A 58646-nucleotide genomic window follows, 5' to 3' on the forward strand; every position below is an offset into this window, starting at 1 on the left:
TAAAAAATATTACTATTTATTGCCGTAATATAAATATAAATCTCTAGTTCTATTTCTATTTTTGAAAAAACACAAGCCTTTCCTACTTTTTCATGGTATTCCTACTTAAAGTCAAAAAATAAAACAGCGAAGAATAAAAAAATAATATATCCTCTATCGTACTGTCTCTTTTTAATTTCTCATCACAATTACAAATTTCTTGGATACTATCTCTAAAACAAAATACTCCACAAATTTGAAGCAAATTCTTCTAACAACCTTCTAGATACATCTTCGACCTGATTATAATGATTTGCATCTCAACCAACACTCACATTAGTTTTAGCATACAATGTCTCATTTGTTAGGGTGAGAAAACAATCACACAAGAAAGAAAAAGGAGCAAACTGACAGAACTGAAGACTATTCTGAAAGCAGTGGTTCAGATAATCCAGAGTGACAATCATGTGCTTGTACTAGCTGTGTGGTGTATATTTATTTACTTTGTATGATGTAATATAAAGTATGAAGTGACATAAAGTAAAGGTAGTGTTGTCTTCTTTTTCGAGAGAGGGTGAAAGAAAATATAATTGGTATGTACTGTGCTTATGATGTACATTAAGTAGGATTGACTAGTATTGACTAGTAATAGTATCAACCAATTATGGTTGTATGTAGCAAACTTTAATAGGTGTGGATGTACAGTAAAGTAGGATAATTGGTGTCCTGTGTAAATGATGTAAGCGTCCCTTCCTTACGCCTATAAAAGGACTCTCCCCGTTGTAAAACTTAAGTGAATGAAATCAGTGTGTTCTCTATAATTCATCCCTTTTTGTGTTCTCTTTGATTCTAACCTACTTTGTATTTGTATCCACTTCGTGTCTGCCAACTTGGTATCAAAGTCAATATTGTTCATTCTAGCGTAAACTCTTCCTCTGGGAACTTCTTTTCCAAAACTACTTCATATCTTTTTCTAAAAAAAAAATTGAAGTGTATGCTCTGTGGTTGCCTTTAAAGGATCCTTCACATCAGAAACTTCATTAACTATTTTGATTAAAGAATTTTTTGTATCAGTGGGTTAAAAGTACCTTGAGACTTTTGGCTTTTGAGCGGTGCGTCTCAGTTTATCTATACTGGTATACATAATTTTATTAATCAAAATTAGTTAAAAGATTTTACATTGAAAATAAAAGATTTGTTGTATGAGGAAACGAAGAACCCAGACTTTTATCCATAAAAAATAAATTATTTGTTTTCCACCTATTCCGCTGCTACCTCCTCTTTAGTCCCTTCACGATCATCCATCGGTAGAAATTCCTCATCTTTTTCTTCTAATCTTGAGTACTTGTATGAGTTTGAATACCTTCCTAATGATAGTAAGGTTCCCCTTACTGATCTTCCTTTTCTAAACCCATATAATGCCTTTGTTAGACCATAAACCTCTGTAAAAAAGAATGTCAACCAAGTTTTCTCCACAAAGCGTCTAACTTCTGTAAAAGAGTATGCCTAGGCCTCCAAATTTGATCAATGTTTCATAGCAGCTACAGAAGCTGAACAACTTTTACTCCTGGAAATCTCGGTTGATTTGTCTCGCCTTTGGCAACAACAATGATTTACTCATCTTCACTTTGGAGTAATCAGATTGGCTGTCACTTTCCATGGCAGAAAAGGTTTACCTGTTACTTCCAGACTTACTCTGGTAGACACCAGGTTTCTACAGTACTAGCACGCATGTATTGCTACTGTCCAAACCACGTTAAATGCTGCAATTGTGATTTTTACCTTTTACCCCAATTTCAACATGCCATTAGCAGATCCTCATTTGCTATCAGCCTTGAAAGTGCAAGTTCAAATTGGTGGTGCCTCCCAAATTTTTACTCCATCCGTCCCTATTTTATAGTCCACTATTCCATTTTGGGCTGTCCCTTAATAATTGTCCATTTTGTAAAGTTAGAGGATAAAAGTTGGTGAATTTTTCATTTTGCCCCTAAAAGTAGATTCCATTTTGAAAAGTTAGTGAGTAAAGTGTAATGATGATGGGTAAGTAGGAAAAATTGAGGAAAAAGTTAATGTGAAAGGTATAATGATGATGTCTTTTTAATAAGTTGGAGTTACGAAGCAGGACACTTAAAAAGGGACGGAGGGAGTAGCACATATGCAGCAACCCTACACTATCAAATGACCTATCACCTTCAAAACCATGCCTTTGACAAGTCATTACATTCCTCCACAAATGAAGCAATTTTCCTAACTGTCAACGCACCTGACCAAGCTTCTTGTGTCCATATTCCACGTCAGATTTCCCGTCCTGAGCTTCTTAAGCTTCTCCCAGAGTCTTGGGTTACAGCTTACGAGAAAAACCAACAAAAGCCCATCCCAGTTCAATCCTCAAATCCAACTTTCATCCCAAAACCTGATGGTGCAGTGGAGATTTCATTTCCAAAAGAAGTCTCTGCCTCATCCTCCACCTATCCTGTTATTTTTCCCTCGAGAATTGACATGTTTGAAGATGGTTCTCGACCTGGCCCTCCAATTAAATACTTCCAACCCAGTGGCCTTCCAGTTTTCTATTTCAAAAATCCAATAACAGGTCATTGTTATTTTGATGCCTATGACTGTGATGAGTGTCTAGAAGACAGTCTTCTAGAAGATGAAGAAGACTTTGAAGAACCATGTCCCATATGTCCTTCGTCACCTCCCACTCCTTGTAAATCTCCACCTCATTCTCAACCTCCATCTGATGATGGCTCTTCGAGTCAACCAAGTGGATGTTTTATGTTCACCTCATCTCCTTCCTGGACTGAATCAGACTTCCCTCCTTTGGAATTTCATAGTTCTCAAGAAAGAACGACCCACCGTCATAAAATTTCAGATCCTACTACCATTCTCCCTGATGGTAGCACCAAAGCAGTGTCAGCAGCAGAAGCAGCAATAAATTGACAGTCAGCAATATAGGGGGATGAAAACAATTGGTGCTTCTGATCAACTGGATTGCAACGGCTTATTCGTGCCTCTTCAACGGAACCCTAACTCGTCGTCTGAACCCTAATCTGCAAAATAGACAGGGGGTGAGTGCACCTTTGCCTCTCGTGGCAAAGGCCCTCTGATGCCTTTGTTAGTATCACGTACTAGAAATCAAACCCTAATTATCAGTAGGAAAGCAATAAGAATGCAATGTATTGCGTACCTTTTCCCTCTAGGTTTACCTCATATTTATAGATTTGTGTATGCTTGTTGCCCAAGCATCCCTATTTCCATAGGATTCCCAACTCGTATAGGAAACCCAGGGTATCAAGGATTCTCGTTTCCTTTATCAGTTTAATAGAAAAGAGTCCTTTTAGGATTCTTTTCCATTACTGGCCGATCATCCCATTCTCATTGGGTATCTTTATCAGATCCTATATTCTCGGGATCTCATTCTTTAACGGAATGCCACTGTTTCTGGATCTTTCCAGAATGTTCCCTATGTTCCAACAATTGATTTGGGGTTCTTTCCTTGTTCGGCCATCTCATTGCCGAACAGACTGCTTGGACCAATGACTTCACGTGTAACTTGGTCCAAACGTAATGAGAATGTCTCTATCTGCCGAACAGTTTAGTTTTACACCAGTGACTTCTCATGTCATTGGCCTTTTAATCAGCCGAACAGACTGCATGGACCAAGGACTTCCCATATCATTGGTCCATATCGCTGTTCTCAATACTGCCCGGCGATAAGTCCAGTCGTATTTAACCACGTGCTCCCAAACATCACGTGTTCGGTGACTAAATGTACCTGCTCGGAAATACCTCCCTACAATTGCTCCCCAGCTTCATCTATTTACCACTGTTCGGGGGCAATATATGATGCTTAGAAACAAAATTTTATTTCGACCAAATTCTTCTGATCCCGTGCAGTTATAATTTCAATATCTCATTGATGCCTTTTGGCGCCTCTGCCATTATTCCATCTCGAGGTTACGACTCCATGTGGCGCATTTCGTACATTCTACATTTAATATGAACTGACGTTTTGTCTAAATGACGTTAATTCGTCGTTAATTGAATCCCTTTAGCCCGTTACTTTCCAAGTAACGATGTGAGACGAGACATTTCGTCTCCGTCCCTGTTACCTAAACCCCAGAAAGGGCTTATTTTAGATTTTCTCACCCAAAACTTCAAACTCTTTCTCTCTCTAAGCTCTCTGCCATTGCCGCCATCTGCAAACTTGATTGCATTCCAGGGAATCGTCACCGTATTCTTTGTAAGATCTTCGTTCTTACTTCATTTCTTCTACTTAGGTTTCCATCTGAGATCTCCTTTCTCAGATTTGTGGGTTATTTCTAGGGTTTTAGTTCGTACCCATTTCCAATTTTTCTTCTTTCCTGAGTATACCCATGGCGGATGATGGTGAGAATCCCTTGAGACCTAGTAAATTTAGGAAATTATGTGAAACCCCTACTGCCATGGCGGCATTTAGGACGGAATATAACGTTCCAGAGAACGTTGGTCTTGAACTCGCCCCCCTGGGCGCAGATAGAGACGGAGGTTCATGGGATCGAATGTGTATCCCCATTGTGGCCATCGTCGAAGGCGGAGTCCGATTTCCCCTTCACCCATTACTCCGCCAGATCCTAAATTGGTATCGTCTCACCCCTATGCAAGTATCAACAAACGTTTTTAGGCTGATAATGGGTGTAATAGCTCTAAATAGGATTCTGGGGACCCAGTTAGGAATCTGGGATATTCAGTGGTGGTACAGTATTGTACTAAACCCTGAATATAACACTTATTATTTCAAAGTTAGAAGGGCCGACAAGCGTCTCGTGCTAAACCTGCCAGACTCCGCTCGGGATCATGAGATCGATTTCCTTTACGTCACTGGAGCCTTTGAGCCTCTAGGAGAGGATGGTCAGGTGGTGGGTCTCCACTGCCCCCATATATGGGGATATCCACGTATGCTCCTTATTTTTTTTTTATCTTTGCAATTTGTTCGTTTACTGCTTTCTCGTAGCTTTCTATGTGTCTAATTTTGGTTTCATAACTCCGATCTTGCAGCTAAAAACGTCAACAAACGTCCTAGACGAGAGCCTAGCTACGTCCGAACAGAGGACATCAACAAAATCCTTAAATATAAAGGCGAACCTGGTACTTCTACAGCTGGTCGGGGCCGGAACGCCGACGTGCTCTTGGGGTATGATCCTTCGTACAGAGGGGTCATCGACAGAAGACTTGCCTACCCCAGCACTAGTGCTGCGTCTACATCCACTGCTCCCCAACCATGCAATTCAAGGCTACAAGCTGGTGTCACTCTTGCCGGTCAGTCAGGCGAAATTGCTATTCCTGACGGTGTACCTCAAACACGTGTGGTACTCAGAAGATCTGGTCGTAGGCAAGTCATTGCCGAAACAACAACCCGTTCCTCTCCAAATTACCAGTCAGTCGTCCTCGTCTGGATACTCTCGATCACCTCCAACCCCAGGTACGATGACGCGCCAACCCATTAACCTCAGTTCTTTACTCATTGTCTCCTCACGGGGACGTGGTGCTACCAATAGGGTAGCATCAACTGGCGCCCCTCCCCCACGTTCACGTCGCAATAAGGGGGGATCTGCAAGATCGTCATCTTCTCCTCGGAAACAAGATAGTCCCGTTGAGGCTACCGATGCTCATCGGGACAAACGTCCCAGGAGCGAAGAAACTGGAGACGCCCTTACCTAAACCACTACTTTAGTCCAACAACCCCCTTCTTCGAGTACTCCAGTGCTTCCTGAAAGCTGGACCCCCAATCTCATTAGGGGTGATCGGCCTGTTCACATTGGGGACAGTGCCAGCTCTTCGGAAATAGCACTCGCCCTTGCCCAAGGTTTACTGCTTCCTGTAGACATGCAGAAGGAGTCTGAGGCTGCACCTGATCGGCTTGTCTCCACTGGACTCGTCAGTGGTATCAAGGTAATGTGACTTAATCTTTTCATATAAGTCTTTATGTATATTTCGTATACCACATATCATATATTGCTACACCTGTCACTTACCGCTCGGTGTTTTTGCCAGTTCATTCAAAAAATGGTCACACTGGGCCAGAAGTTCCAGGATGCAGATAACGAAAGGATCTCGCTATTGAACAACAACACAAGACTGCTCCGTACCATTACCAGATTAGAGAGAGAGAGAGAGATAAAGCTAAAGCTGACTTCGAAGAAGCAAAAGACAAGCTTGGTACTGCTGAAGACAGCCTCAACCATGCTTTGGTTGAGATAGAGCAGACCAAAAAGGCTGCTTTTGAAGATGGTTATCAAAAAGGCTTCGATGCTACAACGGCTAGCTATGTAGAGCAAATGCCGATCATCCAAGATGAAATCTGGGCTGCTTGCTGGGAGGCATGCCTCACAAAGGTAGGAGTTGCAGAGGAATAACGATCTACCAAGCCACCAAGTTACAGCTCCAACTGATGATGTTGATCAACAGATTGACGACTTTGCAGACGTTGATGAAGAGATACAGGTAGAATCACAAAATGATGTTGAGCAATCATCTGTTCTGGAAGTAACCACTGAAATTGTTGTCCCAGGAGAGACTGCAACTGCTGTTGACAATTCGGCTGGAACTGACGTTCAACCAGAAGTTCAGAATCTAGATTGATAGGTAAACAAGTAGTTTTGTTTTTGAAACAATATGGCTGGTCCTGCGTGACCATGGTACTTTAACCCTGCGTGGTACCAGTACTTGCTCGTAGTATAGCAATATTTTACATTATACAGGTATTCGGCCCTCTGTGGCACAACTATATAATCTGTTCGGCTTTTAGTTCAATTTAAGTATCTCGTACTGTTTGTTTGCATAAGTATTTCGTACTCTAACAGATCTTACAAACATGTTTTCTTTGTACTGAATCTAAGTTTCACGTACTTAAAAACATTTGTTTCTCAGTTTCTCGTACTGTGTTCAAGTTTATTTCATACTTGTATTTTTTACTTGTATGGTTCATATAACTATATAGGTGTTCTTTAAGTTTCACATACTTACGAACATATATTTATAAGTTTCACGTACTTAACTATTTTAAGTTTCTCGTACCTAAATAAATGTGTTTAACATATACTCGTTATGTCTTTAAGCCAAGCCAGTTGCTTTATATAAATGTTTACAAGTGTCTCGTACTTTAAATTCCATACAAGTGTTTCGTACTTGTATTCGTTAAGTTTCACGTACTTAAAAATGTTCTAACAGACTTTGTTCCATACAAGTGTTTCGTACTTGATTTTAGTTTCACATACTTAAAATGTATGAAACTTTTAAGTTTCACATACTTAAAAGGTATACCCCGCTCTCCAATATGAATGAGGGAAACTGAACTCGTAGTTCGTATTAAAAACAAATACCACAACAGTTATACTAAGAAGTGATTTTATTCATAATCTGTAAAACTCAAGAGGGCGTTATTCGTACCCTATAATCAAAACTAGAACAAGGGAATTATATTCGTAATTCCCACACAATCACGTAGTGCAAATCTAAGACAGATTTTAATACTTCTAAACAAAGAACTTTCGTAGATTATGAACATTCCAAGGCCTTGGAATTGGATCACCATCCAGATCTGCCAATCTATAGGCTCCTATGCCTACAATCTCGGTTACTCTATACGGGCCTTCCCAGTTGGCCCCCAGCTTGCCTTCGTTGGCCACCTTGGTATTGCCGAGCACTTTTCGGAGTACGAGGTCTCCAACACTAAACTCTCGAGGATGAACATGTTTGTTATAGCTTTTCATCAACTGTCTTGGTAAGAAGCCAGATGGACCAAGGCCTTTTCTCTCCTCTCCTCGGCGAGATCAAGCTCGATTTCAAGGGCCCTGTCATTGCCTCCACTTTCAACCAAAGCGGTCCTGTTGGTCGGCAGACCCACTTCCAGAGGTATGACAGCCTCTGTTCCAAATGCCAATGAATAGGGGGTCTCTCCCGTAGACCTCCTAGGCGTTGTTCGGTGAGCCCACAAAACTAACGGTAACTCATCAGGCCACTTCCCCTTGGCTTTGTCCAGCCTTTTCTTGATCCCATCAAGGATAGTTTTGTTAGAAGCCTCTGCTTGCCCATTACTCTGAGGGTAGGCTGGGGTGGAATAATAGTTTCGTATTCCATACTGGGCACAAAAAGCCTTGAATTTCTTCTGAAATTGGGATCCATTGTCTGTAATCAATGAATAAGGGACCCCAAAGCGAGTGATGATGCTTTTCCACATGAACCTTTCTATCATAGGTTCAGTGATTTTGGCCAATGGTTCTGCCTCAATCCACTTTGTAAAATAGTCAGTTGCCACAAGCAGGAATTTTTGATTCCCAGTTGCTTTGTGCAATGGACCCACGATATCCATCCCCCATTGAGCAAAAGGCCAGGGACTTGTCAAAGGCACCAGATCCTCGGCAGGTGTTCGAATCATAGGTGAGAATTTTTGACACTTCTCACAAATCTTCACATACACCTTTGCATCTTCTTGCATGTTGCTTGACGATTTCCTATACCTAAAATAATGGGTTGCCCCAAGCGTAGGGCGGAGACCGATGTAGCACAATATCCGATAAGTCCGGAGTCGAATCCACAAGGACGGTGATGTGTGCTGACTAAAAACTCGGGTTGTTATAATTTAAATGGGCTCTTAGGTAGCCACCCTTTGTCGTTTTGATTGAGATTAACTAAATTTATGAAATAATTAAACTTTTCAGATAATTAAAAGAAGGTCTGGTCGTAGGGTTCGTAGCACTCGTAACCAGTCCAAATCAATCTACTCCATTTGGTGTTCTTAAAAACATTCAATTTTGGATTGAAAAGATACCCCGCAAGATGCGAAACTTTAGGGTCGCCGTATACCCATGCGCAACGAAGAATGGATTTTGGACCCCCATTCCCCCGTTTACATAGGCTCCGACAATGCCCGGGTTCATCCACGGGAAGTATTTTTCAATCTAAAATCGCTTTTTTTTATCATTTGAAAATAGGAGCAGTGCCCGAACTGGCCACGGCGTGCTAATCACCCCGCGACCTTACCTATACGACTACTCACTCATCATTAAACAATAAACAAAAGAAACCCTAAATTGAAATATACTTCTATTGCGCGAGATGAAAAATAAACAGAAAAATATCAACTAAACAAATACCAGCGAATAACTTTTATTGAAAACAGAAATTAAAACTAATTACTGGAGTACGAATAATTAAACAAAACTTGAAATCACTTGAAGGAAAGAAAAACTTGAAAGAAACTAAAAAAAAAACATTTGAACCAGATCGGCCCGCAGCGTCGTCAGTTTCGTCCAAAACCCTCTGTCCGAAAAAATCCTCTTCAAAAGCTGCCGAAGTTTTTCCTTTTTTTTCCACGGGCTGCCAGGACCCTTACTGCTGTAGGTTAACTTTTTATATATAGGTATTGGAAACCTTAATCACAAAAAGGCCCTTTGAACTTCGTGAAATAACAAATGAATGATTCAATTTTAAATTATTTCGCATTTGAACCCCAAACTTTCTTTTATTGCTATTTTTGTCCAAATTTCTTGAAAACAAGCTTGAGCAACCTCCGCTTTGACACCCCGGCAACGTACGAACCGGCCTCGAGGCCACTCATTCCAACCTTGGTGCTAAATCCGCCTTATTACCTGTGAAAATAATAAAAACACAAAACAAAGACAAAGCACAGCATCAAATGGAAAATGAAATAAAACGCGCCTCTAATGCGCTAATTCGCCCTACTTAGGCGCTCATACCTACAATATTGCGCGCCTATCACATGTGTGGCCACAAGTAACCTTGAGTAATTGCTCGATGGGCAATAGATCTGCCTCCAGCATGGCTCCCACATGTTCCCTCGTGGATTTCATGAAGGAACTTTTGTACCATCTCAGGATGTACACATAGTAAATATGGGCCTGTAAAGGATTTCCTGTACAACTTACCCTCTGGGGACAGCCAAAACCTAGCAGATTTGACCCTTATTTTGTGGGCCTCCTTTTTGTCAGATGGGAGTATCTCGTCTCGTAAGAACTCCATGATTGGGTCCATCCAACTTGGTCCTTGGTTCACGTCCAAGACCAAGTCTACACTCCTCCCAATGCTCGGCTCATTCAGATATTCGACTGCTACCTTCCTTTTGAACTCAGTAGGTACAGCTGCAGCCAACCAAGCTAACGAATCTGCATGAGCATTTTGTCCAGAACTTATCTGTTCAATATAAACCCTCTCGAAGGTATCAAGCAAGTCCTTGGTTGCCTGTACATAGGCCACCATCTTTTCATTTCGAGTTTCATATTTGCCTAACAGCTGATTCACCACAAGCTGGGAATCACAATACACCCTAACCCGTTCTGCTTTAAGGGTTTTTGCACTCCTCAATCCAGCCAGGAGTGCCTCATATTCAGCTACATTATTCGATGCACTGAATCCAAGCCGAACAGATAGTTCAATCAAAACTCCTTGAGGAGGAAACAGAACTACCCCAATTCCAGAACCAATATTACATGCTGATCCGTCAACGAATAGCTTCCACTCCGTGGGATCCTGTTCGGCGGAAGGCTGATCCTTCATGGATGATGTGTTAGTCACCTGTTCCTTTCTCGTAGGAGGTAGGGGAGCCACAGTGGGTGAAAATTCTGCCACAAAATCAGCCAAAACTTGGCCTTTGATTGCATTGCGTGGCTGATATTCGAGATCGTACTGGCTTAACTCCACGGACCATGTCGAGATCCTTCCCGAAAAGTCTGCCTTTCGTAGCAACGATTTTAATGGAAACTCAGTATAAACCACAACCTTATGGCTTTGGAAGTAGTGTGGCAATTTCCTTGTGGCTGTCCTAAGTGCCAGGACAAGTTTCTCTAAAGGCAGATATCTCGTCTCTGCATCCAACAATGTCTTGCTAACATAATAAATAGGGATTTGTTCGATCCTTAAATCCCTCAACAGGACTGCACTTACTGCATGCTCGGAAACAGCTAAGTACAGAATTAAAGACTCACCTGGCTGTGGAGTTGACAATAGTGGGGGTTCGGCCAGGTACTTCTTCAGGTCCTGGAAAGCTTGCTCACATTCTGCTCCCCATTCAAATCCCTCCCTCTTTTTTAATAGCTGAAAAAAGGGTCTGCACTTGTCACTTGACCTGCTGATGAATCTGTTAAGTGCTGCTACCATTCCAGTCAGCCTCTAGACTTCCTTGGTAGTTTTGGGACTCTGTAGTCTCTGCAAGGCATCAATCTGATCGGGATTTGCCTCTATCCCTCTCATGGTTACCAAATGGCCCAGGAACTTTCTTGAACCAACTCCAAACGCACACTTCGAGGCGTTGAGTTTTAGTTTATACTTCCTTAGGATTTCGAACACTTCTTTTAAATCAGTAATATGCCTTCCTTTTTCTCGACTCTTTACCACCATATCATCTATGTAAACTTCCAAAGTTTTTTCAATGAGCTTCTTGAACATAATGGTTGCAAGTCTTTGGTATGTAGCCCCAGCATTCTTCAGCCCAAACGGCATGACACTGTAGCAGTACAACCCTCGTGGTGTGATGAACGAAGTCTTCTCTTGATCGAGTTCAAACATAGCAATCTGATGATATCCTCGATATGCATCGAGAAAACTCATTCGCTCGTAACCAGAGGTTGCATCAACCAATTGGTCAATCCTGGGCAAAGGAAAACTATCCTTAGGGCACGCTTTGTTTAGGTCTGTGAAGTCCACACAGACACGCCACTTCCCATTCTTCTTCTTTACCACAACAGTGTTGGACAACCACTCTGGGTAATAGACTTCATGTATTGCTTTGGCCTCCAGTAAACGATCGACCTCCTCAATCACTGCATCTACATGCTGCACGGCTGCTCTTCGTTTTTTCTGAATGGTTGGCTTGTGCTAAGGGTCAATGTTTAAATGGTGACAGATCACATCTGCATCCACCCCAGGCATTTCCTCTGGCACCCATGCAAAAACATCAATATACTCCTTTAGAAATCTTATTGATTCAGCCTTTTCGTCTGCTGGTAGTGATTCCCCAATTAAAAAATATCTTTCAGGATCAGTCTCGTTGATCTGAATCTTCTCCAGGCCTTCAACCACTTTTTCAGCCGGGCTTCTTCCAACATCCTCGATAGTTGGTTGATCTGGTACTTCTAATGTATGAACATGGTGGACCTTTGGGGCTGTTTTGATGATGAAAATCAAACATTGCTGTGCCACCTTCTGGTTGCCTTTAAGGACTTCAATCCCATTTGATCCTGGGAATTTCACCATCTGGTGATAAGTCGAGGAGACTGCTCTCATCTTGTGCAACCATGTCCTCCCTATAATTGTGTTATAGGAAGAAGGGACATCGACCACTAAAAAGTCTGTTCTCAACACCACTGATCCAGCCCGAACAGGTAACGTTACCTTTCCAAGGGGCCAGACTGCTCCTGCACCGAACCCAATGAGAGGTGTTGTAGACTGTTCTAAGTCTGTTTGGGCCAGCCCCAGCTTCTTGAATGCATCATAGTATAATACCTCTGTATAACTCCCCGAGTCCACTAGAATTCTCTCAATGTCATATTCCCCAACTCGTAGGGTTACGACCAATGCATCGTTGTGGGGTATTTGGACTTCCCCCAAGTCATCATCGGTGAATGCTATGCTCTCGTTGCACACATCATTCTCTCGTCCTCTTTTATTTTCCAAACGCATCACATGCTGATCGTGCTTGACTTGCCTTTGCAACAACCTCACCTCATTCCTTGTATAAAGTGTAGCCAACCCATGTATCATATGGATCACGCCTTTAGGGTTTTGTTCGTAACCCAGCTCCATAGCTTTCCCTTTTTCCTTTGGATCCTCCTGGATAAACTCCTTTAGATAGCCCCGAGAGACCAAATCATCAAGGTGCCTCTTATACATCTCACAATCCTCGGTCATATGGCCCCAATCTTTATGATAACTGCTGTGCTGATTCGTAGCACGTTTTGCATCTTTGTCTCCGCTTAGACTTGGTGGCCATTTAAAATATGGCTGATTCTCTATTCGATAAAGAATCCTGTAAATTGGCTCCTTCCAATCTGTAGTGATAGAAAAGAAGGATTTAGGGTCAGGAGCTTGCTTATCTTTGTACGGCTCTTTCTTAGCCTGCCCATAGTTCCTTCTCTCTTTGTAAGTCTTGGGCTCCGGCTTATCCACTTTTTTGGCAGGTGCCTTCGGCTGTTCAGCAATAGTCCTGCCATCCTCACGGAGTATGTCATCCTCCATCCTGGCGTGTTGCTCTATCCGTTCCATCAGTTTAGCCAGCGTGGCTACCGGATGTTTATTCAACGATCGTCGTAACTCTCCTCGAACAGGCAATCCAGTCTTAAAGGTGGCAATTGCATACTCCTCACTGCAGCTTTCAATCTCGTTGAAAGTTTCCCAATACTTCTTCGCATAGTCCCTGATCTGTTCGTTTTCCTCCTGTTTCATGGTGGAAAGGCTTTCAAAGGTTTTTGGGGCTTTTCTGCTCGTCAAGAACCGAGCAGTGAATTCCTCGGCCAACTGCCTCCATCCTCGTATGGATCGTGGGGCTAGTTTGTGAAACCAAGATAAAGCTACCTTTCCAAGACTGGAGGGGAACATCTTGCATAAGATGGAATCATCCCCTTCATGCATAAACATGGCCTGTTTGATAATGCTGTATGTGAGCCACGGGATCCGTATTTGTCTCGTAAAGTACGAACGCACCGTGCTTCACTCTGCTCGGCAACCTCGCTTCTTGTAGCCTCTTTGTAAAGGGGGAGGCTGCAACAATATTACTCAGGGCCTTGCGTGCTGCTTCTCGTGCAGTCACTGTCCCATCCTCTTGCTCTTTTGACTTGTGGGCCGAAGCCTTGACCCAATCAGCATCAGGTCTCTCGTACCTATCTCGATGATGTTTTCTTGTTTCCTCTTCCTTGGGAGTAGAACTTCGGTCTCTGCTCCTTCTTTTTCGTGAAGAAGCCCTTCTCTCGGGTGTTCGGCTTCTACTTCTTCTTCCCCTTTTTCGTGAAGAAGCCTCATGACGCCTTATAACAGGACTTCTGCTCCCTCTTCTGCGTGAATGAGTCTGCTTATGAACCACCAGAGCCCGTCCGTCTCTCTGGGAATTCCTTCGAGAGAGTCCAGAATCTTCTGGGTGCTCTCGTACCCGCTGCAGCTCCCGTATCTCGTACTCTCGTTTTCTAATTAAACGAGCATACTCCTCGATTTCTCTTCTCTTTTTATCAAGGACATCATCATCATTGTGTATACTCTTCGAACGAGTAATTGACTCCTCTCTTCGATGAGACCTACTCCTTCTCGTGGAGCCAGTAGCTGTTTTGTCTCCTTTTTCTTTGGAGTTATCTCTATCATGTCTTCCAGTGGGCTTTCTCGGAGCGCCTGGTGGGGATTTATCCCTTCCCCCACCCAACTGGTCCTTTGGACAAAACGGAGCGACTGGATTTTCTTCCGTCATGATTACTTTTTCAGAAAAGTTTGTTCTTTCCCACAGACGGCGCCAATTGTAGGGGGATGAAAACAATTGGTGCTTCTGATCAACTGGATTGCAACGGCTTATTCGTGCCTCTTCAACGGAACCCTAACTCGTCGTTTGAACCCTAATCTGCAAAATAGACAGAGGGTGAGTGCACCTTTGCCTTTCGTGGCAAAGGCCCTCCGATGCCTTTGTTAGTATCACGTACTAGAAATCAAACCCTAATTATCCGTAGGAAAGCAATAAGAATGCAATGTATTGCGTACATTTTCCCTCTAGGTTTACCTCATATTTATAAATTTGTGTATGCTTGTTGCCCAAGCATCCCTATTTCCATAGGATTCTCAACTTGTATAGGAAACCCAGGGTATTAAGGATTCTCGTTTCCTTTATCAGTTTAATGGAAAAGAGTCCTTTTAGGATTCTTTTCCATTACCGGCCGATCATCCCATTCTCATTGGGTATCTTTATCAGATCCTATATTCTCGAGATCTCATTCCTTAGCGGAATGCCACTGTTTCTGGATCTTTCCAGAATGTTCCCTATGTTCCAACAATTGATTTGGGGTTCTTTCCTTGTTCGGCCATCTCATTGCCGAACAGACTGCTTGGACCAATGACTTCACGTGTAACTTGGTCCAAACGTAATGAGAATGTCTCTATCTGCCGAACAGTTTAGTTTTACACCAGTGACTTCTCATGTCATTGGCATTTTAATCAGCCGAACAGACTGCATGGACCAAGGACTTCCCATATCATTGGTCCATATCGCTGTTCTCAATACTGCCCGGCGATAAGTCCAATCGTATTTAACCACGTGCTCCCAAACATCACGTGTTCGGTGACTAAATGTACCTGCTTGGGAATACCTCCCTACAAGCAAATTCTTTGGCTCAAAATAAAATTCTTCAGAGAATTGCTAACTCTCAGCAAACTTTGGAGAATGTTGTCCATAAGAAGTTACCCTCTTTAGAACTTCTTATCAGAGATTTACAGTAGAAAATTCAAAATGTTCACCAAGAACTTCTCCAGATGGCATATGCCAACCAAGCATTTTCAGCGGCTTTTTACCAAAAGGATGCTGAAATGAAGCATCTAAAGAATCAACTTCATTCACTTCAAGCTCAGCAGTATTCTCAGCAAAAAAGCCCTTTTGACATGTTCACATCCTCCTCTCAACGAAGTTTGTTTAGGTATCCTCAAATGTCTCAACCTTTACCTATAAACTCTACCTCAGAATTTGGTGAGTCAAGCTCCATCTTTGGAAGCTCATCAACTTTTCTTCCTTCACCAAAAAGACCATCTCCACCAAAACTTCATTTCCCAAAGCCCCAAATAAAACCTATCCAACCTCCAACAGTTCCGTCTCCACTATCTACCTCTACTTCTACTTCTACTCCAACTACCTCCATTCCTTCTAACTAGCTGATCCAAATTCAAAGTCACCTCAGTTAATGGTTCAGTCAACTTCTAGCCCTTCAAAAAATCCAATTTTCACTCTCCTACATACCTTAGCCACTATACCAGAAACCCCCTCACCTGAACCAACCATTGAGTTTGATTCGGATTCTGAATCTACTCACTCTATTTCAATTCCTCATGTTTTCATGATGAACCCAGATTGTCACGCCCTCGATTTTTAACATAAATATAAAATGATTTTCATAAATAAACCCTTGCCATAATCCGTACGATAATCAAAAATAATGTAGCATTCCCATTTCCATAATCACACTTCCATCATTCAGTAGTTCCCAAAATATTACATCTTTGGCTCCGAGGCCCAAACTAACACAAGTACTGAATATTCAAGAGTTAAGGATTACAATATTCCATAGTCAAAAGATCTACAAATAAAGTTACAAATACATCTTCAAAAGAGATTTACAAAGATGCCTAAGTAACTCATCAATCGTTAACTTTCTGCTTCTCGTCGCAACCTAACCTCTTAGAAATAGGTTTGCACCCCAAGCGTAGGGCTAGGTCGTTGATAGCATATAAACCGGAAGACCGGATCGTTCCCACAGAGAAATCTTCTTTAGCGAATTTGGAATAGAAGTTGCTTAAAGATTGCGGCGTTCAAGCGGCCAACTTTAGAGTTTTGATTCGATTGATGAAATTAAACTTGGAAATAAACTAGGTTAAGATGGTCGAGTCAAAGGGATTGATTTACCCACGACTTAGCCATCAAACGGTTCCTTCATCTAACTCATGAGTGAACCGAAACCGTCCGGATCCACTAGACGAATTAAAAGCTGAAGACTACTTATAACTTAATTCAAAGCTCTAATTCAAATTGAACTCATTTAACGCAAGTGAGAGACGAAAAAAGATCATTCGCACGCGTAGGATTATCAAGCTCGTAGCACAAGGCGATAAACTTCATTGATCAAAGAAGCCACCAACCCCATGATCAAAGCTAGAAATCATGGGTTTAATTCATTCAAAACCTTGAGATTAAGCTAAAGTTAAGAGAAACCATTTAATGGACTAATCCATAGGGTGAACCTCACCCCATGACCGAACCGATTATCTACTCACTCATAATAAAAAGACTAGAAAGCATGCTAAGAAAGGTAAACGTAATTAACCGATAAAAACGGAAATAAACTTGATTTATAAGAAGATCCATACAATAGCTACAACATTAATAAACGAAAATTTAACATAAGACAATTACCTTAAGGAGTTCTTGAAGGAAACACAAACAAAAGCTTGAAAGACTAACAATGGAGTCCTAGGAAGAAAGAAAAGACTTAGGCCTAAAAAAACTAACTAATGGCCATATCTTCCATAAATGGCATACAAGACTATTTATAGGCCTTACAAAATCAGCCTTACAATGGACAAAAAGGCCCCCAAAATATCCCAAAAACATACTAGAAGTAGAAACTTTCCATTTATGGAAGGTTGAAATATTCAGCAAAAAAGGTGCTGGCCGAAGGGCATTGGTACCAATACCTAAAAAATGAGGTATTGGTACCAATCCAACTGTCTTCTAATTCGGCATGATGGTACCAATACCTAAAAAATGAGGTATTGGTACCTCTGTGTGAAAACAGCAGAACAGGGTCAGCTTGGGCCATTATGCCTTGTCGTGCCCCGACGGCCTTCCAATACTTGATTTCTTGATCAACGGGACTTGGCGGAGGTATGCCTTATGGCCTTGTACTCTTGGATACCCTCGATGCATTAGGCTCGCTTGAACCACTTTGGCACGTTCCTTGCCAACCTTGACCTCCGACCAATCTCTGAGGCTTCTTGTGGCACCGTTAGGCTTTGGTGACAATGAGATGAGTACCGGCGGGCATTTGGACACTTGGTTCATCCCGAAATGTTGATTGGCGATCAAAACCGCCTTATTAGCACGTTTTACCTGAAATACACAAAAAGGTACCTTACGTGCAATATCGCATAAAAACGACAATATATATATACAAACACAACATACTAGAGGACTTAAGCACCAAGAATATGCATTATTGGGTGCTTATCACACCCCCCAACTTGAACTTTGCTAGTCCCTGGCAAACTAAAACAAAATGTATTTAACTAAACTATGCAATCCTCTCGAGATTCAAGATACAAAAACTATGCTCAACAACTACAACTAGGCAAGAGTCCAAAACACCCCTTCAAATCTGACCATATGCAATCCACGCACAAACATGCCATGAACTAGGATGAACAAACTATGCCATATTAGAATAGTCAAGCATGCATGCATCACAATGAGTTTCAACTCCAAAACTCACAAGGATAACGCTCTTATTCGACTTTTCACACAGTGAGATAAAGATACATCCCATGACAAGCGCTAGCGAGTAAATGCAATAGCCAGAGACAAAAAGCTATGCATGCTATCAAAAGAGCGCTATGAAAGAAAGAAAAGCTAATTATTGACAAGTATGGAAAGACTAGGAATATCACAACTTAAGTAATAATAGATATCGATCATGCATCAAACGGAGTTAATTAGCGTACAAAAGATCAACGGAGGACTTTATTAGCTTATAACGACCTTGGATACAAAGGGAAAGGGACTACAAAAATGTAGTGGCCATATACTTGCATGATTCATCTATCCTTGGCCACTACCAACCCTAAACTACCCAAGGCATGGCCACATATCGGGCAAACACCAAACAAAGTTATGAAAAAGAAATAAAGAAAAACTACTACCACCGACTCAACAACACATAGTCATCATCCTCATCCGGCTCCTCATGGTATTGAGCCTCGAGCTCCCCCTTTCCATCGGACTCTTTCTCATCCGGAATGTAAGCTAACCCGGAGGTCACACCAATCCTCTCATCATAATAGTCAACCCTCTTTCGAATATGATTTTGCTCTTTCATAGCATTTCTTTGATTTTTCTTTGAGGAATAGGGTCATTTGAAGTGAAATTTGTAGTGAGAGACATTGAGGAGCCAATTTTGAGGGCTTTGGAGAGGGAGATGAAAATTTGGGGTTTTACCTTTTGTAGTGGGAGAGGAGAGATAGGGAATCACATATCAATTCATTGCCTTTTACATCTCAACCACTTTTATCATATTCACACCACTTTAAACCTCCTTGAATCATTCAAAACTATAAACACACAATCCTCCGAACATCCGGTTACCTAAGTTTGAACAATGGAAGAGACTCGGACTGTGGTTCAAAACAAGGACGATGAGACTCTTATGTGGTTTAATCAAACAAAAATGCCTTGAATCATTTCCTAAGTACGCTAGCAACTCCAACAAGATGCATGAAAGATATAAACACTACTTAAGCATGCACAAAAGGTGTTATTTACGCAAGTGCAGAATAGGAGAACGAAAAACATGGGATGCTTAATAAACGAATCTCTACTCTAGCGATGCATAACACTTGACTTGATTTTTAGGCTCAACTTGTTCATCGTTCATGTATATGCATATGACATGAATTCAAACACAAAATCAAATTCGATGGGATACAAGACTCTTGCCATATTGACACAATTGAGCATATTTAAAGTATCTATCAAGCGAAATTACTACTAACAAGGGAGGATTGCACAAAAAAATTGAAAATTTTACCAAAAACAGAAAAATGAGACAAGTCTCATAAACATATATATCCCTCCCCCCAACTTAAACGATGCTATGTCCTCATAGCATGGAGAACAACAGTATTGAGAGGGAAAGAACAAAAGATTGTACCTCCGGAGGGAATGTCAACCCCCATATACCTCGACCAAGTTGGAGGCTTTATTGTCATAGCTTCCCTTCATCATTGGAACTGCTTCCAAGGCTCACTCTTTCGGCTCCTCCATCGGAACCACAGCTAGTCACACAAGGTCATCGCTGGGGCTTTCTTGGTCTTACAACCGCGACACGTAATCGCACCCATGCTTAGGGCTCCTGAATGCCTCACTCACCATAGCTTTTAGACCTAAACCACCAAGGCTGGTGTGGTAGCATGCTTACCCTGCAAAAGACTTAAGAACCAACTACCTAATAAGAAGCAAATGACATTAGTACCGCCCGGCTCGTGGTATCCGGGCTCAAAAGTAACCAAAAGTAAAACACAACCAACTCTTCACGCGATTACACGGGTACTACTTTTCTCCCCATATCCAACTCATAGTGCCGTAGAGCAAGTCATGCAACAACTTGGAGCTAGAGACGGGTGGCTATACCGGACCATCAAAAGAGCAAAAGAAAAAAAAAGAAAAGAAAGGAAGAAAAAGAAAGAGTTTATGTACGTTCAGCCAAACGCGGGCTTCTAACATTTAATATGCCAATGAGCGCTAATAAAATGAACATAGCACTCCACTCCACACTTTGCTTCAAAAATTGAATCCGACCATGCCACAAAAATAGATACTTTGAGTACCGCAATTGCCGAATTTGCTTAAGACATTTAAGTTCAACCAAGTGCGCATTCCAAACTAGATTGATTTTCAACGAGTTGACAAAATCTACAATATAAGGATGGTAAACAAAATCAAATTTATCAACACCTACAAAATCAATCAATTCGACTTTTAAAAACTCTTGCACTGGTGGAGACTCGATAGGAGAGGTGGCATCGTCTAGACCTGAGAGTATTGGATGGTTCAAAATTTCTATGGAAGGTATCTCCTCAAAGGAAGGAGACAAACTCTCAGGTCTATTCACATTCTTCCCATCCTGCTCATTCAGCAGAGCATTTAAGAAGTCTACCTCCGCATTTGTTTCCTCAAAAATGAGAAATTTCTCCCCCGGATCGTCACATAGAAAGGGATCCATAGGGGGAGAACACTGGATATCAGGCTCATCATCCGGCACATCACTCCATGCTGACTCTGCAGAGCTTTCACAATCTAAACGAACATTTTCAACAAAGCTATGTGGCTCAATTTCCTCTTCCATGACATTTGAATTGGACTCTTGACAATGTTTAACAAAAACCCTAGATTGCACAGTTTGAGCCAAATGATCAAAGAAATCCAAGGCTTGAGCAGGTTCTTTTTCAAAAAGTTTGCCATCGCATATCATGTCTAAGAATCGTTGACTCTTTTGAGAAAGTCCATTATAAAAATAGTTAGCAATTTCAAAATTTTCAAAGCCATGATTCGGAACCGCAATGAGCAAGTCCTTGTATCTTCCCCAACATGCATAAAATGACTCATTCACTCTTTCAACAAAAGTTTGAATTTGATTCTTGAGATCAAACCAATTAGTGATGGTCATATGACTTTTAAAAACATTGGTGTCATGAGTGGCTATGCAAGGGGGTGGGAAAGTTTGATTGGGACAAAGGTACTCCCGCAAAGTCTTGTGGGGTGTTTCCCAATTTGCTGCCACCATTCTATTAGATAGATAAGACATAAAGTAAACAGGCTAGAGGGGCTATACCGCCACCTCTTTCTCAAAACAGTTTCGTGGGGTTAAGCCACCGCCACATATATACACAACAAAAGAAAAGGCAATTGATGCTCAATCTAGCTTCGTTACACCTCAAGTCGAATTGGTGGCTCGGTTAGAGGTATCCGCTAAGTCGAGTTCAAATTACACAAAGGAGAAACAAAATAAACGGAGTACTTACAGTGGTTTGTTGAACCTCCAAATAAGCTATATTAAGAATTCCCCGGCAACGGCGCCAAAAATGCTTCTGTCGCAACCTAACCTCTTAGAAATAGGTTTGCACCCCAAGCGTAGGGCTAGGTCGTTGATAGCATATAAACCGGAAGACCGGATCGTTCCCACAGAGAAATCTTCTTTAGCGAATTTGGAATAGAAGTTGCTTAAAGATTGCGGCGTTCAAGCGGCCAACTTTAGAGTTTTGATTCGATTGATGAAATTAAACTTGGAAATAAACTAGGTTAAGATGGTCGAGTCAAAGGGATTGATTTACCCACGACTTAGCCATCAAACGGTTCCTTCATCTAACTCATGAGTGAACCGAAACCGTCCGGATCCACTAGACGAATTAAAAGCTGAAGACTACTTATAACTTAATTCAAAGCTCTAATTCAAATTGAACTCATTTAACGCAAGTGAGAGACGAAAAAAGATCATTCGCACGCGTAGGATTATCAAGCTCGTAGCACAAGGCGATAAACTTCATTGATCAAAGAAGCCACCAACCCCATGATCAAAGCTAGAAATCATGGGTTTAATTCATTCAAAACCTTGAGATTAAGCTAAAGTTAAGAGAAACCATTTAATGGACTAATCCATAGGGTGAACCTCACCCCATGACCGAACCGATTATCTACTCACTCATAATAAAAAGACTAGAAAGCATGCTAAGAAAGGTAAACGTAATTAACCGATAAAAACGGAAATAAACTTGATTTATAAGAAGATCCATACAATAGCTACAACATTAATAAACGAAAATTTAACATAAGACAATTACCTTAAGGAGTTCTTGAAGGAAACACAAACAAAAGCTTGAAAGACTAACAATGGAGTCCTAGGAAGAAAGAAAAGACTTAGGCCTAAAAAAACTAACTAATGGCCATATCTTCCATAAATGGCATACAAGACTATTTATAGGCCTTACAAAATCAGCCTTACAATGGACAAAAAGGCCCCCAAAATATCCCAAAAACATACTAGAAGTAGAAACTTTCCATTTATGGAAGGTTGAAATATTCAGCAAAAAAGGTGCTGGCCGAAGGGCATTGGTACCAATACCTAAAAAATGAGGTATTGGTACCAATCCAACTGTCTTCTAATTCGGCATGATGGTACCAATACCTAAAAAATGAGGTATTGGTACCTCTGTGTGAAAACAGCAGAACAGGGTCAGCTTGGGCCATTATGCCTTGTCGTGCCCCGACGGCCTTCCAATACTTGATTTCTTGATCAACGGGACTTGGCGGAGGTATGCCTTATGGCCTTGTACTCTTGGATACCCTCGATGCATTAGGCTCGCTTGAACCACTTTGGCACGTTCCTTGCCAACCTTGACCTCCGACCAATCTCTGAGGCTTCTTGTGGCACCGTTAGGCTTTGGTGACAATGAGATGAGTACCGGCGGGCATTTGGACACTTGGTTCATCCCGAAATGTTGATTGGCGATCAAAACCGCCTTATTAGCACGTTTTACCTGAAATACACAAAAAGGTACCTTACGTGCAATATCGCATAAAAACGACAATATATATATACAAACACAACATACTAGAGGACTTAAGCACCAAGAATATGCATTATTGGGTGCTTATCACTTTCAAAAATAATTTCACCTCCAAGTATTTCAACCATGCACGCTATTGCCCTGAGTTAGTACCTGAAAATGATAATAGGTTTGAGCCACTAGTCTAGTAGGAAATTCTACACTAACATTATATGCAAGAGAGATGCAAGGATGATCACAAGGTAAGAACGGAATGGAGACCCAACGATAGGCAATGACCAAGGTTCAACAATCCAACATACTCGATACAAAATCTGGTAAACACCTCAACCTTCAATCATCTCAACTTCTCATGTGTTCAATATCACTTCGCGTTATGTGTCATGAGCCGTAGCTCTTGCTGGGTTAATTATGGGACCCCGATACCCCCTGCCAAACGCCCACCTAAAAAGTTGGGCCTTGAATGTTCATTATGAGCATTAGCTCCTGTTGGGCTAATCATGGGACCCTGATATCTCCTGCCAGGCACCTACCCGTCGATAGGTTCCGAATGTATTCGTTGTGTCAACAAGTGTTCGAGCGTATCACATTCTCATTACGTGTGATTCCAATTCTATTCAAAGTTCATGAATTAATCGACGTCAAAATTTATCGAATAATGGCAAGGGATGCAAAGGACACATAACGAACTCAACGAATATGATTAACAATGTTATAGAGTGATTTGGTGATGCTTAGAATAAGTTAGAAATGATCGGGGGTCAAAACGATGAAGTTTGGAACAAAGTAGTGAAAACTGTCCATAAGCAGCTGGTATCGATACAGACAAAATAGCTATATCGATACAAAAAGCAAACAGAATGAGAAGCTACGATTTTGAAATGGTATCGATACGACCAAAGGCCTGTATCGATACGGTGACGTTTCGAGTAGATTTTTAGCAGAATTTTCTGGGTTTCAAAGCCATCAACTACTACAACAACAACGAGCATGGATTCAAGGATAAAAACACGTCTTTTACATATTTTGAAAGGTAGAATCCTTACCTCAAAGTCGAAGCACGATTTCCAAGAAATTGCAAGCCCTAGCCTTTCGAAAACCTTGATTTGAGCGAAAACACTCCACACCGAACTCCAATCGACGAAGAGCAAGCCCAAAATCACGTGTAGAACGAAGAATGAAGGTTAGTTTATGAAGGTTTTGAGGAGGTTTGGTGAGATTTTAGAGAGAGGGTAGGAGAGAGGGAGAGAGCCGAGAGAGGGAGAAAGAGTCGGGTGAGGGAGAAGAGGAAAAATGATCTCCTACTCTCTCACCCTCCTATATATACCTCCATATTCACAAATCACACCTTAAACCTTTTCACAAACAATTCTATTACTTTGACCCCAAATCACATACACACAATTATTCCATATTTCTTTCTCAATAAACATGCACTTATAAAATATTAACTTTAATAAATAAATATGGGTCTCTGCACAGATCTTCCTAAAAAACATGTTGAAGATCCTATTATTGAAGAAGGTCCTGAGTTTGATACACCTCCACCTCCAGTAATCCCAATCTTTGATTCCTTCTCACATTCCAATATTCATACCCAAGGCTTCTCCTTTGATAACATTCCCCCATCAAAATGGTTGGATAAGCTTTATGAGATTCATGCTTGGTGCATCACTGCTATGCTTTCCCCAAACGCTACACTAAGTATGTTATTACTAAGTGTTCAGTAAAATTTCTTGGCCGTCTTCGTCAATGGTACTTGGCTCTTGGTGAGTACCGACAACTATAGTTTAAACAATTGCCAACCCTTGATCAATTCATCTCAGTCCTACATACTGAGTTTCTTGGAGACCATAACAACACAAAAAAGTTTGTTCGAGAAGAATATTTCAGCATGAAGTGTTGTTCATTCAAAAGAAAAGACTTGGAGATTTGTTATGACCGTATGTCTCAGAGGTTTTATCTTCTCAACGGCATGGATGATGTCAACCTCAAGCAAGCCTTTCTCAATTCTCTTCCTGAACCATTGGAAAATGAGACAACGAGGTTATTTCAAACAAAATGATTGACGCTAAATGCAACATCTCTTGGCGGTATTTACCAGAGCTCTTTGATTGCCTTAGAAAAACTGTGCAATCATCAGAAATTCCTCAGAACTCTTGAAGGACAGGGAAAACTTCTTGGCAAAGCATGTGACCGACCAGACCTCTTTATAAAATGCAAAGACAAGTGCACTTGCCGTCATTCATATCGGAAGTCCAAACACTTTCAAAAATAGAAGTTCCAGTCTCCTGGCAAGTTTTCAAAATCTAGCAGGTTCTCACGCCGGAAAAAATGAAAATTTTTCAAGAAGAAAAAAAGTTCAGAGGGCAGCGAAAGTCTGATCGCTGCTACATATGCAGAAAGAAGGGACACTATGCAAAACAGTGTCCAAATAAATCAGCAAGAGACAAGATGGTGAGCTCTCTGGCTCTCATTGATGATGATCCTGAAGATGCCGATGTTGAATAACTATTTTCCATTGATGATGAAGCAACATCTGAAGCAGTCCTAGCATTTACCTTTAATGATTCAGATGATTTATCAGAATCAGATGATTCTTCTAATGATTCTGACTCATTCTCTTATGAAATCCAAACATTTGAGTTCTCAAACATCATGATAGCTCAACCTTTAGCCAAGGTCAAAATCTTGCTTGAAATATATGAGAAACCTATACCAGTTATCGCCTTCTTTGATACTGGTGCAGCAGCCTCCATTCTCAACCCAACAATCATCCCCAGGTCTTATTGGCAATCGTGTTTTAGACCTTTTACAGTAGCCAATGGAGAAACTTTTGTTATCATTCTGATCAGTAAGCCTATTAACATTCAACTTTTCCCAGGATACACCATAAAACACAAAATCTATGGTTTTGATCTCCCAGGAAAAGATTTATTGCCAGGCTTTGATATTCTCCAAAATCTCAGCAAAGTCTTCAGGCTCAAAAAAGGTTTGAAATACAAAAACTACCTGTTACCCTAGACCACCCAACCAAATCTTTTTTCCATAGAAAATTTCTCCTTCATCAAAGAAGCCATAATCCAAATTTCCTATGCTGAATCTCATTCCCAATTCTTCACCAAATGCTCCAACCCACTTTGGAAAATCCAGATTTCTTCATTTCTCTTCCCTTTAAGAAAAATGAAGACATCAACCCCACCAAAGCTACCCATCATGGAATGAACCCAGAACACTACCAGCTTGCTCTCCAAGAGCTCCAGCAACTCCAGTCAGAAGGTTTGATTGAGCTCACAATCTCTCAGTGGACATGTGAAGCATTTTATGTAAATAAAAGAACAGAGCAGATAAAAGGAAAGTTTCGCCTGATTATCAACTACCAGCCTCTTAATAATTTTTTGCAGGATAACAAATTTCCTCTTCATCGGAGAAGTGTTCTTTTTGCAAACTTGCCTAAAGCTCAAATTTTCTCAAAATTTGACTTGAAAGCAAGTTTCTGGCAGCTGGGCATCCATCCGGATGATCGCCCCAAAACTAGTTTTTGCATTCCAGATCACCATTTTCCGTGGTCAGTCATGCCTTTTGGGTTGAACACAGCTCCATCTTTATTTTCAAAAGGCCATGATTCGGGTATTTGCTCCTATTCTATCCTCTGCCCTTGTCTACATTGATGATATCCTACTCTTTTCCCCAGATATAGAGTCTCATGCTGTTCTACTACAAATTTTCCATTCCTTAGTCCAAACCCATAGTATCATGCTCTCAGAGAAAAAAATGTTTCTTGCCCAACCAGAAATTGATTTTTTAGGGATGCATATCTCTAAAGGTCAATATGCCCTCTAACCTCATATAACCTCCCAACTTGACCATTTTTCAGATGAAAATCTCACAGTCAAACAAGTTCAACAGTTCCTTGGAATTGTTAACTATATGCTGATTTCATTCCCAATCTTGTCCAATACCGAACTCCTCTCTCAGCTCTACTAAAGAAAACCCCTCCTCCTTGGTCAGTTCATTGTACCAAAGCTGTAAAAGACCTCAAAGTCATAGCTAAAACTCTTCCTCCATTAATTATACCTTCAGATGGGAAGAGCGTCCTTCAGGCAGATGCCTCTGATCTATATTGGGGAGTAGTTCTTTTGAAAGAAAATTCTGAACAAAAGCGCAAAATTTGTGGATACAAGAGTGGTGCTTTCTCTCTAGCAGAACTTCATTACCACTCTACTTACAAAGAAATTCTGGCAATTAAAAGGAGCATTGAGAAGTTTGAATTTCATCTAATCGGTCATCATTTCCTAATTGAGACTGATATGATGAGTTTTCCCAGCATGTTCAAGTTCAAACAGAAGCACCTTCCAAAGGCACAGTTTGCTCAAATGGGCAAATTGATTTTCCAATTGGAGTTTTGATGCTGTTTACATAAAAGGAAAAACAAATGTCCTTCCTGATTTTCTGTCAAGGCTCAAAAAAGAAATCAACCAATTTTCAAATACAAAACCACACTCCTTTGTTCCTGGTTGTTTCCCAATGATTTTCTGTTTCCACCCAGTTAATCTTCCTGTCCACCTTCAGTTTCAAATTTTGGAGTTACTCCTTCTTTCCATGTGTGTCCAAATGTGTCAAAACCTTCAACATCTCTGTATTTTCAAGTATGGTCTTGATAAAGGTCCCATAAAAGGTTTATCTTTCCATTCTGTCTATCCCTTTCTCATCCAATTTGAAGTGTCTTACCACAATGTCTTTTATTTCAAAAAAGAAGCCTATCTGCTCTTATGGTATTTAGTCGATGTGTATACTATAAGTGTCTGTTTTAATAAATCAACAGTATTGGTGTATCTGGCACATGCGGCGTTCAATCAGGTCCATCCTTCAGAGGATTTCTTTTTGAAATTTCTCTTGTTCTTCAAAAGCATATCTTTCTGGCAATAGAAGATCAGACAAATCCCCAACAGTGCAGGCAAAGATCTCCAATTTGCTTTTTGGACAAGTCGTAACAACATGAGTTATCCAAATCCAGATGGTTCTATCACTTGGCAGAATGAGTATCACACTATATTTCTCTCTGCATATCAAGAGTCTTAGAGCATCCAGAACGACCGTGGAAATTATCTTGTCATGACTCAAACACTATGTTCCCTCAATGGATTGACACTTGCAGAAGTTCCCTCATCTCTCCTCCATTGCGAATCTGCAAACTGAAAATTCAATGATACTTATCCGGAAGAATGACGCCAAAATATTCGCTATCTTTTGGAACAGTACTACTTGACTGACAGAACTGAAGACTATTCTAGAAGCAGTGGTTCAGATAATCCAGAGTGACAACCATGTGCTTTGTGCTAGCTGTGTGGTGTATATTTATTTACTTTTGTATGATATAATATAAAGTGTGAAGTGACATAAAGTAAAGGTAGTGTTGTCTTCTTTTCCGAGAGAGGGTGAAAGAAAATAGAATTGGTATGTACTGTGCTTATGATGTATATTAAGTAGGATTGACTAGTAATAGTATTAACCAATTAAGGTTGTACGTAGCAGATTTTAATAGGTGTGGATGTACAGTAAAGTAGTATAATTGGTTTCCTTTGTAAATGATGTAAGCGTCCCCTCCTTACGCCTATAAAAGGAGGGCTCTTCCCGTTGTAAGACTTAAGTGAATGAAATCAGTGTGTTCTCTATAATTCATCCCTTTTTGTGTTTTCTTTGATTCTAACCTACTTTGTGTTTGTACCCACTTCGTGTCTGCCAAATTGAAAGCAAGACATATTGTATACGAAGTTCTGATTTTAGCAAATTGTTTCACTGTACCCGACTGTTCAGACGGGAATTACAGAACCTCAAAATTTTTAGTCTTCATCATGGCCTTACCTTTGTCTAGATGGGGTGACGCCTGTATCGGCTTTACCCTGTCCGAACAGGGTTTGCAGAACCACGCATGCAAAAACCAAATCGTCTTCACATCTCAACATCATTCAACTTGGCCCATAGGTACGTGTTGGTGTATAACCTTTCCATGTGTGTAGCTTGCACACACGAAAGGCAGAGATTTAAAAGTATAAGCACTTATCCTTCTTTTAAAATTTTGTAAAAGAGGGGTAAAAAATAAATAAATTTATTTTGCCTCTATGCATGCCACCTATCGGAATTCCAACTAGTTGATTTTTTTTTATTTAGAAAAAACACTCAAAATTGTGGATACCTGCTTTTACAAATTTGAAGTTTAGTCACCATATTTATGATGATGTTAACAATTTCTTTTTCACTTGAAAAAAAATAAGAAGTTAAATTTAAGTAAGCTACTCTTATTTTTGTTCAAATTTTAGAATACTTGAACTGTAATTAGTAGTTACACCTAGTCATTACTTTTAAAAAGTATTTTTTTATGGCCAGATATTTTCTATTATCAAGCAAAAGCTATCGGCCCAACCAGACAAGGCCACCTCCTACAACTCCCAGTTTTGGGCCAAAAAATGGGGCCCGCATCAGAGGAGGTGACAAATATTATTTGTTTCAGATTTTCCGTTTAGTTCCGTGGTTCAATCGTAAGGAAGTCGTGTTGAGGTGTTTTTTTTCTTCTAAATTGTATACATTAAGGGGGTTAACGAGGGAATTAGCGTGTTAACAAACAAACAAAGAAAGTTGCCGTTCAAAAAAAAAAAAAAACCAAAGGAAGTTCCATGTTTCTCCATAGACTCGAACCTTAGAGGATTTGTGTTCCACGTGATGGTATTTTTATCTTAAAAGTAAGGAAAATTTCAAAAAAGCCCCTGAACTTTCTGACAACTTGCAAAAAAACACCTGAACTTTCACTATTAACAAAAAAACACCTAAACTTTGCATTCCGTTAGCAATTAAACCCCTGTCGTCCAATTCCGTCAATTTTTAACGGATGGAGCTAACGGAAGGCGTTAACTTTTTATTTTTTTTTACTTTTTAATTCAAAAACTACTTTTAACTCTTTCTTTTTTTTATTGGTAAATAAATATACAATAAAGTTCTTTTTTTTTCTTACTATTTATCAAAAATTACTTTAACCATATTTTTTATTTTCAAATTTTACCCCCCCCCCCCCTCCCTTTTTTGCTTATTAGAATCAACTCCACACCACCAATTAATCCCACAACCAACCGCCGAAGCCTTAGCCACAATTTCAGAAATTCAAAAGTTCTTTTAACCTCCTCTTTGTAACCTTTTCTTTTTTTTAGTACTTTTACTTCCAAAAATTATTTTTAACTCATTCTTTTTTTTAGTTATAAATAAATATGCAATAAATAGTAAAAATGGGTTAAAGTTATTATTATAAATAGTAAAGATTAGAGTTAAAGTAATTTTTGATAAATAGTAAGAAAAAAACTTTATTTCATATTTATTTACTACTAAAAATAAAGAGTTAAAAGTAATTTTGGAAGTAAAAAATATAAAAAACAAGAATGCTAAAAAAAAGTGTAATTTCGAATTTCTAAAATTAGAGCTAGAGCTTTGGTAGTTGATTGGTGGAGTGGGGTTAAAGTTCTAAAAAAAAAAGAGGGAGAGAGAGAGAGAGAGAGAGAGAGAGAGAGAGAGAGAGAGAGAGAGAGAGAGAGAAGGGGAAATGTACAATTTGAAAGTAACAAAAAAGATGGTGGTTAAAGTTATTTTTGTAAATAGTAAAAAATAGAGTTAAAGTAATTTTTGATAAATAGTAAGAAAAAAAAGGAACTTTATGGCATATTTATTTACCAATAAAAAAAGAAAGAGTTAAAAGTAATTTTTGAATGTAAAAAGTAAAAAAAAATGAAAAGTTAACGCCTTCCGTTAGCTCCATCCGTTAAAAATTGACGGAATTGGACGGCAGGGGTTTAATTGCTAACGGAATGCAAAGTTTAGTGTTTTTTTGTTAATAGTGAAAGTTCAGGTGTTTTTTTGCAAGTTGTCAGAAAGTTCAGGGGCTTTTTTGAAATTTTCCCTAAAAGTAACTTTAACATATGGACCGGTTGTATTTAGGAAATTATGGGTTGCTAGTAGAATTGGCGATAGTGTGTTCTACGGAGCACTTCTTGAGCTGTCCTCCTAATAAATCTCTGTAAAACCCTAGACACCGAAGACCGACCCAGGAGAGAGAGAGAGAGAGAGAGAATGGGGAAGAAATCGCAGCAAGAGGAGCTCCTTAAAACCCTAGGCGACTTCACCAGCAAGGAGAACTGGGACAAGTTCTTCACCATCCGAGGTAGCGACGATTCCTTCGAGTGGTACGCCGAGTGGCCCCAGCTCAGGGAACCACTCCTCTCCCACCTCACCCTCTCTCAATCACCGCCACTGCCGCCGCAGATTCTCGTCCCAGGTTGCGGCAATTCCCGACTCTCCGAGCACCTTTACGACGCCGGGTTTACGGACATTACCAACATCGATTTCTCGAAAGTCGTGATCTCCGACATGTTGAGGCGGAACGTGCGGTCGCGCCCCGGTATGCGGTGGCGTGTCATGGACATGACCAATGTGCAGGTCTGTACGAAACCCATTTCTTCTTTTCCGTTTCTGTTGACCGTCCTCTCTCTCTTTTCGCCCTTCTCGGTCTTAAAATTGAGTAGAAAGCGTTATTTGATTTTGAAACAGCACACTCAATTTAGCATAGAATTGGAGCAAAAGCTTTGTTTGTGGAAAGCCTCACAATGACCTTGGAAAAATCTAGTAATTTTGGTATAGGTTTGAGTAAAGGGGTGGAGAGGTTTTGTGGCGGCTTTTTAAGCTCAAATTTAGATTTGAGGCAACATAGGGGTAAGTAGTGGAGTTGCTCTATCTATTATGACACGATTTTGAAATCTAATTGCCTACCACCTAGGCTAACTAGTCGCCACCTAGAGATTAGTCGATTTTTCCCTCCCCAAAGTTTGTGTAAGTTGAACCACAAGAACAAAACATCAAATGAATCCAAAATTGATGACATAGCCATGGAGTGGCTAGACAACTTGCATAGGCTTTGGAAGCCTAGACCAAAGGCTAAGGATAGCACCAGCATCAAGAAGGTTTTTTTGTCAAAAAATAAGCGTCCTTGGTAGTTGGTAGTTCAAGGGTCATCTATGGTAGTTTGCTAGTTAAAGAGTCATCATGAATTTAGTGTTTGCATTAATATTCATTGGTAGTTAAAAGGGTCACCAGGTATTTAGTGTTTGCATTAATAATCATCTAGATGCATTAAACACATGTTAGTAGGTACAATGTATGCATTTATATCTAGACAGTGATTGAAAAAGCGCGCCCAGGCGCTCGCCTAGGCGAGGCAAGCCTGAGGCGAGGTTGGGTGAGGCAGGCGACTAGGCGTGAGTTGAATGACTAGTCGCGACGTCAAGGTGTGAGGCAACTAAAAAATTGCGCCTAGGCGTCGTTAGGGCAAAATACAAACTAAAGACGTCTTATATTCCAAAAACGCGATCAGATCTTCAAATCTCAGAGGTAAGATCAGATCTCTTTCTCTCTCGTACTCTTCTCTCTCTCAAACACCTCCCTCTCTTCTTATTTTCTTCTCCTTTTCTTCTTCTTCTTTTGCCGACAGGGGTGTGTGTGTGTGTACACACACACGCACCCTTCTCCTTCTCTCTCTCTCTCTCTCTCGCACCCTTCTACCTTTGGTCTTGGTCAGTCATCAGTGGGCTGCAGCCATGCACACAGTGCACACATACACACGTATATCCTGGGTCTTTTTCGCATGCTGGTTTTTTTTTCCCCACACATACACACATAGTATATATATTATATACAGTAATGATTAATCAGTTTGTATATATTAATACTAATGTTGTTGATCATATTTTATCTCCTTTGTGTATATATTGTAGATGTCGAATAGAACCGATCCTATTTTGTGAGCGTATTTTACGTATTTTACTAGTATTTCGTATGTTGGATTGTTGGTTATTATGCAATAACAATATGGTGATGTTTGTTCTTGTTTTGATGGTAGGAGTGAATATTGGTCATTTATGTAGTTATTTCTTTTTTTTTAAACGCTCGCCTCGCTTCAATGAGGTGCTTGCCTCGCCTCACTTCAATGAGGGCTTTGTCACCTCGCTTTCTCCTCGTGTATTTAAATCTCTGTATCTAGGTTCATTCACTTTGCTTTTTGGATGTATTTATTAATTAGGTAAATTTCATTTAGAGTTCTAGGAATTCGAAAAGTCTTTCCCATGGATTATAAATTGAGATGTAATCTTTCATTTGGGATATAGTTGATTAATGAATTGAGTTTACAAGGCTAAGGCCATTATAATAGGGATTGGGCTGTGGTCCTTCGTAGCAAAAATTGCCTAACCCTTGCGAGGGTGAAGCACCTCTATCTCTCTTCTCTCGCTTCTTCTTTCTTTTCTCCTTCTAAGCGCACTTATCCAAATAATATTCTCATTCCCCACCCAAAGTCACCACGATTCCAATTGTTGGCGGCAATATTCCGAGTGTTCTAAAACCGTCCTACATCAAAAATGAAAACAGCAAACATCAAACATTCATCCATCTATTCACCCGTCACCACCAAATGGTTTAATGTGTGGTTTTGCACCTACAAGTTACTGTTTAGTCCTCCACTCTACATCACCGAACATTTCATCAAAGTGACGATTCATGTGCTGTGCTGCTTTCTTCTTTTTAGTCTTAAGTTTTACTTCATCTGCCGTCCACTCCTTAAGACATGCCTTCACTGCGGCCATCTTCTCCCCAACATTTAAACCCCTCCCGTTCCAACTAAGGATCTTGATCCTCGTTAATGATTTCCATTGTGGCAAGAAAATGTAGCAAGACACCAGTCAGTCTCGTAGCATGTATGTGGTCGGTATTGATTACGATGTTCCTTCATTGCAACAAAACATATGTTACTAGTGTTCAAACTTCCAATTGCTGGAATGGGTGTCATGGTGTTACCTTTGAACTGGTTTCCTCTGTTTATAATTTGTCTATACTTTTAATTATCTGTTTGGCGTCCTTGGCTGTTAAATAGTACTGTTGTGATGCCATCAGTTGTGTTTCTTCTTGCTATATTTGTTTCAGCCATTTTTTGTGATTGTTGTCCTTCCTCGTCCCAAATGTGTAACTGGTATTTTCTCCAGTTTGCGGATGAGACCTTCGATGTTGTCCTTGATAAGGGTGGGTTGGATGCTTTAATGGAGCCTGAGCTTGGACCTAAGCTAGGTAGCCAATATTTGTCAGAGGTGAATCTACCGAAATACCCAAAATTTTCTATTGAAGTTTTTAAACTTGTATCTTGTTTTATGAGCTCAAAGTTGGTATTAGTCAGCAATGAGTTAACCCAATTCTCTTATAATTCACATGACTGTCTTGTGTATCACCAGGTGAAAAGAGTGTTGAAATCTGGGGGTAAATTTATATGTCTAACCTTGGCAGAATCTCATGTTTTAGGTATGGTTTATCTCTACTTCATGTGGGTGTTCTGAAGCATTTTTTGCATGATGTATTTTTTCTGTTTCATTCACTTGATAGAGATGAACTTGCTCAGTACTTGGTGAGTTAAGGGATCCCTTTTTTCCCTGGGCAATAGCGTGCAAGTATAACCAGCTTTTTGAGGAATTCACCCATCTCTTTGTTGGTCTTCTGTCAGGGTTGCTTTTCCCTGAATTGCGATACGGGTGGAAAATGAGTGTTCATGTTATACCTCAAAAACGAACTGATAAACCTAACCTACATACCTTTATGGTGATTGCTGAGAAACAGAAATCTCTAGTGTTGCTACAGATATCGTCAGCAATTAATCAATCTTCTCTTGATTGTCTTGGGAATCAGGTAGTTGAATTGCTCTCCACTTTTTTGAGAATTCTTCATAACATTTGCAGACAAATTTACCCCCCCCCCCCCGCCAAAAAAAAAAAAAAAAAGAAAAAAAAGAAAAAAAGAGAGAATAATGTAGCATCCAGACCGCCAATCAGAAATGTCAGGAAATTGCGTGCTACATCTAAATCGCAATATTTTAACAGGATGTCGTAGTCACTAGGTATAGATAGCTTGGGAGATAATTCCTCCCGATTGTTCAATTCTGTGAATTTTGAATATCTTGAAAGGTTGAAAGAAACAGAGAAGCTTACTTGTTTTTTCAGGCTTGTGGCCTACACGAAGCACTTGAAAGTGAGAACCGAATTCGAATGGAATACTCCTCTGGTTCTGATATATTGCACTCGCTTAAAGATCTCCAACTAGGAGCCGAAGGGAATATGGCAGAGCTTAGCTCAGGTCGTCGTGTCCAGCTTACTCTGGGTCAACAAGGGGCCTCCCATTTCAGTTACAAAGCTATTCTCCTTGATGCTCAACAGCAATCTGGCCCTTTCTCATATGATTGTGGTGTTTTTCTAGTGCCTAAGGTTCGTATTTCAGCATAACAGTTTTATTCCAGCCTCCAGGCAGAATATATACAATCGGCTTCGTTTAGTACGACAGTTCCTTTGAAATCTAGTGCTCAAAACCTGACAAAAATCTTTCCATTGAGCTAGTGTTGTGAGTGCCATTGGTTATGTGTGAAGGAATCAGATGAAGATTTGAAGTAAAACTATGAACACATAGAAACAATGTAGAGACCCGTATTTTGGGAAATAGTTTAAAGGTTTTATTAATATTAGAATATTGGATAATGTGAAATTTATTTGATTTGGGGCTTAAATGATGAGGATTGAAAGTGGAGGGAGTGTAAGTGTGATTAGTATATGTGTCCTAGTATATATATGTGTGTGTGGGGTGTAGGGGATTAAAATCCTCAATCCCTCTCTCTCTCTAACTCCCGGCCTCTCTCCCCTCTCTCAGCTCCTCTCCCTCTCTCACTCCATAACTCAAAAACTCCACCCAAAACTCAAAACCCAAGACAACCAACCTCCAATCCATCATCTACGCATGTATTGGAGCTCGTACATCGTCGGCTAGCTCTCGGTGGAGGTGTATTGCTCTCGGTGTTGATTTTGGAAGCTAGGGCTCAATCTCTCGTGGGGTTCGGCTTTGATGCTCGAGATAGGGACTTCTTACACTCTCTATATGTTTATGAGTGATTTTGTGCCATGAATCGTGTCCTTGGTTGTTGTTGCTGAGATTGAAATCCTTGAAATTTCAGAAAATCTGCTCGAACCCCATCTGTATGGATACTACCCTTTTCAGTATGGATACAGAATTCTCTGATGTGTTACGAAGCCAATCTGTATCCATACTAGGATTTCTAGTATGGATACAAAGTACCATAAAATCAGCTTTTGCTGTTTTGATCCAAACTTCGTTATTTTGACCCCCGATCACTTCTAGCACTTCTAAAACACCCTTAAACCATCTCTAAGCTTGGTGGCTTGTTCTTTGGTGACTCGTTGGTCATTCCCATTCCCGAGACACTCGTAAAACGTAACCTTGGGTAACGATGTAAACGAATGATACATCGTATGGCTGTTTAGGAGTATTGTAGGTTATGTGAGGCATTGTGGTGAGTGCGAGTGGGTAGATGGGTGTCCGTCTAGTGATCCGAAAGGTAAGACTGAAATCCATGTTCTCATGATCCGTCTTGTTGTTTTCTTTTAATTCTTCGGGTGCTTATCCCATGAGGTCTAGGTGTCAACGATAGCAAGAGATATGTCATAGGGTGGTGATGGGTTGGTACATAACATGTGGTATTATGGTCTACTTAAAGGGAAGGATGTGTATTAATTTATTAGTCGGAGTCATGCTATGGTTGACAGTTTGGAACGTTTTGAAATGTAAATCAATGTGGTGTATTGGTAGATCGTTTAGAATACTTGAAGTTTAATCGAGGTTGTGATAGAACTGTTTGGGATGATTAAGTTGTGATTGATTAAACGGCCTTTGGATTCGATTGACTGATTTGATGTTTGTGAAATGGGAATGTGGAAAGAATGTAAATGTTAAATGGACACAAAGAGGACTTTCAGGGTTCTTAAATGAGTAAATGCCTGGCAGGAGCTAAATGCTCATATTGTATGCTTTCAGGGCTCTTAAATGAGTAAATGCCTGACAGAAGCTAGATGCTCATATCATTTGTCTTCAGGGCTCGTTGTCGAGTAAGTGCCTGGCAGGAGCTTCGGCTCAGACTCTTAATGATACGTTCTTGGTTTATGAAGTTAATGAGAGGATTTTGGTTTTGGTTAAAGGATTTTGATGAAAATCCTCTGGTATTCTTGAGTGAATCAACGGTTTCCGGTATTTGGGCACAAATCAACGGACTCCGGTATTCAAGCTCGAATTACGGAGCTTGACTCGTATCGGTTTGGTTTGGTTTTCACAAGTCATTTTGCAATCAAAAGGAAAGTTTTAAGGGAAAGCGATTTGATATTCTGTAATGTGAAATTGAGATAGATTGTGGTGCTCACGCATGAAGTAAATGAAGTGGTTGAGAACCTATTGTAGATTTGTTTGGTTTGATGTGAACTTAGTATAGTAGCTATAGCTTCTAGTTTGACATGTGCCTTGATAGGAATCCCGATAAGATGCTTAGAACATTGAAGTCGATATCCGTTTGTCTATTGTGGTAAATCTTCGTTGCTCATGTTTGTTCATTGAAACTCATTCATCTCTGGTGCATATTTCATCGCATATTCATATAGCTTGTGTAAAGATTTCTCTACTGGGCGCGTGTTTGCTCAAACCTATTATCATTTCTGGTGAAATTCAAAGAGTTGACATGGCGTACTTGTTGTGCATGTATGATCATAGTATTGAAAGGTATTTAAGAGGAGTATTTGGAAGAATGATAATCGTAAATTGTAATATTATTTTCTTCGGATACTTGTATTTGATAATTTGGGGCCTTGAGTCAAGATTGTAACATTTGTATTTAATTTGAGAACAGGGAAAGAAATGTTATTTGGGTATTATCTGTATTTCAGAGAGGATTTTATTTATTTAAAATGATTATTATTTAGGTTGAAAATCGAGGGCGTGACAAACAATAGCTTCGTTTATTTGTTGAGTAATAATACTATTTGCCTTTTTTCTTTGACAAAAATTTATTCTTCAGGTTTTTGATGCTATCCACTCATCTCTCGAAATGTATGCGGGACATACCTGCTGGTTTTGTTGGTCAAACCAGCTTCACTGCATGTTTTCGTTTTGGGTAATTTCGAGCTCACACCGAATTCCCCCCCACTGGAGCTGTTGGTAGCATAGGGCCCCACTCACCTTGCCTTCTACGGCTCTCCCTAAGATCTTGAAGCCCCCATTCTTAATATGAAAAAAAATGCATTCATCAGATCCTCTTGGCTTTTCTATATCTTTTGCTTTTTGACATGAGCAGAACAGCTGAACTGGGTTTGTTTCAATACGACTAAGGTTGGACTGTCAGTCCCCTCAAGCTTTTGTTGCAGTTCAAAAAATGCATGGTAGAATCGGTGGTATTGGTCTGCATATTGGTACTCCGTACCTATGAGCACTAACGCTCCTAACTGCTTGCCGTATTTATGTTGGTCACTCCACGGATACGCGCTGGGGACACATATGCCACACGCCACATGGCGTGTCCAACATCAATTTTTATCTACGTGACACCGGGGACACATTGGGACCGTGTCTCAACTTGAGACACGGATGGAAACATAACAGGGGTCTATAATATTGAAAGCTTATTTCGGGGTAATGATATTCCAAAGATTAAGGGGATAAGTGAATAGAGTAATTTTGACCAAATAAAACCCTCGTTTGACTTGTAATATTTATTTTGCATTCTCTTCTTTTGCATTCTAATTCTCTTTGTGTGGATGTTTACATCTTCGTGTTCAAGATGAGATTGCACGATGGGAGGGTGTTGGATTGCATGATAAACGTTGTTCGGCCCCTTCCTGCTTAAGCTTTTTGGACAATTCTTGTCTTAACAGTTTGCAATCAAGGTTTTTGTTTAATCTTCCTCCATGTCGATATGTACACAAATCCATAAAAGTATCAAGAAGGGGCGAAACCCTCACACTAATTTATGGGTATGTTAATTGTAAAACGGGTGTAAACACTAATATTACGTTATATGCTTTATTTTCTTAGTTACTTCAGATACTTACAATGTCTGGTTATCTATGAATTGTCCGGCACTCACATACATGGAGGAAAAGAACTTCTCTCACACTAATATTACGTTATATGCTTTATTTTCTTAGTCACTTCAGATACTTACAATGTCTGATTATCTATGAATTGTCCGGCACTCACATACAAAAGTAGAAGAAAAGAACTTCTCTCCCTTGTAAAATATTTTATGTGCAAGAGAAAATTGAATTTTTGTTTGGTAGTTCATGCATGTTCTTTTCTCCTGTGTTGGTTTTGCATTTTTTCCTCTCTGGTTCTCAATTTAAAACTGTAACTGAACTTTAGAATCCAGGCTAGGGCTCACGAGTGGCTCTTCTCTTCAGAAGAAGGACAATGGCTGGTTGTTGAAAGCTCAAAAGCAGCTCGTCTGATAATGGTAACTTCTTATGCTGCTTAATTGGTCTCATAGTCTTCAGCAGATACTGGACATACTGAATTTTGTGTTGATTAGGTTTTATTAGACACCAGCCACACCAATGCTAGCATGGATGAAATTCAGGTGAACCTCTGTTCGAATTTCTATACTAGTTGCACCTATCTGTAATACTGTAAACACTTGTCATTTTAAATTCTGATTCTTCAGCGTTTTATTTATTCTCTTTTTTCAGAAGGATCTTTCTCCTCTGGTTAAACCGTTGGCACCAGGAAGAGAGGGCACTGAAGCTCAAATCCCGTATGTTAGTTACTATTCTATTTGCTTTTATTCTATTTCTGCCAGTACTTTGACCTCGCTTTTAAGGAGTAGACCCTTTTTTCAGCTTTCAAAATTTTCTTCTCCTTTATCATCAATCACCATCTCCCATTGGTACTGTTAGTTTTGTTATAAGTCGGACAACTCAGTCTATGGATCAGCTGTTAGAATATCCAATTGCTTCTAAACCTGCTGTAGTAGATGCTAGGTATTGAGACCCCATCCCTTCTATGATTTTTGTCGAGAATGGATATAAAGAGAAGATAAATTTTGTTCTCAAGCCCTCCTTTTTTTGTTTTGGTAGCAAAATCCTAAGTTTTGTAGTTGTAGGAATGAGATTTTACGTTTTTATGAATGAATTATTACTGTGTTAGAAACAGTAATCGTTTTTTGGCTGGTGAAGACTCAAAATTGCACATTTTTTTAGTATATGATATGAAACTTCCCCTCTGTGGGTATCCGATATACCCCGCATCCGGATGCGTCATCTCCAAGAGCCCCTCTGGGCGACCCACTACTAGAGGAGCGAGGGCTCCTCCATAGACTTTACCTCCTGTGGAGCAAGGCTTCCTCCACAGACCTAGCCTCTGCCGGAGCAAGGCTTACTCCAAGGACCTTGCCTCCAGCTAAACAAGGCTCCCTCCTAGGGCCTTGCCTCTGCCGAAGCAAGGCTTTTTCCACGTACCTTGCCTTCGTTGAAACAAGGCTTCCTTCATGGACCTTGCTTCCTCTGCGGGCCTTGCCTCTGCCGAAGCAAGGCTTCTTCCACAATCCTACCTCTTGGAGGAGGAACTCTCCACTCACGGAGGAGCGAGGTCACCTCTGGGCACCTCACCTCCCACTTAACACTCTCAAGGCTCTATGAGCCCTTCACAAATACTTAATGGCGACTCTACACACCATCCTAGGCCGGGAGCAGGGCCTAGGTACCTCACTCGGGACCCAAATAGTCTCTGTTGGTTCCATGATACAAGGGCCAAGGCCTGACTTGGGACTCAAAGAGGAAAACATGTCAACCTCCACTCTGCCCACAAATGAGGAGCCCAACAACTGGCTCTCTCCTCTCCAAGGCTTATATGTAAGGGAGAGTTGACACTTAGCAAAGACAAGCATTCAATACCTCTATTGAAGGGCATTGAGCAAGCATTTACTCTCTGGTTAAGACCACTCTTCACTGCCATCCCTCTCTCTCTCTCTCTCTAAGTCTGCCCCGAGCTCTCTCCTCCACCTCCGGTGGTCTCGAGCCATTGTAGCAACCGCCATATACCCGGAGGGCCACCTCAGGTACTCTTCCGACACCTAATACTCACACCCTCTTTCGAAGTGCTTTATGAAACTGCCCCTCTTTCGAAGTCCTACACTTTGATTTTTCTAGTTTTCTAGCCTCCTTCCTATGTTTGACATAGTTGCACCATGATATACAGTTGAGCATGAACCGAATAACAAGTCTGTTAAGCTTAAATGGAATCAACTACACAAAAATGATACTGCTCCTATTGTTTATCGTGTGTCTGACACATCTTTATTGTATTCATTTTTTTTTTCTTCTTGCCGTCATCGTGCTACTTTCTTCTATTGTCGTTGTATTATCTACTTATCCTGCTAGGCATTGCGTTTTGTTTGTTGATATGGTTCAGTACTCATTTGGATTTATGGGTGGATTTGTCTGCAGATTTATGGCAGCAAGTGATGGGATCAAGCAACGGAAAATTGTTCACCAGGTTGAGTGCTCCCTTACAAGTTGTTTTTTGTTGCTGTAAGTTAACGTGACTTTATATTATGTAGTATTGCAGCGGTTGTTTTAAAGAGAAACCCATGAGGGCGACAAGTGACATAATTGTGTTTAAACTATTTTAAAATTCAATTGGTCCAAACAAGAAATTTGTTTTCGTGTATGCACTCTCTCTCTCTCTCTCTCTCTCTCTCTCTCTCGTGCCCGCGCGTTTTAGCTTTCTAGAGGGGAAATTGTCATCCATTAAGCTCATGTTTTTTATGTTGGTTGGGATTGTAATCCAAATGTGGATGACATTTGAATTTTCTGGCATGGAACTCCGGGATGTCATATTTTTATAAAGGTGCTACCCATTTTAGCTACAGAAGAATGTGGTGGCATTAATAAAACTCTGAGGGAGTGCGACTCTCTAATTAGAGATGGAAGCAGCAAATCATGGAATTCGTTAGACTCGTGACATTAGATGAGGTTGCCTGAAAAAACAAAATTTTATTTCTTAGATGCTGGAATGTATCCTTTGTCAATTTGTTGTATTGTTAGCTTTAGTGAACAATGGAATTGGATTGGACTGATATTTAACTGGATACTATATGGTCGTCTCTTGCTAATTAGCTATATGTACATGCCTTTGGATCGATTTCTTAGTGATGCATTGAGAAATCCTTGATCTCAAATAAGTTAACTTCGCCTTTGTAAGGTATTTGGTCACTGTCATGGTTTGAAAAATCGGCATTATGTAGTGGCCATTGTTGCGTTATGGTTTTGATGGGGACGCCCCAGACAGCCGCTATAGCCATATGAACCAAAATCGCAACTATTTTTGCTGTTACACATTGGCAGCACTGCAGCAACTTTATGTAACGGAGTTATGGTTATAGATACAAGTCATAGATTATTCAGTAGAAAGGGCAAATGTAAACCTATGAAACTCTGAACCTAAAAAGCACGGGCACTTAAACGAAGGTGGCATGTCCTACACTCCTCGGACATCTCGGACACATGTACGATACTCTTTTTTCGTGTCTGTTATTAGAAAATAAAAATCATATGTCGGACGCTTGTCCAACGAAATTTCTGCAACGTGACTAATACTTCTTCGGTGTCTATGTTTAAGAAATGAAAATGTGATTGATACTTCTTGGATACTTGCTAACATGTGATTATCAAAGATTCCAATAGTCGACATATCACTATGATTTACAAAGATGGAATAATAGTAAGTCTTACAAGTAATCATACTTAAATTGAATTGGAAATTTTGAAGGATTTCTAATTGTATCAATGTCTTTTTTTTAAGGGTTTCTTAAGCCATTTGTCAATCTAGGTTCTTCATAACTTTTTGCATCTTATCTATTTTAAAATCTGGAACATATGCTTATGGTTACGTATACATACTAATAAATTTTGATATGTATATAATTGAGCCTATCCCCAAGGTGTCCGGGTCCTATATTTAGAGAAGTAACGTATCCCTGTGTCCCTGTCTGGCCCGTGCTTCTTAGCTCTGAACAACTCACTTCTTGACTCGATTGTGGCCTCCTATGGGCTGAAGTGGAATAGGGCCCAAGTTCATTTGACCTGTGTCCTCTGTTTTCTTTTGGTCTCCCAAGTCCGAAGTCCTTTATATCTATCTAGGGCTTCATTGTCTGTTTAGAACAGTGGCTTTTTGTGATTTCTGTGGATATGGGGTTGTGAATCTGGTGATTTCTGCTATCTCTGGTGGCTGGCGAGTGGTACCAGTAGCTTCTGATAGACTGCCTTTAAGGCTTCGCTTCATATAAGGTCTAGCTGATCAACATCGACTTTGCCCTTGGTTGTTGTGATGTTGACGCTCTCGCTTCTCTCTCTCTCTCTCTCTCTCTCTCTCTCTCTCTCTCTCTCTCTCTCGTGTTTGAGCTTTTTGGTTGGGACTCTCAGAGTTGAGTTTTTAATGTATCTAGTATTTTCTTCTCTCCTTTTTCTTTTTCTTTTGGAGTGTGTTTGGAGTCTTTCTAAATTAATTTTACTTTTAGTTACTTTATTTTCAGCTTTTCTTCATAACTTAGGCCAAAGGGGGCCTTACTTTCGTTGTAATAGTACCTGATACAATGGTAACCACTATGTACCTGGGCCAGAGGTAATTTATATGCTCCTTTGTGATTCAAGTCTTCTTGCATCACCAGTAATTATCCTATGAATTTTTTTTTTCCTTAATTCATTGGTCTTGTGGGAACATGTTGTGTCTAAATAATGACTAGTGCGTAAGGTTTGCTCTATGCATCCTTTTGGTTTGATGTGTAAGTCCAATTATGAATTTATCTGACTAGTGTCTAATTTTGTACATAGGCGGCATTCACCTGATGCATTTTCAATAGATTTTTTTACTTATAAATAAAGAAAAGAAATTATCTATTTAGAGTTTTTTTTTTTACTTCATATCTAGTATCCTTAAAGCGGTGCACCATAATTGCTTTGTAGTTTGAATTTCGAACCACAAGTGAATGCAATGCTACAGCCTATGGATTCTATGCTCTATACCTGTTATAAGTAAATATCATTAGAGTGGTGCACAATAAATATAGGACACATAAATTGATGTAAATTCTTTTCAAATCGCCATAATGTTATTGCAAAAGTATATATTTTGTATCTTGTTTAAAAAAAAAATAAAACAAACAAAAAGAAGTCATTTTCAATCCAGCACTCATAAAATTGAATCTGAAATAAGAATACGAGTATCAATTAGTTTTCACCAAGTTGTGCTAAAATTAATTCACAAAATCATGACTCCATTGGCCGCCTATGTTACGTGGACTCACCACTTTTTGTGTCGGGTGTGGTGGATTGAATTAGGGCACGGCTGAGTCTGATGTTCTCATCGGAGAGAGAAAAGAGTAGTCACAAGAGAGCAGACAGCAGTAGCAGCAGATCTCGGAATGTAGACTGCAGCAGTTTGAGTAGCAGCCGCTGCAGCAGATGAGAGGAAGAAGAGAATGAATCTAGGGTTTATTAATGTAGTTGGGCTTCTTTCCTATATAGAAGACGTTTGTATTTCGGCTACTTGGGCTTCTTTATTCAAAAGAAAAGGTAATGGGCTTGTTTGGTTTCTTTGTAAAATTAAGATACAAATCCGGGCCTACTCTGTTTTATAGAGTTCAACTATCCATTTATTAGGAATTTGGGCTATGTATTGGGATTTGACTACATTTCCTTTTAAAAACATGAAAGGAACAAGTCTCTACTTTATTTTTTTTTGGCATATGAATCAAGTGTCTATTTTACACATATATACATCAATAATATTTTGGAAATTAGGTGGTGACGGGACATATACCCTTACCCTTGTCCAAATGTGGATCCATATGCGTATCCTGTATTTAACTTGAGGTATCCAACACCTAGATTCACATCTGCACCCGATACTTTCACCTGAGTCCAAGCAACATAGTAATTGCCGCTATCGTTGTAACACCCTGTCCCACATCGAAAGTCTACATGGAAGATCTTGGGTATATAACAAACCTTGTGGGCAGCCACTAGTACCTTGGGCTTAATCAGTTTGGGCCATGTGATGTGGCTTGTGGAGCCAAATCAAGGTACTGGGCCAGTGGTCTGCTTGGGGCATTACTGGTGGTATCAGAGCAACCTTTATACATGACGTGTGGGTATACACGACCGTGTGGGCTCAGGCTGGAGAAAAGATGGGGAGGATGCGAGGGTATAAGGTAGGGAGATTGTAACACCCCACCTTTACACAACTGTGTGGGCTCAGGCTAGAGAAAAGACCCGGGTATGCTGTGGTGACTTTGGTTGCTAGAGAAAAGACTCGGTAAAGCCGTGGTGACTCTAGTCTCAATCTCACAAGGACTCGAGCCTTGAGGGTATAAAGGTGGGGAGATTGTAACACTTCGTCCCACATCATGGATGATCTTGGGTATATAACAAACCTTGTGGGCTACTAGTAGTACCACGGGCTTAAGCATTTTGTGCCATGTGGTGTTGCTTGTGGATTTACAATATAACAATATAGGTACTAGGCTAGTAGTCTGCGAAGGGCATTATAGGTGCTATCAGGCACATACCAGATCCTACAGGTGGCTTCCACCATGTAGACCAGGGTTGTGCTATGATACCAATTGTAACGACCCGTGCCAGCTTACCTACTAACCTTTAGCCTTAACCACGTGTCTCAAAAGGTTAATCTCAGTTTATACAGTAGTTGCTCACGAATACTTATACACTACCATTCAAGACTTCCATAGATTCCCGACGTGGGACTTTGGGGCCTCACAACTGTTACGCTATGGCTGTTACACCAAGGCGGCAAGAACCAAGTCACTGCCACCATCACTGTTATTCTCACCGCTGCTACTTCTTGAAATGTTGAGGCGACAATGATACACCGAGAACCATGCCACCGCCACCGCTACTACTATTTTTAACGCTGAGGCACTGTTGAACTTTTTACCCTCATTGGTGAAGCCACTGCTCACTTTAAAGTGTGGGTTTCTTTTTGGTGTTACATAAAACACATTGGAGCAAATTCAAATCACCAGTAACGTTGATATATCACTTCTGTACTTGTAGTTCCATTGTTTTTATCTTGACATGTATTATTGGGCTCCTTTCCTAATAGCTTAAGATTTTGCGTCAATCGGTGATTTATTATGGTCTCGGAGCTTTGGTTTCTAAGAGGTGGTGGGTTCGTGTATCTTGTTTCCATGTGTTTACCTTATGCTTTCAGCTTCTCTTTATGAGTAAATCTTCACATCTCCACATGAAGATGGGGTTGCACTTTAGGGAGGGAGTTGGATAGCTTGATATGCATTGTTGGACCCATATTCTAATGGCTGAAGGTTTGAATAACGGGTGACTTTGTATTCGTCCCCTAATCAATTGCTTTATATTATGTAGGTTACATCTCCCTTGACCGGATCGATCATTGTTGATGATGTCATCTATGAAAAAGTTGGTGATGATTTCAGTTATCCCTTGCCGTCAAATGATTTGATATTTCGGCGCCTTACTTTTCAAAGAATGGAGGCCTTGGTGCAATCTGAAGCTTTGCTAACTCTAGGAACATCACAGAAAGTTCTTGGTGACACAGAGCAGAAGAAAGCCCGCTCTTCTTCCAAGGCAAAGAAAAGAGGAAATCTGAAAAGGAACGATCCCAAAGTGTCTGTAAGTGATGGTATTGACTGTAATCTCTGATACTCTTCCTGTTGAGTAATTGTTTAGTGGTTCTGTTTGCTTTCATCACCAACTTAAGTTTGTAATTTGTTTGGCTGGGTTGACTTCTTATTACTTATTTTCTTCATGCTATAGACTTGAGCGAGTATCTGAAAGTTGATCACAGCTATTTAGCTAGTTCATATCATACTGGCATCATTGCTGGGTTTATGCTGATTTCTTCATGCTTGGAAAATGCTTCATCAACTGGAAAAATGGTAAGGAAACTATCTTCTGTTATCAACTCACTGTGCTTAAAAATAATAGCGGGGCCTATGTTATCTGGAAAGTGGATTGGCAAGATGGTACGCGACAAACCTAAATTGTGATATGCTAGCTTCTATAGATAACATAATTGAAGCTTACTCTTCCAAGCAGTAAACATCTAGTAAAACTTGGTATTGTTTTTCAATGTATACAAAACACATTTGTAGGAGCATGACCTTGTTCGGTTAAGGGTTTTGGATTTTGGATTCTAATTATTATCCTATATCTCTCCAATCATTACTCTCATTTTTCTCTCTCTCTCTCTCTTCAATCATTACCCCTATTTTCAATCATTACTCTATTTCTCTCTCCACTCATTACCTATAAATCCAAATCCAAAATCCCAAAACGAACGGGCTCATAATGACTCAACTCTTAAACATCTCTCTCACCCCAATTCCACCCACTTCAGATTTTTTCCAGATTTTTTCCTTGATAAGTTGAATTTTTTGCAAAACCTTTGGGGGATAGCTTTGGATCGCTAAATTTACTGATTTGGAACAGAAGTGTACCATGTTTCAGAATGTGTGTATCAAAATGTAATTCACCTGGGTATGAGCGTTCTCTAGTAACATTGAGCTGGTTATGTGATTTCAGCTTTCACTAAAAGGATGGAAAGTTGTGTTTCTTTCAAATTGCTTGATAAAATGTTTTCCTTGTCAATTATGCCTGTGTTCGTGTGATAAGGAAGTAATTTTGAACCACACTACTGTGTCTACCAAAATGGGCTTAAGACAGATATCTTCTTAGTTACTATTTTGGTGAAAGTAATTGCTTTGCCTTTTCCAGGTCAGAGCAGTTGTAATTGGTCTTGGAGCTGGCTTACTTCCTATGTTCCTCCACGCATGTCTGCCCATTCTGTGTATAGAGGTAAGATGAGGTTTGATTCCATCTTCATGGTTGATTGGAAATTGCTCTTTTATGATTTGGATAGTTTCTGTATTGACAGGTTGTGGAGTTAGATCCCGTGGTTTTAGATCTCGCAAAGGGTTACTTCGGTTTTAGAGAAGATAAACAGTTGAAGGTAGTTATTATTACATTGTGTTCTCACATGCCTACTTTCCTTCTAACAAGAAGCACTATTAATACTTGACATTTTAATAAGCAGCTGAGTTTATGCATTGTTGAAGTGGAAGTAGTTTCACATTATTATCTCTATCCATTTCTCTGCATTCACTCGTATATGCTGCCTGAATCTGTTTTTTTTCTGGTTGCTCTACCCCTATAAACTGACATGTGTGTATCCATAAGTTGGCCATCCATGAATATACCTCTTCTAGAATGACGTATCACCATCATTTTAGTTTCATTCTCTCTGTCGTTCCTTTATTTGCTACTCCTATTGAGGTGCAGCAGACAACGATATTGAGGTAGAGTGAGATGTTGTAATGACTCGGAGAAACATCGTAGAAGTTTAGGCTGGCCAGCACATTTATGTTGATATGTTCTTCGACTAGGCTGCTATCCCATGTTCGGGTATTCAAGTTCTCCCAATAAAGGGGAGCAGATGAGAAGAGGGTGGAATAACCATGATCCCATTGATGTAATAGTATTGTGTTAAATGGCTGATGGAAATTTACATAGCCATGTTGAAAGTACGATGACGTGATCTTATTTCTTCAGATAACGTCATCACTCATCGGCCTCATTGTGGATTTAAGATAAGGAACTAAATAATATTTCGTGCTCAGGCCAATGCTTCAAGACACATGATTTTACGTGGTGCAAGTGACTGTTAAGTCAAAGCTAAGCGTGGAGGCAAGATGATTTGGTTTTAGTATTTGTTGCTGATAAAAAAAATTGAGGTGGTTTCAAGTGGTGTGTCAGATCTTTTTTTGGCTCTTAATTGTGTGGTTGTATCCCCTCTTTACATGAAACCTTTCGCTTACTTTTTGCCCCCCAAAACCTCCAAATTTTACAAATAGCATTTAGGAACAAGATGTCGGAGCCACCCTACAAATATCCTCATTTCAAATAACTGGCGACTTAAAGGCAGATGGCCGTGCAAAATAGATGATGCAATGATACATCGCTCCTACTACACCTTAGATGTCATTGAGGTTATATTTCTATTAGATCTCATCTTTTGAAGAGATTCTTTTGACCAAATGACCACATAAATACCTTTACTTTGAGGCACACTATTGCTTTCGAATTGATTTATGATAGGAAAAAGGAAGGTCAATGCTCTTGTGAATGAAATTCTCGTGAGAGACAATTACTGAGAAGTAAAGCAGCCAGATGATCTTATCAAAAAGATGTCAAAGTCAAACAACAACAACTAGGATGACGGGGACCAAGCACTTCGAATATGTGACATAAATCCTGGCATAATTAAATATCAGTTCAGATGCTCTGTTAACCGTTAATGATGGTATGAAGTAAGATTGTAATCCTGCTTGACTTCCATTGATAGGTCCCCGAAGTCCTATCAAGAAAACCCTGGATAACGTGAACAAACATGCATTTCAAATCAGTACCCAGTTGGAGTCTACACTGACGTTCGTAGCTGTGAAGTGTCCCAGATTGTTTTGCTTTGAAAAAATCTGGAAGATTCAGCATTGTAGTGACTATGTATGATTCACATTACAACACTTGACTGTTCTAGCTTTGGCATGAAGCGTTTATGATTTTAATTTCAGATTTTCTGCAACCCTTCGTTGGACATTTGTGGAAGTTATCTTGTGGTCAGCACTGTTCTCGCCTCACATATGTCTGGAGCAAAAAACTGCTATTCTAGCATCAAAATGCTCTTGATCATTGCAGTGCTACATTGTGTTCTGCTTTTGTTGAGGAATATAAAAAAATGTAGGGTGTAACACTGTTATCCTAAGAAAGTTAACTACATCAGTATCTGCTATCTTAGCCACCTTGTGTATTCTTGTAATTCTTCATGTCTATGAAGTCTTAATGCTCATTGTTTTGGTTGCTTCTGTGAAATTTCAGGTGCACATCACTGATGGGATCCAGTTTGTCATAGGGGTTGCAAATTCCAAGGTAGATGATGGAGTCATTGTTAATCATGGGAATGAGAAGGCTATCTGCAATAAGGACCCCACTTCTTCAAATGGGAGTTGCACTGTATCTGATGCAGGACTCAAAGAGACCAACAAAATTGACATACTCATTGTTGATGTTGACTCTTCAGACGCGAGGTAAATTGTACTTCTCTACTGAAATCTTTAGAAGTTAGTTTCACTCTACTGGGCTTGATTTTCTTTATTCTAAATTTTACTTCTCTTGTGCAGCTCTGGTCTCACCTGCCCTGCATCGGATTTTGTGGAAGAGTCCTTTTTATGTGCTGTCAAGAATTCCCTCTCTGAGCAAGGTCTCTTTGTTATTAATCTGGTCTCAAGATCCTCAGCCATTAGAGAGATGGTTGTTTCAAGGATGAAATTGGTGAGAGAAAAGAACCACTTTTTTTCTTGGAGAATATTTCCCCTTCCACTTCTCTTCAAAGTATTTGAATAAAATTAACGATCACATATTTGGTTAACGTCCTATTCGCCTGATTTGACACAGCCTTCCTTTTGAGTTTTGAATTGAAGTCCCTCACTTCACCTTCGAGTAATGAGAAGATGACATTTAAAAGATCAGGTTTGATGGGTTAAAAGTTGCTATGGCCTAGATGGGCTGGAAAAGTGCAAAATACGACAGCTACATCCTTTACTTTAGGACTGGAGGCTTTTTCCCCACCCTCCTTTTTTGGTTTTATTAGTCCCTCCTTCCCATAATTTTGCTCATTTTGGGATTCCGTGCCATTTTGAAACCTAAAAGAAAAGTGTTTTCGGATATAATTTTCTAATTCTTTTTATGTTGTTCAAAGGATCTCATTGAGAACTTTTGTTGAACTCAAACATGTACGTACCTTAGTTGGTTTGTCCTCTTTGCTTTCGTTTATTTTTTGCATAAAAAGTTAGGGTAGAAAAGTTATATTTTGTTCGCTACTCGCATTCACTAACATTGTTGGAAGTGCCAAGAAAGAAAATCTCGTATCTTCGTTGATCTGATCACTAATATTCAACGGCTATGGACACCTGAATTTAAGATCATGTGGTATTTCGTTGCAGCTCTTGCTTATTTCCTGCACTCCCGGTCCTTGATTATCTGCATTATTAGCTCAACTGGTGCTTGCATTTATTGTTCATAGCCACTCTCACATAAACTCGTATTTCTTTGTTCTCAGGCTTTCACCAACCTTTTTCACCTTCAGCTCGAGGAAGACGTCAACGAAGTTCTTTTTGTTGTTAATACAAATGTTCCTATTAAGAATGATGGCTTTCACGAAGCTTCTAGTCAGCTAGAGAAACTTTTGAAGTTAGAACACCCAGAGAGGATCCAAAGCATTATTGAGGCCACCAAGAAGGTGAAGTCTCTTTAACTGACCATACGAATTACTTAATGCTGATGTAAGCATTTGCATTGCTTGGCCGCAACCAGCCATATGTGGAGAAGAGGGTAATTGTCCGTGTGCTAGGAACTTTTTCCTCCAAGGCCAGAATTGTGAATTAGATTCAACAATATGGGTTTGCATCTGTTTATTAGTATAATATTTATGAGAACAAGAAGTAATGGGTCTGTTTCCTTGTTAGTTTCGGTGTGGAAGGATCTGGGAGAACTAATGTCATTTGTCGAATTGTGTCATTCCTCTCAAGCTTGATTGGATGAAAGTGAGAGACTTGTTGAGGCCACATTTGGTTTTAGTTTGGCGATTATGGTATATATCATTGTACATGTGATTGAGGAATGACTGAACTTCTATTATGGTGTCATAACCTTTAACTGCTCTGATAGGCTTGCTATGTTCTCATGTTTCTATGTCAAAAAATGAGTTCCAAGTGGGGGTTTCAATCGATCTTTACGAATTCCTCTCTCTCTCTCTCTCTCTCTCTCTCATACTTGGCTGTTGTGCGAATGAAGTCTACCTTTCCCAATGTTCAGCCAACAACGTTCAAACATTCAAAGGCATCTTGCTCTGTACTTGATGTAACAAAGCTTGAACTCCAAGAGAGAAAAAAGGTCTTATCATCGCCCAATGAGTGCCGATGGGTTATATGTAAATAACGATTAAAAAAAATACCCAAAAGAAAAAGGTTGCGAGTGGTGATCAATGAGGGCCCTCGGGGCGAGTATACCTTGTACCTTTTACAACACAGAAATCATAACATTTGCTCCCCAAAATTGGGGGTGTCTTGCCTGGTGGCATAGAGGTGTTTTGAACATCAAAAGTGGTACTTATAAGAGCATCTCTATTTTTTACTCATATTTTTACTCAAATTTGAGTAAAAATTTGAATAAAAACTTGATTTGGTACAAAAGCTGCCACTCATGAACCCGTATTTTACCAAAATCTCATCCATTCATCACCATCACTGCCGTTGCCGCCAATCACCTCTCTCTCTCTCTGGTTGGAGCTCTTATAAGGTTGGAGCTCTTATAAAGTCACGAGCTTCTGATTACTCTTCTTCATCGAAGAAAACATATCCACTCACTTGAATTCAAGTTTAGAAGAAGACATGACGAAGATGTGGAAGAGGATCGCGGGGTTGCTCTGAACCGTACATTGGCCGGGGTCGACAAAGTAGAGAATCGATACTTCGCCAGAACCAAACAGACGGATGGCATCAGTGACTCAGTAGTCTCTCTCTCTCTCTCTCTCTCTCTCTCTCTCTCTCTCTCTCTCTCTCTCTCTCCTTCCGCCTAGAAATTTGGTGAAAGATTTGAGTTCAAACCAAATTTGGTATGGGTTTGGGTAAGGAGTGGAGGTGGATTTTGGGGGTTCTTTAAACTCAAATTTGAGTTTGAGTAAGGATTTGGTGAAGGAATGGAGATGCTCTAATTGATCATTTCCTCAATAGTAAATATTGTGGGAACAGGTTTCAATAGAAATCGTTCTGCTCGTTGTCACAACATTTTTCACCAAGTCAAGCAAGAAGCAACTCACGGATTCTCTGATTCTGGTTTGTGATCTAAGAAGGGTAAGGCTTCTGAATGGCCATTGGAAGCTCTATATTATTCTGTGTTGTAAATGGTAAGCAATTTTTGTATTTGTAAGGTTAACGAGGGAGCTAGTGTGAGAGGCCTATGCTCTTGCTGTAATAGCTAGAGATAACCCTTGGGGTGGTCATGTCTTGAGCCAAGCGGTGTCTGAGTCGCGTCATTGTCCTGACCAATTAGTAGGACTTGGCATATGAGAAGAACCAGGCTTGTCTGTGGTCCAAGCTGTATAGGTGTGGTCCAAGTGATCGCAATCGTCAGATGTTGTTTTTAACGGTTGAGATTACTTTTCTTCAGAAAAGTTTTTGAAAATTTGGACCGTTAGATGGAAAGATGAAAGGTTGTGATTAAACTGCATCGACTCTCTGCAGTTAGACCGCAGAGAATCCACCTCCTATGAGAACATAGTGCATGGGAACATAGTGTACGGGAAACATCAAGTTTTGTAATAAGTTAAATTTAGATATTTCCGGGATGTCTTGAACCGTGTCACGTCCTAGACCTAAGAGTTAAGCGCGGGGATAAGAACATAGTAAATGCGAACATAGTAGATGAGAACATCAAATAAGGAAATTATGTAATTGATAATTGAACTGTATCTTAAACACTTACGAATTTTGTGTGTGTTAATTTCTGCACTTACGTGTTTAGCACTTTTTATGCATCTGTCATTTAGCCATGTCATTTATTGGGGTATCGCTCAGGTTACTATGTTGTCATTTGCTTTATTTTACTGAGTGCTTGTCGCTCACGTTACTGTGTTGTCTTGATATTCCAAGCCATGTGTGGATGGAGATAAGATCCCCTACAACGCTTTCGTGGAGGTTGTGGAGAAATGATGGAGCTGTGGATTTACGAATAGATTAGACGGCTCGTCTTTTGTTACATGTAAAGACCCATACGACCTTTTTGTTTATTTTTGCGCTAAGAATTTCACTAAAACTAAAAGTAATTCAATTAAAACTACAAGAACTTGGATACCTAGCAAGAACTTCCAGAGCAAGCGATACTAAAGAGAAACCCACTTATTGAAGTTTCAAGCAAAGAACTATATGGCTACTCGATGTAAAGACCCGTAATTTTAATTTTCTTTTCTTTAATTATTTTGAATACGAATGATGGTATTTTGAATAGAATTATATTTTATTAATGTGGTTGTATGAATATACGTTTTCTGTTGTGTATCGAAAGTCCGGTCGATAGTTGAAATATGAGTTTTTTTTTTACGTCGAAATGGTGTTTGTGGGTGTGTTAGGATTGATCGGGGTATGATTCGATTTAAGGAGAAAAATTTTGAAAATTTTCCAAGAGGTACAGGTACCACCTTTTTGTGGTACAGGTACCAGTTGTCTAGTAGCTGTGCAGAATTACTCTCAGGAGAGTGGTATCGGTACCACCTGGAAAAAATCTAAAAATTTCGTACGCATGTTGCCCCACTATATAAAGGGCCCCTTGGTCATTTTTCACACCTAACATCACGAAATTGACCTCAAACTCTCTCTCTCTCTCTCTCTCTCTCTCTCTCAAACCCACAACCAAACCCTAGATTTTTACACAAATCCATCTTTAAACTTCAAGATCCAAGTGTTAATCACTTAAGTTTCAACTGGGTTTCGAGTTTCTCACTCTTTGAGGTAAGATCCATGGGTTTTGGTTCTTTCTCTCTCTCTCTCTCTCTGTGTGTGTGTAGAGACCCGCATGATTATTAATTATCGAAATGTTTTATTAATGCCGAAATTGGAAAAAATACGAATAATGTGGTGGTTGTTTGAATTGAGATTTTAAGTGATGGAATGAAAACTAGAGGGAGTGTATGTGTGATTTGCCTTTGTATTAGTGTGTGTGTGTGTGTGTGTGTAGGAGATAATTTAGTCTCCCTCATCTCTCTCTCTCTCTCTCACTTGAAACTTCACTTAATCCCTCAAGAACCCATAAGATCCACCTCCATTCTACCTTGCTTGCTTGTTCTTGAGCTTGGGTTTCATTGGGTCAAGCTCGGAGGAAAGTTTTTGTTGATTTTGAAGTTCGTGGAGCTAGGGCTCGCTTGTATCACATAAGCATATACTCCACATAGCACGAAGCACGTAAGCATGTAAGTGTCAGGCAAGTGGGTACATAAGCACATTACTTACAAAAGACATGCGTCAGTCAAACATTTAACAGGGCATACAATAGAGACCGAGTCCTCTCATTTCAAGGTTCAAGACTAGAGATGTTCAAAGGCTCTTCGTTATCATAAAAGTAATCTATTCTACTATTTTTTTGATATTGTAAAGATAAACAAGCAATGTGATCTGAGAAGCATCTCCTATTTTTCCATGATCCACCAATCTATCCACTTACTCTAGTTTAGCTCTTAGTAAGCACTAGACTCCTCCAACACTAACACTCCCTTCAAAATCAAACATATACTTAAGCAAAACCCTTCAGAGTAACTGATTGTGGAAAAAAAAGATAATTGAATTCCTTTAACTCAGAGACGCAACACTTTACACCCGGTCATGGTATTGTGTCAAATTTCTAAAAGTCACTATCAACAACTCATTTCCCCAACTTATTTGTAAACCTAATAGTTTTTCACTAAGACATGATAACACAAATCTTTAAAATATAGAGACACATTCACAATGAACTTATTAGACAACACGAGATCATTAAACATGCATACTCATTATGATGTTCCCCTTTGTTCTTTTGCAACTTGAGTTTACCTATCTAAGTATTCCCATATTCGAAAGTATGAAATCAATGAGCAAGTACAAAAAAATTATTTGACTATGACATTGCATGATCTACTGGATTCAGTTTGATAGAGAAAAAAAACAAAAACTTATACCTATACATATATATTGAGAAATTGGAGGGTTGAAGTGCTTTTGGTGTTTCTCCATTAATGATAGGAGTATGAGTCTAATTACCTATTTCACTTCTAATTTGATTCTAGAGGGATTCGTCGGTTTGAGACCGAGATTAAGATTTGATGTATGATGTTTGTTCGTAGACCTTGAATTTGGTTATTGTTAAGGAGTTAAGGTTACTTAACTGTACACTTGTTGTGTTTTCTTGGATCATAGTGGTTGTTGGCTCATTGTGTCTACTTGATTGATGTGTCATATGTGTGTCTTAGTGTGCATGATTGGAATGATTTAGTTCATCAAATTTTGGGATGAAATTTCTTTAAAGAGGGTAGAATGTAGAGACCCGCATAATTATTAATTATCAAAATATTTTATTAATGCCGAAATTGAGAAAAATACGAATAATGTGGTGGTTGTTTGAATTGGGATTTTAAGTGATGGAATGAAAACTAGAGGGAGTGTATGTGTGATTTGCCTTTGTATTAGTGTGTGTGTGTGTGTGTGTGTGTATAGTATGTGTGTAGGAGATAATTTAGTCTCCCTCATATCTTCCTCTCTCACGCCATTCTCTCTCTCCACCAATTCTCTCTCTCTATACCTCTCTTACTTGAAACTCCACTTAATCCCTCAAGAACCCACAAGATCCACCTCCATTCTACCTTGCTTGCTTGTTCTTGAGCTCAGGTTTTGTTGGGTCAAGCTCAAAGGAAAGCTTTTGTTGATTTTGAAGTTCGTGGAGCTAGGGCTCACTTGTATCGCGTGGATCTTGGCCTTTATTGCGAGGTAGGGACTTCTTCTCCTTCTCTATGTATTAATATGTTGATTTGGGTGTAGAAATTGAGTTTGGATCGTCCTCCTTCATGTCCTTGAAGTCTGTCAAAAATCTGCAGAAATTGCCCAAAATCTCTTGGGGATCGATCCCTCACAAATATGGACTTTTTCCCTTTGGGGATTGATCCCCATTGGAGGAGGGATCGATCCTTCCCCTCTCTGGAGAACTTTTGTGCTGTTTTGTGAAATCTCGACCATATTGAGCCCCGATCGCCTCTAATCCCTTTTGGACACCTCCTAACCTATTTCAAGCATGTTTAATTGGATTCCTTTAGTTAATTTAAGTTATCCTCGCCCCGTTGGTCTTCCGTTATTAAAGAAAAATTGGTAACTTGCTTGATTAAAACTAAGTTTAAATGCATCTTATGAGATTGATTGTACTTGTGAATGACTGTGGCATGTTTATAGTGTTTTTTGGCATATCATATGAGGACACGTATAAGAATGTGAACAAGGGAAGGTCGTAATTTTCATATCGGTTAATAGTGTAAGTGTGTGAGTCAAGAGTTGGAGTAGGGAGTCCCGTAACACAAGGGGTGGTAATACGGAGACTCAAGTGGATCTTGTAACGCAATGGGTGATAATATGGTGATTTAAGTTGTTAGGGTTTACTGTAACGCGAGGGGTGGAAATATAGTAACTCTAGGGGTGTTATACTGTAGCACAAGGGGTGGAAATACAGTCGAAGGAAACTTGTGATAGAGCGTTGTGTCGTGGATGGCGGAGTTAGTCATGGTCTCATGAACCATACGATTATTTGAGATTGTGTCGTACCATGAAATGAAACGTATTGAATGTTGACATACTTGTTGTGTATTAAACGACTTATCCACTTGATGTCTTGGGCATTGCTTGACTCCGTAGAATGTACCGACCGTGCTATCATTAAAAGAGTCGTGAGTTGATTGCTTCTCTATCAATTGAACTATATTCTCCATGCCTTTCATTCCATTGCACGTATCTTCATATTTGCATATAGAATTGGTAGAAGATTTTCCTACAAGGCTAGTGTAGTTCAACCTATCATCATTTTCAGGTTCAAATGCCGGAAAATAGCAGCATGCATTGTGAGCTTGGATGAGGAAGAATATTTTTGGAAGCTAATTTGGATAGTTACTTAGCCATCTTTGTAATGGCTTCCTTTTTGACAAAGATGTATTTGTAACTTATCTTTCTTACTCTCTTTTGACTGAAATGTTTGTAATCACTAAACTTAATTGTACTTGTACTTAAGTATTTTGGGTCCGGAGTGCCAATGAGTTAATTTCTTTAAATTTTGGAGTTGGATTGTAAGATGAACAATTAGGAACTTGAAACTATTTTTGGGTATTATCTATGTAATGCGAAGAACTTATTTCCGAAAAAGATTATTTATTAATGTTGAAAATTGAGGGCATGGCACATACACACTCTCTCTCCCTCCTTTCAAATACTTGTAGATCCTCACTCTTAGATCTTGTTCTTTGAAAATCTAGACTCTAGATCATGTATCAAGCTTGGGAAAAGCTCGTTCTTTGCGGATCTATACTTTTAGCACTTGGTGTTCTTAGGGTTTTGCTCAAAATCCATTTTGGTAGGGATTTCTCTTCCTCCTCTACATGTTTATGGGATGTGTATGTTTTTTTTCCTATCGAATTACTCACAATACTTCAATATTGTGTTAAGTTCTAGTTGTGGTTAGATGTATAGAGTTTTTTAAGAAACTTGTGAGATAAGTATGTGGGTTTAGTGTCACGCCCTCGATTTTCAACATAAATACAAAAGGTTTTCATAAATAAAACCTCATAATTATCCGTACGATACCCCAAAAGAGTTAGATATTTCCATTTCCACAATTATGATTCATCCTCCAATAGTTTCCAAATAGTACATCATTGGCTCAAAGGCCCAAATCAATATAAGTACTGAATATCAAACAAGAGTTAATAACTTATAATATTATTTAATCAAAAGATTTATAAATAGAGTTACGAATACATCTTCCAAAAGT

At 39.8% G+C, this 58646-nt stretch overlaps 1 protein-coding gene across 3 annotated transcripts; it reads left to right on the forward strand.

The window, feature by feature from the left end:
• The first annotated feature begins 31053 nt into the window (after positions 1-31053).
• LOC131299431 (uncharacterized) lies at positions 31054-51532 on the forward strand. Of its 3 annotated transcripts, none has more exons than XM_058324976.1 (16): positions 31054-31521; positions 34113-34214; positions 34356-34422; positions 34622-34803; positions 35115-35375; positions 39365-39448; positions 39524-39571; positions 39681-39745; positions 41436-41484; positions 46389-46665; positions 46800-46921; positions 47760-47840; positions 47920-47994; positions 49917-50125; positions 50219-50369; positions 51157-51532. In XM_058324976.1, exons 1-16 carry the CDS (start codon positions 31156-31158, stop codon positions 51349-51351), a joined length of 2334 nt encoding a protein of 777 aa, XP_058180959.1. In that variant the 5' UTR covers positions 31054-31155; the 3' UTR covers positions 51352-51532. The 3 variants fall into 3 exon arrangements, with proteins under 3 accessions (XP_058180959.1, XP_058180960.1, XP_058180961.1); XM_058324977.1 differs by having other exon boundaries at positions 31056-31521; positions 39534-39571; positions 39681-39749; XM_058324978.1 differs by lacking the exon at positions 47920-47994 and having other exon boundaries at positions 31056-31521.
• Positions 51533-58646: the final 7114 nt, after the last annotated feature.

The sequence above is a fragment of the Rhododendron vialii genome, chromosome 9a (genome assembly GCF_030253575.1).
Source record: "Rhododendron vialii isolate Sample 1 chromosome 9a, ASM3025357v1".
In the NCBI taxonomy this organism is placed as follows: domain Eukaryota; kingdom Viridiplantae; phylum Streptophyta; class Magnoliopsida; order Ericales; family Ericaceae; genus Rhododendron; species Rhododendron vialii.

Excerpts from the sequence above, each read along its gene's own strand:
- LOC131299431 (XM_058324976.1), top strand. The coding sequence starts at position 31,156 with ATGGGGAAGAAATCGCAGCAAGAGGAGCTCCTTAAAACCCTAGGCGAC. Across the intron at positions 34,215-34,355 it reads GTAGCCAATATTTGTCAGAG|GTGAAAAGAGTGTTGAAATC; the intron begins GTGAATCTACCG and ends GTGTATCACCAG. Across the intron at positions 39,746-41,435 it reads GGCACTGAAGCTCAAATCCC|ATTTATGGCAGCAAGTGATG; the intron begins GTATGTTAGTTA and ends ATTTGTCTGCAG.